The sequence below is a fragment of the Argiope bruennichi genome, chromosome X1, assembly GCF_947563725.1.
Source record: "Argiope bruennichi chromosome X1, qqArgBrue1.1, whole genome shotgun sequence".
In the NCBI taxonomy this organism is placed as follows: Eukaryota; Metazoa; Arthropoda; class Arachnida; order Araneae; family Araneidae; genus Argiope; species Argiope bruennichi.
In genome coordinates, this window is record NC_079162.1 from 110,343,187 (window position 1) to 110,415,275 (window position 72,089).

The following is a 72,089-nucleotide window of genomic DNA, read 5'->3' on the forward strand; positions in this document are numbered from 1 at the left end:
ATAATATGACTTACCAGCTAGAAAAACACTATTAAAAAAACTTATATCCTCCAATACATTAGCAGGAAATTACATTTAAATATATTTATGTAACTGAATATAGCCTTGTATGAATTGTCAGTAGAAAATTGGATTTAAATAGTTCTATGTTTTTAAAAAAATGACTATAAAATACAATTCTTTGCAACTTTAAATCATTAACAGCTGCATCTTATTTTCAAATAACACTAATTAGGCTGATAAATAACTTTATCAAATGGAAACATTTTAAGTATATTTACAATTATGTTATAATTTATAAATGATTAATTTGTCACAAAAAACAGTGCAGCAACAAATTTTTGCAATAACAAAAATTTTATTCAAAAACTTTTGAAATTTATAATATATTATACTATATTGGAATATAGTGAGGTAAATCTCAGTTAAACATTAATTTTGAATTAATTAAAATAATAAATATCAAAATACTTTCAATAAAATCAGAATACATGATCAGAAAACTGATTCTTGAATAATGGCTTGCCTTGCTATACAACAAAAATTACAATACATACTTATTTATTCAACATGCTATGTTTATTATACCACTATGATATGAATGCTATTGCTTAGCTTTTATGTTTTGTGTAGACAGCTTTATTTAAGTTAGATATAAATTGAAAATAAAGAGAGGGGAAGATCTGAATACTTTCCTGGAGTTGTTAATTGTAATATCAAGTTTTTTTTACAGTGAACACTTAAAAAAAATTCTAAATTATTATTTTTCCAAATTTATGTTAATGTTATTTTACTTATTTTTTAAAAATAACAATGACTTTGATCATTAACTTTTAGTTATACGTCTTCCACTCATAAAATGTGTTATTTAATTATGACTGCAGATGTGAATTCCTGTTAGTTTATCACCTTAAATTATTTAGAAGTTACAAGAATTTAACATGCATTTGCTTAACACTACAAAGCACAATATTAATATAACGACCAAATAAAAAAGCAGCATATATGGAAGGGATAATGATTTGTTTTATTTTCATATTAAATACATGGATATAAACAGATCATATAGTGTGATATCAATATCACATTACCTTTTCATTTACAATGTAATTTATACATTTCTAAAAATTTTATTTTTTCCTCCCTTTAGAAATCTTTACTACTCAAGCAGAGTTTTGAAGTGCAGCAGAAAGAGAGGCAATCAAATACCTGTCCAACCTACAACAATTGCAAGATGAAAATCAATTTATTGTGGAAGGAAAAGTCAAGTTGGTGGAAGACCAGTTAAGCGATCATTACCACTTGCCCTAAAAGAACAAGCATATGGAATTTTCTCTGAGTTACCTAAAAAACATCCAAAAACAAATCATAATTTGACACAATTTTTGAAAAGAATGTATCTCTTCCAAGTTAATTTATATTTATTTTATTATTATCATGTTTCAAAAATATGTTTATTAATTGTAATTTTTTTTCTTTTGTACAAAAATGTACTAGATGTACATTTTAAAAATGTACTAGAACATACTAACAGGATTTGTATGGTGTTAAAATAATTGGTATTAATACGGTTTAAAATTTTAATGTTGTCGTAGTATCAAATAGTACTTATTTCATAAAACTGTTATATGTTAAATATTTTTCAATTTATTATATATATATATATATATATTAAAAATTCAAGAAGTTAAAAAAAAGTATTTACAAGTTGCTCTGTTGCGTATTGAAGCATTTTCAGAAAATTAATAAAACATACCTATGAAACCAAAGAGTCCTAAATTTTTTATTGATGTTATATGTATTCACATATATTAACCAAAGTTTTCATATAATGCTTGAGATGTTATTTTATGGGATTTGAAGTTATTCTTTACATGTACATTCTAAAACTGCTTTAAGTCATTCTTTCCCGGCACCTTTTATTTTTTACTTAATGTTTATTATTTTCTGCAACACTCTACAAATTTCTTGAATATATTGTTAGTCTTAAGCAGTGTATAAAAGAAACAAATAAATAAAGATAGACTACTTAATGATTTTTTTTAATCATAAAAAATAGAAGTTAAAAAACTATTTCCTAGGGATGCAGACAGGACATTGGGAAGTACATAGCCTCAAAGGATTTTCATCTTCCTTACCAGCTGAAAATTGAAGCAGTTAGTGACATAAAACATAGTTTGTGCTTATTTAAAATATAAAACGCTAGACATTTATGATTAGACATCTATTTAGTGTAATTGGTGAGAGTTTTTTTTTTAAATTTTTATTCTTTTTTTTACTCTTATAATTAAATTGGCTTGTCAGGCCAAAGGATGAAAGGCGAAGTGAAGAAGGGATTTAACACAGTGCCTCTACTTAAAAATGACAAGGACATTTTATATTAGAATATTGAAAATAATTTTTTAAAATTCAAATATAAGAAAAAAATTTATGAAGTATTTATACCCTTTCTGTCTTTTGTAAACCTAGATTTCTATATCAATTATAAATCTATCAATTAAACAAACAAAGAAAAAAGCATTAAGGAAAATGTATCCCTAATCCACAAATTTTTTCATTCCAAGAATTGTAAAAATAATCAGTGTTATGCTATTACTATGAGGTATTAAAAAGTAAGTCTACCATCAATAATGCATATAAATTATTTTCACTGAGAGATATCAATAAATAAATAAATAATTTTTAAAAATATAAATGGGTACAAGTCTTCAAACTATAATGAATGTTTCGATTTATTTGTAAAAAGAGATCTTGCCCTAATTAAATTTTTCATTTTGAGTATACTCTAATGAAAAATTCATTTCATTTAGAGTATACTCTTTTAAATATACTCTAAAAATATAGTTCACAAAAGAGGTAAAAATAGAATAAGTATTGATAAATAAATAAGATTTGTATTTAAAATCAGTATATATTTTTTTCATTAAAATAATTTATGCGAACAGAATGAACAGTAAAAACTGTGCTAAATGTATTTTGTTTTGATAGTTAGTGTGTACTATTACTCCAACTAAAATATTATATTATATATATTAAAAAATTTCTAATTGAAAAGTGTTTTTAAAATAATTTCTAAAAGAATAAAAATGTTATTGTTCATTTCAAAGTACTTAGCAGTGATTTGATATGTTATATCATTTTTTGTAACTTTATTAAATTATTTTCATTGTTGAAGGGATGAAGACATATTTGCTATAGACAAAATTCAAAATGTATTCACTTGTGGAAATAGAAACAAATTTTTAAATATTGTTAAAACTTAACTAATATATTTAACTCACAAATACTAACGATACATGTTTTTAAAAATTTAATTATTTGAATGTCAGAAGAAATTGTTTTCAAATGGAGTTGGGGATATAGGATTTTAGTTATTGAAAAATAAATATTAAAACAATTCATTTTAAATGTCTTAGTAAAAATTTTGGAATAATTAATAAAAGTTTTGGAAAATATATTAAATTTCTTAATACTATTTATTACTGTAAAAAATATTTTTATATACATAAATTAAATATGTACATTTATCTCCCACTACCCTTTTTTTTTACGGTTTACATGTCATATTAATCTGGGACACATATACAGAAGAAAAGATCAAATCCTGAAAAATGAATTAAAGAAATATAAAAATTGCAATTTATTAGAAATATTTTTGTGTTTCTTCTTAATATTATTTTGATATAACTAAAAAAAGTAGCAACGAAATCACATATTTATACGTTTTGGGGAATTAAGTAATTATCTCCTCCTATATGTAGTGGACTTGAAAATAATAAATGTTCAGCTACAAGTTTCAATGGCTGCATAAATTATCAAATAATGGCACGAAAATCATAGAAGAATAAGAAGTATTTAATTACTCAATCATAAATTTCGCAATTACGTTCATATACTTTTTATACTTCTGTGCGTAAATAATATTAGTTAATTCTATTACTAGTTTCTTAAATCAGAAATAGAAACGTTTTTCATGATTGAAACAGTTTACTAGATCGTATTGAAAAATCACTCGTATATCTTCCATAAAACTAATGAAAACCATAAGGTGTGAGCCAAAAAAAGGGATAATTCACTATTATGAGCGCAAAACATTGTCAAAAAGATGCCAAGGCTTAAACCAATCAGAACACGTAGGTGCCCTTTGCCGTAGATCTGCGAACTAGCAAACGTTCGTACCAGTGAAAAGTAAAGTTTGCGATGGATACGCCGATCCCATAGGGATAGCGATTGAGAAGCTTGTACATTATAGAAGCATCGATTAATATTCCTTATTTAACCCAGCGCCTGTAACCAACCCCTGGGCGTTATAAATTACTATTAATTTTTTTTTAATTCAGGAAATTACCACCTTTGAAGATGTATCGATGAAAACACTCGTCAAGCAAAAAGTATTTTTAATTAATTTCAAGATTCATTCATATCAGGAAATTCAGAACCCTGTAAAACTGTAGGCATATCCTTCAGAAACTAATATCATTCCGCTAACAACAAGCATTGTGATACAACTCATCATTTAAAAGACAATACTTATCCCCGGTGCCATCCTCTGTCAAATGCTCCTACCTGTGAAAAGTACGGTTTGCAAAGGGATTCTTCCATACTATGGAGACATATCGGAATCGATACAACAGCAATAAAAAATAAGACTCTACTAACTTTATGCATGGATTAAGCTTTCTTTTTAATCATTAGCGCGGGCTACCGCACTTTCATGAGATTATGATTACACAATCTAGAATAGTTGTAATCTTGAATGGATGAAGAAAATGATAATAATTTTTTTTAAATAGAAATAGTGGTGTGTTTGTAGTGCTATATTTGTTGGTCCTGTAGTGGTGTTATATTTGTTTGCAAATAGAAGCTATTGATACAATATCTTACTTTACAGAAGAATTTCTAGTTTAAATCTAACGTTTCGGACATTTCCTTCGTTTTATTAACCAAAAGACTGAATACTGTAATTGATTTGTATGGTTATACCAGAAACATTTATTTATTAAAAAAAATGTTACATTTTAAATTGCTTTTATTGTATCTTAAATGATGCTTCAGATTTATTGATCTTAAACTGCGTCTAATACGTAATTGATTTGTATGGTTATACCAGAAACATTTATTTATTTAAAAAAATGTTAAATTTTAAATTGCTTTTATTGTATCTTAAATGATACTTCAGATTTATTGATCTTAAACTGCGTCTAATACGGTTGGAATGCATATGACTCAGTCCATTTTTCTGACCGAATTTAATCAAGAATTCGACATTATGTAAAGTTATTGTGAAGCTTTAGTATTGTTTGTTTATTTGGATAAGATATATTTCCGGAGATAATGCATTAATCGATACATAACTTCAGGAAATTATTTAGAATAAACTTTCTAGAGCAAGAGGCGCTGCAGTGTCTGTCGAAATAGAAGGAAATAATCGGAAACGACGAGAGCGCCTCTAAAACCATTGCTTCATTCTGCATTACCTCTGGTTTTGCAATTATGTGATAAAATATTAACAGACATTCATGTTGGAACTTGAAATTATAGCACTTTGTTATTTTAACATAATTTGAAATTGTAATGGTGGAAATGTTTATAGTAAAATCACTTGGAAGATTTATTATTCTCAAAGACAGATTGAAATTTATGTTTATTAAAATAACGGAAATAATGTTACATACTGTAGCTGGTTGTGTGTATTTAAGCCAAGGAAAGATGCTTTCTTGACTCTTTTCTTATTTATTTTGCACACACACACACATATAACAACACATGGACGATGACTACACATATATAAGGTAACACATAATACTCTATACCGGGTGTCCCATAAATTTGTAAATACTTTAAAAATTCATAAAAAGTGAAGGACTGGGTATATTCGAATGCGGTTTGCGAAACTATTATTCTCATGAAGAGGGATTTTTTTTTTATACAGAAAAAAAAAATGTTTCAAAAATTTGTCAGTAGAGGGCGCCGCACACAAGCAAATCAGTGGAAATATGGAAATTAAAGTCTTATGAAAGGCAGAGTGAGCGATTGACACATCATTTCTAAAGGTTTGCATAAGGTTTGTATTAAGATGTTGACACTGGTGGATAAAGCACTATTGGTAAAGTTGTTTTTTGTCAGCAACGAATCGGCGGCTGAAGCCTTACGAAAGTTTAGGACCCAGAAAAGATTGAAGAAAGGTTCAGGTCCGATCACTCCTGCTGGACTTGTTTCCCTAGTACGCCGTTTTGAAGAAACTGGAAGTTTGTGTCATCGGCCACGCAGTGGTGCACCTCGTTTAACAACAGTCCTTACCCCCGATGTCTCTTCGCAAATGGACACGCTAAGGGAACAGTCTACAAGTGCAGTCAGTAGCGCACGAGAAGTGGCATGAATAACTGGTATACCAAAGACTTCGGTGTACCGTATCCTTCATGGTGTATTGCAATTGTACCCATACAAATTCGCAATCGCTACATCATCTCTTACCAAATGATACAGCTAAGAGATTGGAATTCTCAAATTGGGCTTTGGCGAAAATTGAAGATGATCCGCGATGGCTGCTGAAAATATTGTGGACAGATGAGACTCATTTTGCTTTTCATGGAGCAGTTAATACCCATAATTGTAGAATATGGGCACATGAGAATCCACATGCTTACACTGAGAAGCCCCTGCATTCACCACGGGTTACTTACTGTTTGGTGTGGTTTCACTGCATCCATTATTGTAGACCCTTTTTTCTTTGAAAAGCCCTGTAAAAAAGCAGGATGGAAGACATGTTCAGTTAATGGAACAAGTTACTTGGAAATGTTACAGAAGGAAGTGATACCGTCCTTATTGGAACACGATGTCCTTGACACAGTGACATTCATGCAAGACGGGGCACCTCCTCACATCGACACCGAAGTGAAGGCATTTTTGAAAACTTTTACTGAAGAACGGATAATCAGCCGTCACTTTACACGTGAATGGCCCCCACGCTCATCAGATTTAACACCCCTTGATTTTTGGCTATGGGGTTACCTTAAGTCTCGGGTGTACCGCCATAGGCCAACTTCGTTAGTGCAGCTAAAGGAAGCCATTCGCCACGAAATCTCATGTATTCATCCGGATATGCTGTATGATGCAGTTACCAGTGTTGTCTCCCGCTTCCAAACTGTTATTTGTGGGGATGGCGGACACATAGAACAAGTACTGTAGTACTGGTGTGATACGCATGTAAACAATTGCTTGCATGCAAATAAAAGTATTTTTCCTGTAGAATTGTATGTTTTGCTTGTGTTTAGCGCTCTCTATCGCAAATTTTTTTGAACTATTTTTTTTTTTTTTTGTATGAGAAAAAATCCCCCTTCATGAGAATAACAGTTTCGCAAACCGCATTAAAATATACTCATTCCTTCAATTTTTATGAATTTTTAAAGTATTTACAAATTTATGGGACACCCGGTACATTTAAAGTAGAAAATGCCGCTAACAAAGAGCGAACGAATACTTCTTTTTTGCCGCTAACAAAAGAGCGAGCGGTGCCTGCTTGCACCAGTTTCACACCAACCATCAGGAAGAAGTGTTTACAAAAGCAGCTTAAGTGCGCCTCCCCCACATTCCAAACATACATATGGTTAGCGCATACAGCGCCATCTATGTTCAGTATTAATCTTTACTATATAAATAAATATACAAATAATAAAAAATACAAATAAAATAATTAAATAAAAACAAAATATTATAAGTAATAAAATCACATAAACACATACACTTAACCAATTCTTTAAGCGATCTCTTGTAGAAAAATAGTTTTCCAAAAACATGCTATCTATCACTGCGCAAAAGTAGCTGTAACTAAACAGTATGGAGCCTCGCAACAAACGCTTAGAGAACCTTTAGAACATAAAAATTATGACTAATTATTGAAGTTCTTCATTTTTTAGGCATTTAATTGTCCTTTATAAAAGTGTTTATTATTTTAAAAGATATTATAATGAAGAAGAAATGAAAAAAATAATCAGTATTTAGTATATTTTAGTTGTCATAACTTTAATTTTTATAAATGCTTTTACTAATTTTTCACTCCTGCTTTGCCAATTTGTAACGATGTCTGTGCGTTTATGTAACTGTAAGACCTTGTGTCGCTCCCTACGAATGGATTTAGTCCTTCTATTCTATAATTCTCCACTGCAAACGAATTTTAATTAAATGTCCCTGATCTAAACTAAATGTCTGAATTTCATTAACTGTCTTTAATTAAATATCTGATATTATTTAAATGTCTAATTTTAATTAACTGTCTGAATTTTACTATAAGTAAATAATTATATTTTAAAAAATATTAAAATGTTTTAATTTGCAACGAAAATGAAATAAAACATATTTTAATTTTTAAACTTTTACTGCGTATTTTTTATGTATAAAATGATCTGATCTCTCAGTTCAATCGTGACCCTCGAGAGCACGCACTAACTCTTTTCTTCTGTGAGGCTGAGATAATTCGTTTTGTTACGAGTGAAGAGGTTCTTGTGATCAGCTGTTGCTAAATTTCTTACCACTCGAGAAATGCAATTTTGCGCTTCCGCTTTAGTATAATTTTCCATTTAGTAATATTTTTAAAAAAGAAAGAACATTAATAAAATATTAATATTCTTTGTTGCTATTAATAACAAAAGTTAAATAATATGGAAATCAGGTTGAATGTACTTTGCAGTTTCTGGTATTTAGTAAATTAATTGTTTATATAAGTAAAAATAATGTCAATAAAAAAATTACTCCTATAATAATAACCATTTGTTCAATTATATTGTATTTTTGATAATATCATATATTTCAATTATTTTTTATTATTTTTTAAAGACAATATTTTAAACACTTAGTATTGGTTAGCTTAGACGCATACTATTCTTTAAATTGTATTGAATCATTTTTTCCCGTATAATTTCCGATATTATTTTTTTATTACAAAAAACATTCTTTTTTCCTTTTCAACTCAATTTTCGGTATAAAATTAACGTCAATATTGACAAAAGAAATGAAAGTTTAAAAAACTATTATATGAATAAAATACTGTAACAACAACAACAAAAAATACTTACATTATTCCTGTTCCAATTATACCTGTGCAATTTTAGGCTCCTCTTGTTCATCAAAATGATACTTTTGTGTGTTTCTTTTCGAAAGTTCGGCTGAAATATTCGGATAAATGGGAGACGGCTAAAATTTGCATGGAAGCAGAAGAAAGAATGTTGCATTTTTTCCTTATCTTTTACTATGTATTTTTATGAAAATAGAAAAAGAATCATATATAACATTATTCTAAAAATTATTAATCATTAGCATTAATTTTATTTCTATACATTACTAAAGTTTTCGTATTCATTACAGGAAGTACTGCAAGTGGCCTTTTTACAGTATCGACTACAAATAGCTGATTAATTAAAGCTGGTGATAGAAATTTCATGAGTCCAGAAAATCGCAGTCAGTAACATTCATAATTTTTGTTTCATCAAGATATAAAAGAATTACATTTTCTATTTGAAATTTAGATTTGGAAAACATTGAGAAATTGTTAGTTATGGAATTGTAAACATAACATTCTATTATATATATATATATATATATATATATATATATATATATATATATATATATATATATATATATATATATATATATATATATATATATATATATATATATATATATATTGTGTGTGTGTGTGTGTGTGTGCAGGATCGTAGCAAAGGTTAGAGTTGAGAATTGAAATTTTAATTATTTCATATTTATCCTGATTCATGATATTCTCACTTCATTTGGAATTTGTTGTTAGTAATTTTTTTCAGCATTTCTCTTTTTTATATTTGGCATTCCATTTCTTTCTGTTAATTTGTCATTATTTGTTTTAATCCGATTTTAATTATTAGTTTGAATTTGAGAGTTCGTAAACTTTATGGATAGAGAAGATACCCCTTCCAGGAAATAAAACTTTTAATGCTACTATACATTTACATCTGAAGTGTACTACGAATAAAATATTTTTAAAAGGGATCAATCCTCCAGCCATGTTCATCATATTTTCTGTTACAACTTTCCTTACCTAATCTATGACAGTTGAGGCCGAGATATTATTAACTGGATAACAGCCCGTCTAGACGGGAGCATTTTCTAATATTTAATAATAGTACTGACAGAATTCGAATGCATACGCAAATCATCCTAAATACTTTTTTTAAATAAACATATATAATATTTTAATATAAAAATACTATTATGCCAAACAATAATTTTAAATACATTTACGTTTACACTATCCAAAATCTTTTCATAATATGCATTATTTTTAATTAAAATATTAGTATTATTTACAGCTAGCAACATTTACATTTTGTAGATTTTAAGAAAAATTGCAGTCAGTGCCAACCGATTTTTAAGATCTGCCGAAAACAAACATTTTTTGGAAGTTATTAATATTTTTAAATAATGATGTAGATTTAATTAAGTGCTGCGAGTACAACCTTCAGACAAATGTGCAAAATCATTTAAAATATCTACAATATTTTTATTCAAATGAAATGACAGCACAAATATAAACCACTCTGATGTATGTATGAAATAATCTATGATTAATTAAACTTAACCATTTCATTTTTTGTCACAAAATTTTCACTATTATCTTCCTTATATTCATAGCATTTGTGAATAAAGTTTGAGTAATATCTATTGATTTTCATAGCATTTCCTCTAATTTATATAGTTAGATTTTTAGATCCTATAAAATAACAACAAAAAAAATAAATTATATTAGACATTTTTTTCAACCAATTTATTATTATTATTTTTATCTCAAAGCTTTATGTCTCCTTATAAAGACTAAATTATATTAATACATATGTTACATATGTGAATGAACTCCCATTGTCTCTTGGCGACCAATATTTTCAGATTCCCGTCATGCCTCTGCTCACTGGTGCATATAAGTATATCATTTCACAAGCGACATTTTCTACGTGTGATTAGTTTTTTACAGTACCAATTAGTAATGTAAGTGGAAAATAAACTGGTTTTTGATTCAAAACGCATCAAGAACTATTTTCGAATTAAAATGTGCCAACCCCACTGCATGAACTGTAGCCCTGATTACTGGAAATGATAGAAGTCAAATTATACATACAAATATTATATATATATATACAGGGTGTTGCCGAATTCGACCGACAAACTCAGAGGGGTGATAGTAGGCATCAAGAGGATAAAGAATCACCATACAACATGGGGTCCCAAACGACGTTTAGGGGGTGAAAATCGCAAAAGAATAGGGAGTTGGAGAACTTTTGGAAAATGTTCAATTCATTAAAACACTTTATCTAATATTTGAAAAAATTCTATCTGGCTCACGAAATTTGCTAATTACGTCGCAAGATATATTGAAATCGGTATTTTTAAAAAGGGAGCTATTATTTAAAATTGTGGCTGACTAAAGCATATCTTTTAATTTCAGTTATGTAATTCAAATCATATATATTTTAATCTCGATTTTGGGTTTGTTTTTAATTCCGCCTCCTTCTTCTGCAGAGATTTACTATAAATGAATATTAAATGTATCGCGTTTCAATTTTTCTAATGTAGATAAGAAACTTCAGAGGGTAGGTACCATCAAAAATATCATTCTTGGAAACTGACCTTAGTTTAAAATTACCGAATGAAGGTACAGTAAAGGTAACTAATACTCGGGACACAGCATTGTTTTCTCAATCTTCTTCGATCCTATTTGGCCTTAAAAATACGAAATAAGAGAAGAAAAATTTTGTCTTCCAGATGATCCACAACATTGAGCAACTATGCATTCCTCGTTTAATTTTTGTTATCAAGTAATTGTTAACGTTTTAAGCAAGCTACAAATTCAAACGTAGACGTAACAAAAATTACAGATGCATATCCCCGTTTTGAAACAACAGGAAAATTATTTTCTCGTTGAAATGTACCGATTATCTAAAATAAACATACACATTAAGACGTGGGAACATTTCGCCTGTGAACGGTGCAACATACAACATGTGTTATAGATAGATACGGAATCTTTATCTGACGAGTCATACATTCGCGATAAAAAGCATTTTATTGTATTGAGGACTTCAATGAATGAGCACCAAGAAGAAAAATGAATTTATATATTCCCGCAGTGTTGCTTTTATTCTTCTGTTTCGGGTAAAGTATTATTTGTCACATAATTGATAAAAAAATATGTAATTTTTTAAAAATACGCAATTTGCTATAAGAGGCAAAGCTTTTTATTTTAGCTTATTTAAGCTTCCCTCTGTACTTTCAGATTTTCGTGGGCATTAGTTGAACACTTTTGTTTCCATTACGACTTTTAAATAATTTCTTTCTTTCTTTTTAAAGTATAAAGTTCAATATTATTTGTTGTAGTTTGGCTATATAGCAAGCGTGACCGCTTATTTTCATAAAATTACCTGTTTAAATGATATTGTCATGATGTGTACTATTATTTCATATTACTTCCATGCTACGATTGTAATGAGAAAGGCTTATCTTTGATTAAACCTTTTTAAAATTTATCCTCCAGATGTTTCTTTTCAGACATAAAAGTAGTTAGTACTTTAGTAATTATCATTATCACCAGTAATTATCATTCTAATCTAAACTCTAAAATTTTCAAAAATTTAATTTTCTCACAATTTAACTGGATTAAAAAAGTTTGTAATAACAAAATTTCCTATATTGAAGCATCAAATAATCTCATTAAAAACTTAAGTACTAATGAATTTCCCAGAAACTACTGCAATATTGAAACTTTAATAAAAGAAGGGATGGTTTGCTTCTAACTACAGTAGACTCCCGATTATCCGCAGTGCGGATTATCCACGCCTGCCGCACAAAGGTTTTTTTTTTTTTTTTTTTTTTTTTTTTTCAAAAAGGTGCAGTTTTACAGTTATGCTTCTGTAATTAGATAATACATTACAGTATTAAAACAGTACATATGTATTAATTTTTCTGTGCATCCTTGACGCCTCTCGTAAATACGAAGCACTTTTCTGTTTTCATTAACAAAATGCATTTTAGGTTAGTTTTGAGTGATATACTAAATTATTAAGCGTTAGTGAAACATTTCCTGCTGTTTATTTTACGTTTTGTTGTACATAAAACGATTTTTCAAAGTTGTAATGACTGTTTTCTTTTTTGCTATACCCGTTTTTAGCTTTTTTCGGATTATCCGCGATTTTTGTTATCCGCGGCGGCCGCGCCACCCAATTCCGCGGATAATCGGGAGTGTACTGTATTTGATACAAATAAAAATAGACTTTCCGTTACATATTAACTAACTCTATAGATGGCGCTGAGACCCTCCAATTATTTATGACTTTGAATGATGTGGCATTTCTAAGCAGGAACAGTATTAACCCTTATCGTGGCAAAATTGCTTTTTTGAAGAAAAGCAAAAAAAAAAAAAAAAAAAAGAATATAGGTAGCTTCTTTACGCTATAAAAAACATAAAAAAAAATCGTGTAATAAAAATCGTTTAATAAAACTAAGTTAAAAATTATTTTATAGTGGTAGTATATTTTTATAAAGTTGTATGTATGGTATACTATACAAAATGACATAAGGGTTAAGACGCGGGAAACAGGATGGGATACTTTATTTGGTAGATGTTTTACCTGCTATTGGTATGATCTTTCCTTTTTTGTTTTAATAATTAGTTGTGAGTGTTCTTTTATAGTTTATATTATTTTATTGTAATTGTCGCATAAACTGGTGGTTGCATTTTATGTAATTTTGTTTTATTTTTATAAAAAATGGTGCATCTCTTAGGCCTCAATTTCTGGGGATTTTCGGGTCACGAGGGGTCAATATTGTTGGACAAAAAATCAGACCCCTTACAGAAAAATTTCCTTGTTTTGAATCCCATCTTGAAGGTGACCCTTGAGAAAGTCTTCAGACCGGATTCTTTTTTTACTTTTGGTTCTATTTTTTTACTTTTGATTCTATTTTTATTCCTTTTTATTGGTTATGTTCATTTTTGTTTTAGTAGTAGCAGCATTAGCGCTCTCTATATACAATTGTGCTTTTTTAGTTTGATTCAGAAATAATTTTAGTTTTTTAGATTGTTTCAGAAATAGTTTTTAATTGGAATTTTCATAATGCTTGTATTTTTGTTAATTTCTTATATATATATATATTATATATTTACAATTACATCATTAGTATTCAGAGTTAGTACATTTAACACATTTATTTAAAATACTTTTAATAGTTTTTCTAGCTCTGATAATCATGAACGTTTCTCTAATTAATGACTGCATTATTTGTATTCCAGCATGACAGTTCTCTTTGTATATAGATTTGATTAAAAGTTTTGTAAATTAGCATTTTTCAGGTAACAAAATAAGATACAAAAGAAAACTTTCATCATTACGTTCAGTTATTTTAGATTTTATTCTTAAAATATTATCATTATCAATAAAGGAAACAAACTTTAAAGATTCAATATTAGGTAAATTATATGTCTGAGTTAAGCGAATCAATTGTTCCTCAGAATTTTCAATTTCAGCAACAGAAGGTTTATGTTCCTTGCATTTGTTAAAGTCTTTGCTACGATTATTTACAAATCTTAATACCCACCGAAATACTCTAATCATTTTATCATAGGCAGACACATTACGTATAAGCAGGGGGGAGGGCTGCATCGTTTGCCAGATCAACATTCGCATTTCTAGTTTTCTTTCTCCCTACGTTAGCTTCTCGAGGCTCGCAACTGATTTCACCATCTGGCCAATGTTCCGAATTTTTTTTTCTACCTGGAAAGCCTTTCTCACCATTTAGAATTAAGCATTTGTCGTGGAGAACAACCAGGAGATAGCAAATCCGCGACATTCATGTTTCCTGGGATATACTTCCGTGATTGAATTTGAGTCAGTTGTCTAATTTCCTTTGCCCTATTAGCTACAAAAACTGACCAATTTCCATATTCCTTAATCCACCAAAGTGCTGTAGTGGAATCGGACCAAAGAGTAACTTTCAAGTCCGGTATATTAAGTGCCTTCAAAATAGAATTTACTAGTCGAGCACCTATACAACAAACCATTAGTTCTAAACTCAGTATACTCAAAGGTTTGATTGGAGCGACTCTAAACTTCCCTCTAACGAGAATTATGCTAACTCTAGAATTCTGCTATTGATTGAGCAAAGTCGCATCCCGTATATCACCCCTTCCTTGCATCGACAAATACATGCAATTCAGCTAAAAAAAATCCATTTTCATGCACGTGGCACAGTTAGATCTTTCAAAATTTGAATTTCATTAAACCATTTCAATAATTCATTTGCAACATTTTGAGGCTGTTCCCGATCCCATGCAATTTTCATTTTCCATAGTTCCTATAATAGCAGTTTGGGGAGCAAAGTAGACGGCGCCAATATCCCAATGGGATCAAAACTTTTTGTACTTAGACAAAACTAATCGCTTTGGGATTTTCATTTAACACGTTAATGATTCTAAATTCGTGCAATATTTCAAAACATTATCCAATTCCCAGATGATACCCAAAATAAAAGTATCGCCTGAGTATTTATCAACACTTCTACTAGCTACATTGCTCTCAAAATTACGTACATTAAAACATCTTTCTGACATAATTAATTTAGTCTTCTCAATAAATCTCTCTGTTTCATCAACATTGAAAACACCAGCTACACAATTATCTACGTAAAAAGATTTTATTTTTTGTGCAACTTCCTTAAATTCAGGACTACAGTTTTCCAAAAGATACATTCGATAAGTAAGGGCTGGAAGACACCCCAAACACAACTCGACAATGTCTGTACATTAATTGTTTTTCATCGCATAGGGAGGAAAAAAAAAAAAAAAAAAAAAAAAAAAACTGAGATAATCTCTATCTTTCGGTGCAACAAATAGCATCAAAAAAGTCTTTTAAATATTGGCTACTCTTTCGATTGGATAATTTCTAAAACGACCTAAAATGTCAGGTAGTAATTCAATAAGATTTACGCCTTTACATAAACCTTCGTTCAAAGATGGTCTCCCTTTTTCTCAGGCGGAAGCATCGAATACCGGTCGTATTTTTGTAGTCGAGGCAAATAATGACATTCATTGTTCAATTCTGCTTCCGGCACATGTTCCTGCCTGCAAAAAGTCCATGTCTTAACATTTCTTGATCTACTGGTTCCAATCCTAGTTTATCCACAATATCCTTTTTTAGGAAAGATCTTTGAGCACCGGTATCGAATAATCTTCGGATAATTAAAGATATGTCTTTATTCATAATTTTCACCAATACTGTTAACAATAATGTAAATGAATTCCTTGGTGACAAGTGAATCTTGGCATGTAATTCAGGTGATGGATTCTGTTTTGTTTGATTTATATGATGTTTTTTCTTGCATATAATGCACTTCAAATAGGCCCTGCAAATCTTTTGAATTATGACCTGCTTTCAAACAAATAAAGCACGCACCTTTCTCCTTTAATGTTTCTTTTTTCTCTTCCAGTGACATATCAGGAGCTTTAAAGCATTCTATTGTATTATGAAATGACTTATTACAAAATATGCATTGCTTTTCATTTATTTCAGCTCTTTTCTTTTCACTAGATACAATGCAAGCTGCCGTAGGATCTTTCGGTATAATTCTTTGGAACTCTTGATCCTTCGCAAAACCGGATCGAGCAAGTTGTAATGTCTCATCACTTTCGAATTCCGATCGAAGAAATTCTAACAAATTTCCCAAAATATTCGGCTTAACTTTATTTTCGACTCTGCTGCGTGTTAGTTCCCACTCTTTTATAAGATCTTCTGGAAGAGATGACTCTACTAATGGATACAGCATTGCTTCGTACTTTTCAGATGTCACTCTTAATGTCTCCAATGCTCTTTACTGGGTTTTTAATTTATCATAAAGAGCACGTAAAGTGAAATTTTCTCCATTCTTTGCTTGCATCAAAACAAGATTCAAAAGTTCACGAACATCAATTTGGATAACAACTCATCTTTAGCAAAACGCGATTTCAATTGTTCAATAGCTTTATTATAATTCGTACCCGACGGCGGAAAACTTTCGACTAAATCTCTTGCCGATGACCCAATTTCCGTCGCCTGCAAAAGATAATGAAATTTATCATCCGAATAAATACTATCATCATCGTGATTTTTTTTTTAATTGTCCCCAGAATCCGAGCCAGTTCTTTATATCGCCGTGAAAACGTTTTAATTCCAACTTGGGAAGGCGAAAAGTTCGTTTTGTTTCATTTAATACTCCGGAAGTATCGCTATTTTCTTCTTTCGTAGCCAAAACAAAATCGGCTTTCGTTTTCATAGCAATCCATTGATAGCGATAATTTTCCGCTATGTCAAGGTCATTAGAAAATTCTTCTTCAATATTTTCCATTTTGGTCCTTTTTTACTCTAATTTTTTCATCTACTTCAAATAACCTTTCAGCTTTATCACTTAATATATTAAATACCGGTATCAATTCAATTTTACTTACCGGTTCCGTTTTCACAGCATTTTCAATTTCTTTCAACGATTTGGTAAATAATCGCCTGAGTTGTGTTCTCTCCCGTTTTAGATTATCCATACTCCTGTCACGGACGCCAATTTGTAAAATATCTTCAATAATTACTCTGGATGTGATATGAGAGAACACTTTATTTGCGATTATTTACATAGAAAGTTTCGAAAGCATATTTACATCGAGAAAACGAAATCTGAATTAATTACACTGGAGTGGAGTTGAGTTGCAACTGGTATGACGCTTACACCTTATCCTCAATTTTAGAAATAAATCCACATATTTTCTTTACCGAAAGCACTTCAAAACTACATACATAAAAGCATTTTCAATCACTAACCTCAATAGAAAATACACTGTAATGTTTAAACTTCGTTTCATTCCCCTCCGATCAGGGAATGAATTATAGTTTCCTCTCTCAGCGGAGTGGTCTTCAAAATACTCATAACACTTTCGTTGATATGGCTATTTTCACACGCGGAATCAAGGAGAAATCGAATCCTCTTTTCCCAACCTTTGATCCGTATGAAAACGCAGAAAGTTTGAAAGTTAATACTTTCGTTTCTGTTGCAATTAGATAGAGAATTCTCAGCTTTTATGGAACAATTTAGATCATGATTTTTATCCAATTTCGGGCACATAATTTCAAAATGAAAATAATTACATTTAGAACAATTAATATTATTTTTAACATCACAATTTTTACTTAAATGGCCTGCTTTATTTAAATATATAAAACAAGCACCTTTTCTTAGTAATAAGTGTCGCTTTGCAATTACCGACATTTTTCTAGCAGTATAATATTTTTCACTTGGATGAAATTTATCACAAAAAATATAATTGTTTCTTTTCTTACCAGCAGAATTTTCGGAGCTTACCAGCGCTGATGCTGTCATTAATTCAATAGGTTTAATCCTTTCAGCTGGATGATCTCTCTTTCGAAAATTAATTCCGAAACCGGATTTTGATAGCTAGCTGCACTATTTCGTCCCCTTGGACTTCTAGGCGAAGGAAAGTCATTAAATGTTTTAAAGAACGCGATCCTTTGGCGTCCGTCTCATTACTACGTTCTCTCTCCCAGGCAATCAGGACTTCCTCAGGTAAACAGGATTCCACCAAAGGTATTAAAAAGTCTCCATACTTTTCTTGGGTTCATCCAAGGCTCTCCAATTTACTTTCAAGTTCATCGTACAAGGAGGACAAATCCGTTTTCGTTCTTCCAGAAACAGCATTCTTCATAACTAAACTCAAAAGTTCTCGTACATAAATCTATACAAGCAAGTCTTCATGGCCATACCTCTCCTTTAGTTGTTGAATGGCCTTAGGATAGTTATCCGCCGTTGCAGGAAAACTTATAACTAATCGTTCTGCTTTTGACTTAAGTACGGACTGCAATAAGTATTGCATCTTATCTTCATCCAAAATACTTCTATCATTATGAATGTTCTGGAATTGACTCCAGAAGGCCAAAAAGTCTTTAGCTTCGCCGCTGAATTTCTTCAATTCATTTTTCGGTAGTTTAAAACTTCTTTCAGTTTTGATCGGAATAGCAGCTTCTTGTAATTTCAAATCCACTCGGGAACAAATTTCAATATAACGGGCACGGTAATTTTCTGCTTCTATCATATCATCCAAATACAATCGCTCGGCATCTTTCATTTTCAAGAATTGTTCAGAAACTTGATTCTGACAAGTGTCAAGTCTCTGAAATTTATCCATAATTTGTACTTTCAAAATCGAAAGTAGATTCAAATCCATCTGTTCTTTCATAAGTTCGATTTCAATCTTTTTAATGCTGTCCGACACTGAAAGATTAGTTACAGTTTCATCTGGCGGAAAACACCGGATTTAAAGTTCTTATTTTTAAAACGGTACAATATTCGGTTGAAAATAAATTACAAAATTGTATAGGGTATTCGATTAAGTACGAGTGCAATAATGCTAATGTTAAGCGTCCTTCGGGGGCAATAATGCTAAGATGAAAATGTGTAAAACACGCATTTGTGTGGTCACAATTTCTGAAATTGCAATGTTCTAAAAAAAAAAAAAAACTGCTTATCACATGATATTTTTATTTTAGGAATCCAAACTGCTCTCCATTGTCAGCAACACAGATTTGGACCTTTATTTGAATTTCACCTCGCTCACTTTTTACCATATCGGTTGATGCTCTAGCACAAACAACATCAATATCTTATACTCCGTGGTGTTGCCGGAAATCTACTGTTTGAGTTATTCCCACAGAAAAAGTATATCAGGGCTATTTAGACCTTTTGCTCATGTGTTGTGATGTCACAATTTCGGAAAACACAAATATGCATTTTAAATGTTTTGTTTTTAGTATTAATATGCACAAAGACTTTCTTTGTACTCAGCTGAAAATACTCTATAATTTTGTAATTGACCTTAACTGTACCTTGCACAGTTTTAGAGATATGAACGCTAACTTCGTTGCTTTCCACTAGGTAGCGCTGTAACCGATCTCACTGTGCAGTGCAGAGTCACTATACCATATCTAGACAACAATTTCGTATCAAGAGTTGTCGCCGTTTTCAAGCTAATGTGGGAAAAAGAAAGGCTTTAGTGGACACCCAGTATATGACATTAATTTGAACTGTAATTTAAAATAAAAATTTTCCTTTTCAGAAATCCAGCTGAGGGTCTCCTTTGTGAATGCTTAAGTTATATAATTTCAGAAAATGGGCTTTCGAAAGAAAACAAAATTTCTTCCATAGAGTACGACATTGAAGATTCTGTCTGTGATGGAGATGGAGTAATGAAATGCAAAAACTATTGTAATGACATGGTAAGTACGATTGTAAAAATCAGTAATTGGGACAAATTTATTTTATAGAATAAGATACTGATTATATCAACATCTTTTTAATTTTTTTTTTTTCATAATTTTAGACCACATCTTTTAAGACTACTCTTAGTAATAAGGAATTCATGCATCTTAAATTATATAGTGCTAGGGCAAGTTCACCGAGAGGTTTTTGGTGGGGGAGAGGGATGCCAGTATTTTGCTCCAGAGCCTGACTTATATTTTGGAGGCCCCCATGCTAGCCTTCTTAAAATGTGGTTCTCAATTCTTAGTAAATTTTCGGAAGTTTTCACAGGAATTTCTTCTTTTACGCTTTTTGATATTTGACAAAAATAGTTAATTATCTTGAGTTCAAAGTAATTATCTAAAAAAATGTAATTAAAAAAGCGCTTAAGTATCTTATGCGGAATTAAATTATGCGTAATTAAATTTTATAAGTATCTGCATTCTTAAAATAATAGGAATAAACTATGCGCATTTTAAAATAAAATGTAAAATTAAAAATACGCGTGAATTACCTTAAAAAAATATGCCAAATAATCGGCTTTAATTAAATTTCTATTTAGTTGTCATTAATTAATACTTTCATTTTATTTATATAAAAACTTTGGAATCTCAACAAGATATTTTTTAAAGAAATAGTTTTTTTTTTTTTTTTTTTTTTTTTTTTTTTAAGCTTTTACATTTGAAAAAGGGCCGCAAAGGAAAAAAAAAATCTAAGAAATCCTAATAGAAAAAATATCCGAAAAACCAAGTAAAAAATTAAAAAAACATACTTACAAAACATATTTTAATGATGCCTTTTATTAATTACTATATGATATATCTATCGTCGCTCGGAATATTATTTTCACGTCTTTTAGCAATGAAAATGAATAATAAATCAATTATCATTATTATTTCTTCACTAATATTTAATTTTATTATTAATTTTTCATAAATATTAAATTATGATATCATTATTAATAATAATTTTATGATAAATAATTCATAATTAATTAACTATCACTAAAATTTCTTTAAAACTCTGCAAAATTTCAAGTATTTACAACATACATATTAAAACAAAAGTCAAAGTTATCACATATCATACCAGTTGTTGAAAGTGAAAGCTACGTGATGTTAACATCACATGTAAACGATTAAAAGTATATTAATATAAGCATTCAAGAGAATGTCAACATGTACATAAATAAAGAATATATATATGTATATATACAAAAGTATTAGAATCAAGTTAATAGGAAAAACAAAAATCAAATAAAAATTAAACCAAAAAAATTATTAAAAAAAGAATCCGGCCTGAAGACTTTTTCAAGGGTCACCCTCAGGCAGGGATTCAAATAAAGGGATTTTTTCTGTGAGGACATACAGACATTGTCTAATAATGATTCCTCGTGACCCGAAAATCCCCTGAAATTATGCTCAAGAGATATACCATTTTAACAGAAAGGAAATACAAAATAACAAATTAGAAAAAAATAACCACAACAAAGTAAAAATACAATAACAAAATAACAAAAACAGCATTAAAATTAAAATTAAAATTAAAAACGAAAAGGCCAGAACATACCATCCAACAGTCAAGGAAACTTTAAACAATCGATTGTGATTTCCTGTTTTTAAAAAAGGTATTATTACCTTTAATTAATACCTTTAATAATTAATACCTTTTTAATTAAACAAGGTATGGTTTGGGATTAATCCTTTGGCTTTAATAAAAATAGAACTTTACTTGCATATTGGATCACTCAATAGATGGCGCTGGGTGCCTACCTCTGTTTACATAATTTACCGTTAACTTTTTTAAAAACAGGAAATCACAATCGATTGTTTAAAGTTTCCTTGACTGTTGGATGGTATGTTCTGGCCTTTTCGTTTTTAATTTTAATTTTAATGCTGTTTTTGTTATTTTGTTATTGTATTTTTACTTTGTTGTGGTTATTTTTTTCTAATTTGTTATTTTGTATTTCCTTTCTGTTAAAATGGTATATCTCTTGAGCATAATTTCAGGGGATTTTCGGGTCACGAGGAATCATTATTAGACAATGTCTGTATGTCCTCACAGAAAAAATCCCTTTATTTGAATCCCTGCCTGAGGGTGACCCTTGAAAAAGTCTTAAGGCCGGATTTTTTTAATAATTTTTTTTGGTTTAATTTTTATTTGATTTTTGTTTTTCCTATTAACTTGATTCTAATACTTTTGTATCAATTCATCTGTGTTTTAGAAGTAGCTGCAATTGCGCTCTCTAAATACTATGAAGTTCCTTTTTGGTTTTAGTTTAAATAGGTAATAAATTTTAGTTGCGATTTCGAAACTGTTTTGTTTCGTTTTCATTTTAGTTTCGTTTTCAAACTTTTTCTTACTTTAGATTGGTTATATATATATATATATATATATATATATATATATATATATATATATATATATATATATATATATATATATATATATATATATATATATATATATATATATATATATATATATATATATATAAACATAATTTTTTAGCATAGTTGGGGCTGCAGAGAGAGAAGACACGTTCAAATTTTAAACTTCGCTTTTATTCTTTTATTCCATTCCGGGAGGCATAATTTTTATGTGCAAGAAGAGCGGACAGAACACGTCTGTTCACAGCGCGGCACAAGAGCGTAAAAGAGAGAGAAAATATTTTACCCGACTTATTTATACTATGAGATTTTGATAGAGATTTCATTATACGTATCGGTTTAAGTAAGGGAATTATAGGGATCTTTTTTTAAAAAAATTCGCTTAGGTTAATAATTTTTATCCCTTCACTCGGAGCGTGTGAAAGTGCTATATATATTGTATATAAATCTAAATTGAGCCTTGATTAATTCCCAAAGTTTTATCTTCATTTAGCCCATATTAAATTCATTCTAAAATGTTCTCTTATTTCCTGATCCCATACCACCCTTTTATTTAATTAATATTATATATATATTTAGCAAAGAAACTACTTTTACGTAAGATATTATAAAACACAAAATATTCTTAATATTCTTATCATGTCAGTTTTCTTTTATTAAAATGAATATATTAGTTGTATTAAACATTTTTATCTTGTAACTAGTCGAAAAATTACAAACTGTGCAAAACGGTTTTTAAACCCGACGTACGACCCCCCTCCCATTAGTTATGAATAATTTTCAAAGAATGATACGAAATTTTGCTAAACATTACTAGTGGCAATTTAAACATGTTTTATAACGTGGAACATAAAAACGACCATCAAAAGCAAGTAATTAAGTTTTCGTTGTTTTCTAAAGAACAAGAAATCTCAAAACAATTTTCGTGCTAAGAAGACGGAGGGGTTATCCCTTTCCAATATTAGTAAAGTGGAAGAAATTCTGATTATATTTCTCTCTCCTTATTTTAAAATCATTTTATATATATAAAAAAAATGGGTGCTGTCATGTTATTGGATTGAGCAAAACTGCGCATGCGTAATGGTAATTTATCTTTTAGTCAATAAAAAAAATTGTTTAATTTATTATCATGACACTTTCACTAAAACCTTCCTTAAGCTTAAAAAAAAAAAAAAAAAAAAAAAAAAAAAAAAAAAAAATGCGAGGTAAAATTTTATGAATATCTAATTATTAGTTAAGAGTTTTTAGGAAAGGAACAAAAACAAAAGACTTTTCAGTTTTATTTGCATAGATGTTTCTTAACAGATTTGAATAATGCCATTTTTTCTAGAAATTTGGATAAATGAAAAAATAAATAAATAATGAAATGAACGAAAAAAAATGATTCCTAGCTTGTTTATATCAATATTTTATAATTAAACAAATGCTATATATATATATATATACAGGAGGTCCACTCTAATCATTGTTCAATAATTAATTTCTAACCTGTAAGAGATAGGTATAGGGTTCCAGTTGGTAAATGCTCTTTAAATGGCGGAAATAATTATATTTTATATTGTTTCAGTCAATCAATGAAATGCTTAAAAAATTACAAAATCTAAACTTTTATACTGCCCTCCTGTTCTATTAATTATATTTAGGATTTTTTTTTTTGTTTGTTACACATATTTTAAACAAAAAAAAGTTTCCGCAGAATTCGAAGCCTGATCAGACGACTAGGGAGAATGACACCGGAGCCAATGCCCTACTCTTTAAACTTTTGTGCTACACCATCCTGAGACTTTTAACTGCTTCAAAATTTACGAGACTTACATACACGACAGAATTCTAGTGGAATAGCGAGAAGGAGGGAAGAAGAAAAAAGGATGTTAAATAAAAACTGGAGAAAATGGAAATATTAAATGTTTAATAATGTAGATATTAAAAACAGTGAAGCTTTGACATATCCAGCTGCTAGATAAATACTGTGATCGAAATATTAAATGTTTAATAATGGAGATATTAAAAACGGCGAAACTTTGATACATCGAGAACCTAGTTGAATATTGTAACAATTCAATGTATTTTGAGCTAGGCACATTAAATAGGCCTGGAACAATTGAAGTAAAAATAAAGAATAACGATCTCCTTGTGACTCTGCAGAAAATATCGTTAACTCATTTATGATGTTCCTTGCGGGTTCTTTTAAAATTAAATTCTTTCTTTTAAGAATAATAAACTCTTACAAAATATCTACTCCCCCATAAAAGGAAGTATGCCTGTCATGATTTATAGATACAAAACTGAATACTCAAATTCATTGAAATTACACGAATAGCTATGGGAAGTATCTTTTTCTGTTTGCCATTTTGTTCATTGCATTGCAAGTTTATGGAAGCAAGGAGAATTTTGAAGAAAAAAAGAGCGGACTGGTGTCATTGACAATGCCATAAAGAACATGCCAAAAATCGAGCTCCATCTTGATTTGTTTCATGAAACTATTACAGTGGCGTAGTGCAGGCTAATGGCCCCTGGGTATGATATTATTCTTTCGCTTCATCGTCTTATTTGACATTAAAACGGCGCATAAATACACCAATGTTTTTCCTCCATGTTGCCAGAGGCATCTATACATAGCCCCCCGCCGAGTCATTATATTACTGAACTCATGATGTTTCTGTATACGCTTATTAAAAGAGACAAAGGGAAAAAAAAAATTTCAATGCTTTCTGCTCATTTTCCAATTATTTCCACAGATATATTTATCCATTTGTTTTTATAATATAATCGTGAAATTCATTTGTAGACATCTTGTATATTAATTGTTTTGGCTTATGTTTTTTTTTTCTTTCTTTTTCGAATAGACAGTTTGTTTTATGTTGCAAAAAGAGGGATAGTACCAACAAATTGAGTTTGCATTTTGTAATAAAAGAATATAGGTTGTTGTACAAATGCTGACATAAGAGGTTAGGAAACGAGATACAGAAAAATGGCTTCCAAATAGGCAAAAATAAAATATATTGCTTTAATAGTTTTAAGTAACTCTTTCAACAAATTCATCATTTATGATACAATATTTATTACATATTTTAGACTAATGCCGATCGTTTTTCATTATTTTGATAATTCATATCGTTAATTTAGACTTTTTAAAAGATATTTTTCTATTCCATAATGAGCTTACTCATATATATTAGAATACTTTCAATAATAAAAAGTTTACATTGTGATGCGTTATTCATTTAGACATTCTCATTAGATGCAGATACCACACAAGCTAATTTCGACTATCCAATAAAAAATAAGAGTAATGTGATGAAAAAATAACGACGTTTTTGTACGTAATATATATATATATATATATATATATATATATATATATATATATATATTTTCTGAAGCATCGCAGTTATTAGGCTTACAAGGAAAGAGTACGGGGTTGAAGTCTGAGATCGGGATGAGATTTAGTATAATGATAGTATATATTTAGAATGTTCATTCATGAAAATATTAAAACGTAATGGCCAGTCAATTTCGAGAAAATGGTCCTCAAACTTTTGGTAAAACTTATATACTGATAACTTGACTCCCGTCCTGATGGCATGGTTGTCTAGGTAACCGTCTCATATACGGAAGGTTCGAACCTGGCTAGAAATTTTTTTTCTTTTTTAATAACTTTTATTCAATTCAAAATTTACAAATGCTCTTAATTAATATGTTTTTTAATTTTTTCATCCAAAATAAATATTTATTATCAAAATACATAATAATTAAATTAAAATTTTAACAGAAAAAATTATAAATACAGATGCATTTTTTAAACAAAATAAAATTATTTAAATTTAATTAACTATTTACAGATAGTTTTAATTAACACGCTATTTATTTTTATGCAAGTATAAATGTTTATTATTTTAATAAATTGTAATTTAATATTTAAAAAAATACAAATAAATTTAACATAAATGGTGATAATTATTAATGATAAATACTCGCATCGTAAAAAAAAATTATTCAATATTTCTAAAAAATTATCCTATATACATTTACTTTCGATTATATACAAGAACCAGAATGGTAACTATAGTAAAATCATTGGAAACAAAATATATTTCGACATCTTGCACAACTGATAAATGATGATTGTCGACAATAGCAACGTTTCTTTAAGATATCCATGGGGAAACAACTTCATTTGCATTTAAAAATATCCCTCTTTCATTAAGTTGGGCAGCGTACCATGTATACCTTATCATCTTATTAAAAAATGGTGATGACAATTGATGATGTACAATTGATTGAATTTTTACACTATCTTCGCAACAATTTCTTTCTTGTTCATGTTCGATTAAATAAGAATTTTGTATATGCTTAATACGTTTTAAACCATCTGCCTACGCATTCAATAAATTAACTTCTGCTCTCAACTATTTCTTTGATTATATATTTAACAAATATCAGCTGCTCCCTTCAATTTTTGATATAAATACAGCTTCGTTGAGTTAGAATTGATAATTTATTATTATTAAAATCCAAGAATTTGAAAATTAATTGTTTGAAAATGATGCAAACAAGTTAAATTATCTGTAGCCATTAATGTTACGTTTTTAATTATTTTTCCTTTAAACATTAAATTATAATTTAAGTACTAAAAGAATAAACATTTATCCTTGCATAAAAATAAATAGTAAAACTATCTGTAAATAGTTAATTAAATTTAAATATTTTTTTTAAAATCAATCTGTATTTATAATTTTTTTCTTTTAAAATTTTAATTCTATTATTATGTATTTCGATAATAAATATTTATATTGGATGAAAAAAACTAAAAACATATTAATTAAGATTATTTGTAAATTTTGAATTGAATAAAAGTTATTAAAAAAGAAAAAAATTCCTAGCCCTGACCTTCCGTATACAAGAAGGTTACCTAGACAACCATGCCATAAGGAACTTCGGGACGGGAGTTAAGTTATCAGTATATAAGTTTTACCAAAAGTTTGAGGACCATTTTCTCGAAATTGGCTGGCCATTGCGTTTTAATATTTTCATCAATGAACATTCTAAATGTATACTATCCTTATACTAAATTTCATCCCGATCCCAGATTTCAATCCCGTGAACTCCCCTTGTTAGTAGACTAAGCCACTCTAACATTGCCTATAAATATCAATTCACTAGATCACAAAATATATATTGATTTAATGCACGTCTATAAATAGCAATTCACTAGGTCACAAACTATATATATCTTGATTTAATGCACGCCTATAAATAGCAATTCACTTGGTCACAAAATATATCTTGATTTAATGCACACTCGTTCCAGATAAATGGTAAAAGAGTGCGATTTTTTTAAAAAACAAAAACATAGAGGGTTAAAGCAAAATAACCATTTGCCTCTCTAACACAACAGGGTGTGAAAAAAAAACATAGGTGGTTCATAAATATCTTCATAACCATTTGATAAAAATACATAGCCTTAAAATATCTAAAGTTCAATGAAATCTAGAATAGTCATTGAATAAAGCCGCTTTTTTTTAAAGCATAATTATGTTGTAATCTTTTGGTAATTAAGTTGAATAATCCTTAGTATTTTTAATCATAAATAATATTTTTATGCTAACGAATAATATATATAATATTGCTAGATGCTAACAAAAATGCTTCGTTGTCTTTTATTTCTAGTATCAAGAACTAACAGAAAATGGAAATCTCTGTTCAATTATGCCAGGAGACTCAAAGAAAGTTGGAGACTGGATGTGTGAAGCACTACAACAAAATGTGTGCAATGCAAGGGTTGGGGTTTTCATTCAAAGCTGTGGTAGCGACCTGGTAGATACTGGATTTAGATTTATAGATACTTTATGCTGCAAATCGAAAAAAAGTACAAACTGCAGAGTTGAAAACTGATATTGTTTAGAAATTGATAAATAATATGATGGACATGGAAAAAAAAATAATAAAATGAAGTCATTATGTATTATCTAATATGAATATCATATTTTTGACAAGTTATTGCAGCTCTAATTCTGAACAAACTCGAATATTATGTATTAAAACCTTCTATGAAATGGTAAGTTCATTACATTACACTCCCGAGTATCCGGTTCGCGACTTTCTGGTCTAGTTTTCTTTTATCGTAATTAAATGAAGACAAGGAGTTGCAGAAGCAATCATCTATTAAGGACTTTTTTTCAAAAATTAAAAACAGTAAATTTTGTCTCTTATCTTAGGGTTACCATTTTCATATCTGTGTAATCATTTATTAGTGAAAAATAAAATCAATTTGATTAAATTTTCCTAAGAATTGGGTCCAAGATTTACTTTAACGTTTTGTTTACGTTTCCTGTATTTAAGTGAGATATTACAGAATTTATGTTAAAATGTGAACATTTTATATCACTTTTTCTCTAATAAGTTCTTGAAACGTGCAGTGCAGTATATAAACTACCAGTAAAGAGTCTTCTATTTTAGCTCTACGTTACCGGCAATTGTTTCAGTGATTCGTCGGGCCGCGTTCACATTCTACATGGCTGGAGATAAATGGAGGGCTTAGTACTCAAAAGATTTTAATCCCTTCATTCAGAGTATGACAACTTGAAGATTTCAACAGTTTTACAGCGCTCGTGCAGCATTAATTAAATAAAAGGTGGAATTGAATCAGAAAATAAAAGAAAATTTTAGAATATGGAAATATGGACTAATTTTTAAAAAATAATAGGAAATTAAGGATTTAAAATAGATTAAGAGGTATCATTGCATACATGTTTTCTTTCAGAAGGCCAGCCTTTCAACTTTCGATAGCGCCTTCAGATAGCATTGATTATTAAAATATAAGAACAAAATTGATAGTATTATTAATATCGTTTAAAATTTTCAAACTTAAAAAATAACTTTGATATCGATAAATAATACCGGCAAGTAGGAAATACCTAACAGATAATGTTGAAAAAATCCCAAAAGTAAAAATAATTGGAAGAATGCATTAAAAAAAAAAAAAAATCAGGCTTCATAAAACACACAAGGTATTTTCAATTTATAAAACACAAGGTAGAAGTAAAGGTACAAGATATTTTCACTTCATAAAACGCCAGGTAGAAGTAAAAAACAGTAGAATGCAGTCAACAATTACAGCTAAGATTATAGTTGATTATATGCGTTTTACATCTTCTTGTCCGTCTTTTTCACAAAGAAAAATAGTTTGTTCGATGTTTAAATTACCATTTGCAATCAAATTTAGTCAATTGTTTTTATGTAGTATTGTTTAACAGTACATTGCACAGTAAAGCAAATATATTTTTGCCTTATTACAAATTTTTAAAAAATAAATTGCTTATTACATTTTCGAATTCATGCAAGCAGTTTTTTAATAATGAAATTATAAGTGAACAATAAGTTGTTTAAAATCAGTTCTAATTAAAAATTTCAGTTTCAAAATAATTTTCTATTTTTTGCATTAATTTTTAATAATTTATACAACAGTGATTTAAAAATGATAAAATCGTGCAATAAAGGATTAATGTAAATTATCTCACAGCTTGTAAAAAAATATTCTTCTCCGGACTACTAACGAAAAACAACTTCGAACGTTTTCAGAAATCAGTTTAGAGGTTTTCATTTTTAACTTATGGCATTATTCAACCAATTTTATGTTAGTTTAAATATTAAAATTGCTTACAATAGAAATTTTACAGAATATTATTCCAAGAATTAAAATATATTGGCATTCCGAAAAAACTTAATTAAACTGCATGTAAATCTGCAGCTGTTTTTACACGACAAAGTGACATGCCAAATCTCACTGATAAGATTTTCATTTTAATGAAAGAAGATAAAAGTCTGCGATCATTAATCAACACTTAAATAATGCGCGCAAATTATAACTTTTTTAATAAAGAGGACAATTCCAAATTAGATGAGTCGGAGCACAAATAATTTGTATCGAGCGGAACTCTGTCAAACGTTACCTGCACACTTTAATGTGCCATTGTATGGACTTTTCATTATATTTCGATATAATAAGGTAATCTTTCAATACCTTATGTTTTCGCAGTTACATCGAAAAGAGCGATAGGAAAATAACTATAATTAATTATCTTAGTTGTGTAAAGTCACGGAAAAACTGATTTATGTAAAAGAATTTAAAGTTCATTTTGAGAGAGAGAGGAAAAAAAAAAAAAAAACATGCTTAGAGACAGAATCGTTTTTGACATACTATACATCCGTTATATATGCTTTATTTTATTCCAATCAATTTTTCCTTCAATCTCTCATGAATTCTTTAAGCAATAAAACATAATTCTGTTATTAAAAAATTGAAGAAAAATACTACTGAATAAAATAAGAAAAACAAGTAACAGATAAAATTTTTATTGTTATAATAAATACAATTATAAAATAATCCAGACTTCAACATTAAGTTATAATTTCAATCATTTACAAACACTAACCAGAAGGTACAACAGAATTGTAGTGTTCACCCAAACCGTAAGCATGTCTGTGATAGCTGCATAAAAAAAAAAAAAGTTCTGAATATATTACTTATTGTCTAATACATTTAGCACACATAACATCAATGAATAAGCCTATGCTTATATTATCAATATAAGAGTAGATTTAACCGTATTAATAAATATACGTTTATTCTACGAGTTACGGTCAGAACTGCAATAATTTAAGTAGTGAAAAAGTCGTTTTTTTTTTTTTTAAATTGACTAGTTTGTTTTATTTTTGAAATTAACAATTTAAAACAATTTGGAAGCTCAACAATCTCAATGAAAATGATATCATTGGAATCCCATGTTTTCTGTATTTAGAATAATATACAGCATTAATATGAAGCTGCATCACTTGCAATTGAGATTTACTGAAAAACTATTTTATAGGTGAAAAAATGCTAAAATTTGATTCTTTGTATTTAAGACTCAATGGTTTAATTTTAATGCTGCTCCAACTACTTTAATATTGGGATATTCCTCTTTCAAGCAATACCTTAATTTCTATGTCATAAAAATTGAAAAATTTATCACAGAATAGGTTTGCCAGAATATTTTCATTTTACCTTGAATCAAATTCTATTGTGTAAGGAGAAGCATCTTTTTTTTTTTTAACCCACGAAGAATTTTTAAAAAGAATTCTAAATAACATAACATGGCACACTGATACAATTGTCACTTATAAAATTTAGTATAAGTATATAACATGGGATAACTGCTCATCAGTATTCTAATCTGAGAAAATCAAAATTAATAAAAATCTAATAGTTAATTTTTTTTTTGAAAAATGAGAGATAAAATTTTAAGTTGTATTATTAAACTTCTTTCAAAATCCTCAATTTGAGTCTAAAGCAAAACTATGGAGTTACAATATATCTATTTCGTCTAAAAATTTGTTAGTACTTTCAGTTAACTTCTAAATAATCAACTATTGTTAACAAATAGTAATTTTTGTAATTTAATTATGTATGACATTTCTGAAAAATGAAAGTTTTGAATAATTAGAAGAAAACCAAGTTTTTAATGTATACGAATTAAAAATCTGAAATATTTGATTCATACTTTACCTTATTATTAATTTTGGGCTGCTAGTTTCGTCTCCAGCAATGATACTAGGTCCTTCAGCCTGAATTACTTCGATAGGTTTACCACATATTTTTGATAATGCTTGAATCTAAAATAAAGATTATATTTCTTAGTCAGCAGATTCTTTATATAAAAAGAACGAACTATAGTTACAAATGAATCTAGAATACACCCATGATTCAATGCGAAATATAAGCAGAAAAGAATAGGTAAAAACAATCAACCAAATTGAAAATACTAAAAGATACATTATTTCATAACTAAAGTGTCAACTTGAAATAATTTTTGCGCACTTTAATTCATAAATCATATTATTTGATCAAAAACTCTTTGTTTTGTAATGTATTTTTTACCAAATGTAATTAGATGATATCTTCCGATTTAGAAATTTCTTGTACTAATTCAACTAAGAGTTCATGGAATATTTGAAATGTTTATAGATTCCACATAATTTATGAATTAAAATGACTTTTCTTAGAACGACTTAATTTTAGCTAAGTTAAAAATATACTTATTCGATACACGAATCAAGATTGGGTAACACACTTCAGGAATTAAGAAATTTTGTTAGAATTAAAAATACCATTTTGAAATAGGCCATACAAGTGAAAGATCAAATAAAAATATTTATAACAACATTAATAGAATTATAATTTTATAAGACATAGATATAAAAATAACCTGCATATTACATGGCATAATTTCGGTATTGTAGATCAATATTATAGCAAATTTTTGGAAATAATTTATTCTTTACTTTTATCTTGTAAATAATGCAATTTATTTACTTTAAATATTAAAATAAATGCAATTTCGTTGTTATAATTATTCATTTTAGAATACCAACACTACAGTTTTAGGAAGCCAAAATGTAAATGTTAATTTTATTTAGAAATCCATGTATAAGTAATAAATTTCAAATAAATGAAATCACTTTTACTTAGTATTTGAATTCATTTTCACACATGACTTCTCAACTATAGATATTGTCGATAAGTATGCTTTTAAAAATTATGTTAATCATTTTAGCCCTAATAAGCATATACGTCCCGGAGATTAGCTTTCCTTCTCTATTAGGTCAGTAATTATTGTAGAAAGAAACATTTTTACAGGAGATTTAAAATTTTAATCATGCAAAAATTGGGCTGAAAGAGTTGAACAACGAAACATTATCTTATAATTTATGACTCTTCAGAAGAATGTGAAACTTTAGAAACTAAAACGGGTAAAGCAGATTATCGAAAGAAATAACACACATAAAATGCGCAAGAAGCATGTTTAGCAATATAATTAAATGTTCTGAAAATCACTTATCAGGATTCTAGAGATAATAATAGATAAAAGACATAGATAATTGCAAATGAGTAATAATTAATAAATTTCCAATGGTTGCAACATTGTCTGTGTTATAAGCATATAATTGCTACTTTAAAGATGCATGTTGCTCATTATATTTTAGATGAAGTTTTATACAGTAGGATTTTGATGAGGCAGAACACGATATACTGGGTCATTTTAAAGCGTCACATGTCATAGGTAATGATGTAAATAGAATTATATTGTCTCAACTGCATTTCTTCCACTAGAGGCTGTATCAGGAACCATAAAAGTAGACTGCTACCTATATTTAAAAAATGTAACTCATCTCAATATTATTGTAGTATTAATGAACTTCAGAAATATAAAAATTCGGCAAAAATTAATAATAAAAATATAGAGACATAATAATTTAGTTTTGTGTTTGCACTTTTTACAATGTATGCACATATGAATTTTAATATGTGCCACAATAGATTTCAAAAATGCATTTTTAATGAAAAATTAAATAATTTTTTTATTAGTGTTCATATACACACCACCAGCTAGGGATGACGCATATTTTAAGAGCGGTTATTACGTAACCAATATCAAAAAGTCACAAATACAAGTGATCAATACTTTTCAAAGAGGGGTGTGATTCAAATCCTTGATATGATCTTACTGATGATATTTCGATTACAGGTTTTGGATCACGATAGAAAGTAACAATCGATACGATCTGTCCAATGGAAGCTCTCGAAAGAAATCTGTGATTGGATTGAAAAGTGAACGGGCCGGTTATTGGAATTATCGTATCGTATCATTGAATAGCACATCACTGAAATTAATTGGAACGGTGATTTCACCGGAAAGTGCGAGGCTTCACTGGAAAGTGCAAAGTCACCGCTCCACTTTACGGGAGTGACCGATATTCGTATTTGATGATGCACTATTCCATACAGATCCTTTTTAATTGCTCGCGACATGATTGACTTTGATTACATGTATTCTGTATACTGCTGGCGCCATCTATTGGTAGAATATAGGACTAAAGTAAACATTTTAAAGAAATGACATATTTTTAACTCACCTTTTCCAGAAAATGGTTCACTCTAATAAATAAATTAAATAAATAGTTTTGAGAAAAAAAAAAATTTAAGAAGTAAGCTGAAACAGATAAATTAATTCAATCACACGTTACTTAAATTAGTAAATTAAGTATTAATTACAATTAATAAATTATATATTTAATATTAAGTAATAATTTTTAATTAATAATATGATTGAAATAACAGATATTTGGAACGCATATTTAAAAATAACAATAGCAATATTATTTGTTATTCAAAAAATCGTGAATTATGCATCTCTATCACCAGCATTCATATCGTCAATCAATACAGCAATTAATTCAATACAATGATTTAAAAAACAAGCAGTTTAGATTATATAGATAATTTCAATTATTTTAAAGAAATTGTTAATTTGAATTCTATTTCTTAAGTCTTATTGAAATTATATATATATATATGCATGATACCTTTTCATCCTTACTAAATAAAAAATAATAAAACTAGAACTAATTATGTTTAAATAAATCTTTACTAACTTCAATTTGTCCTCCCCAAGCTGTTGTATTTCGTATATCTTCACAGTATTTTACATATTGTTCTGTAAAAGATTAAGAAGTGAAACTTTATACTCAATGTAACTTATGTTGAGTTAATATCAACAGAATGAGCTTTCCTCTAGAAAGTTTAGCATTAAAAATTCTAATAAACTCAGTTTAAATTTCGTATGTAAAATTAACTTTAATTAGGTTTAAACTTTTAAAAGACATTAATTTTTTCAGGAGAACTAAAATAAGAAATAATAATCACAATATAGTGTAAGATCTACAAGACTTTTTAAACGCTATAAAAAGCGAAAGAGATGAATAAATATTAAGAATAAACACATCGTCTTTGTAGGACCGAAATAGATGATTATTTTGAAAAAAATTAAACACATTAAATTAAAATTCTAGAAATTTTTGCAAATGGAAATTCACTAAAATGCTAGATTAGTTCTACTAAATAAATAGTTTATGGACCTGAAGTAAAAATGAACAAATGTAATTTAAACAACCAAATTCAAGTTTGAATCACCTAATTCAAAAGAGTAGTGTGCACAGTTTGAGAAGGTGGGGGGAACCCTACAGAATAAACTATGATCTTCACTAAAACGCACTGTCCACAGAAATATAAAAGCTTTACTTATTTTTTAAAAAGTAGATATATAAAACAATGCGAATAAAAGGAACTACAGTCTTCAAACAAAAATGCAAGAGCATTAATTGTAATTTAAAGATCTCCTTTATACATTTTATATCTCCTTTAAAACACACTTTCGGATGAAAATGAAAGTTACAGTATTAAAAAAATTTAAACTAATGTATTCTTATTTCAGTATACACATTTCCAGACAGCATTTTCAGCTCATAACTTGGTTACCACATAATGTGAAAAAATTTTGTGGCTCAGATAAATTTAAAGAAACAAATTTCTGAAAAGGAAACATCGATTTAAAAAAATATTTTATAATTAAATATTTCATAAATGCATACACAAAAAGAAATTATAAACTTTCATTTTAACTGAAATAGTATTATTACCATCAGATAGAATATCTCCAGTATCAGGATCTGTTAGAAAAGGAAGGTACTCTTCTTTATGAGAAAGTAAATATTTTGATGTCAGTTCCCGCAAAGATTCGACAGTCAGTTTCTGTTCAGCAAAAAGTCAAAAATTAATAACATGCATGATTGTTTGGTCATATATGGTAAACCATATGAAATCATAATATCAATTCAGCAAATAGTACACAAATAAAGAGCAATGCATAATCTAGAACAAAATACTTTCATCTAATTGTAAATCTACCATATCTGGTAAACACTTAAAATGACAATTATATAATTTTCGCTTCAATTTTTATCCAAAACATTTTAAATTAATACAGAAATTGACAAGAGTTGTTAGTACATGCCAGATATAGATCATAAACCAATAAACCACACCTACAGTGCATATTCCCACATGACATCAAAAATCACTCATTTTTAAATGTTCCTTGCTTTTTACAGAAAATGTCCAAGATCAAGAAATCGGCATACCAGAATGGTATTTTATTTAACCATTAATTTAAACAAAGAACATTAATACACTACAAGAAATTTTAAACATCCTTGTGATAAAAATATTTCATTAAATAAGCAGTGTTTATTATTAGACACAAGTTAACAATCTAAGTATTAAAAAATTCGATGTATCTCTATCTTAGAAATTTTTAAAATGCTGTGAGGAGAAAAAAAATACCACTTATACATTAAATGATTTCCATTATTTAACTAGAAAAAGTAGCAATGTGCATATAAATAAAAGCAACAACTAAAAGTTCTTCAAAGATTTTTCCTGGCTGCAAATGATAAAGTATTGAAAATTAAAAGGAAATAATCAAAAAATATACATACTTCCTTGTTTGTGAATATTGTGCGAGTACAAAATATATTTTTTAAACGTGCAATTTTTCTCTGCAACAGATAATATAGCGAGAAAAAAATACAATAAACATTTTGGAAAAATATTTATTCCTATTGAGGGATTCTGTTCAAAAATAAACACAGGTTTAAACAGGATCCAATGTTAAATTTCTAATTGTATTTGCAAATTGCCAGATCCATTTTCAAATCAATATGCCTATTTACACAAGGACAGACAGATAAGACAATCTACCCACAGATGGAATTAATTCAAAATTTAAAACAAATTTACATTTTTTTTTTTTATTAAGATCACTGGTCGAATTACATTTATATAACTCATTACGTTTTCGCATAACTGTCTATTTGTGAGATTGTGAAAATAATCTTTTTATAAGAATTTGATCCAAAATTTAATACTGATCCACAATTTTTGTGTAGACCAAACACAAAATTTTTGCAATCCAATTTATTCTCTTCTCCTGTTATCATTTGAATATGCACAGATGCAATTTCAGAATGAGCTGGATTAATTTTTTGGTGGTTATAATGCTTCCTTTTCGTGTACAAGAAAGTAAAATTTATGACTTTAGTAATTGATCTACATACTGTTTTACACTTTTAGAACAAGATAAGAATAATTCTGATCTACTTTAATTAATTCCTATAAAATTGTTTATCAAAGTAAAGTCATACAAAAAACAAACATTTAAGGAATCTTGTGAATTTCCCTTTTCATTCTTATCAAAACTGTCAAAGATTCAGAAATAAATTCCTCTAGATAAATTCACAATCATTAACAAAACAAATTATCAATGTAAATATTATTTAAAAAAAGTCATAATCTCTACCTCCAGATTTAGAGCAGACAACTGATGTTCAATAGCAGCATATAAGCTGAAAAAATAAAAAGCAAATCCTTGTTCAACCACAAAATTTTACAAAGAAACAACAAGAAAGATATAAAAAGTGATATTAAATGATATTTTAAAATCCACTCACCAGTTACCATCGGATGGAACCTAACAATACAAAAATTGAACAGCAATAAGTTTGTGTACAATAACTTTTCAAAAATAACAGCAAAAATATCAATATAAAAATGTTGACACATTCCAATTAATACGCCAAATTAATTTACAAGGACTGATTATACAAATTAACTTAAAATAATTGTACATACCTCATGAATAATAAGCTGCCTTTCAGACAGCTTCTTTGCTATTTCTTTTGATTCAATAAAACGATTTCCAGTTAAATTTTCCAACTCTTGTTCAGCAATAGCCTTTTCTCTTTCTTTTTCTTTTAGGCTTTTTTTATTCTAAAATGAAAATGACATGTTAAGCAAACACAGAAATGTAAAATAGAGAATTTTCCTACACATAGAAAATAAAACAAATAGCAAGCATATCATTTACATGTATTCAGGAAAATTTTATTTTGTTTAGTTTCATCATAATTAACGATGAGACTTATTATCGAATACAAAATAATTATAAGTAGTCATGTCAGTTTCTAAATACAATATAGTATACACAATAATGACTATCAGGAGTTGCAATGAAGGAAGTCCCGAATTATGTTCGATACTAAATAACACGTGTTTTTCGATGCAATTTAATTGCTGGACAGCTGATAAAGGAAGGGTCAAATTGCAATGTAGCATAATGGTAAACTGAGGTAGTAGGATAAAAGTAGGATCAGGTAGTAGCCCAGGAGGAAAAAATATTTTTATCATACTGTTTGGACATTAAAATAGAAATGATTTATTTTCTGGAAAATACAGAAGGTTATGAAACACTGAAAAGAAAAAAAGTGCTCATTTAATGCTAAGCATGAAGAAACAGAAAAATTCATTTGGATGACAGCAAATACCTTAGAGAAAGATGTCAATACAGGATATGTTCACTGTAGAGTGTAATGCTACGTTCCACATATCATACCATGCTTTACAAAATATTATCCAGCAACTTTTGAGGAAATTTATCCCACTCCTCTGACACTTAGAAATGAATATTCTTGTTTGTTGGAGAATATTTTCGACCAGCAAATTGCATTTTGAAATCATCCCAAACATTTTCAATGAGGTTTATATCAGAAAAATCTGCTGGACATATGAAGTATTAAATATCCCTGTTGTTTCGGCAACCGAAGCAATAAGTTCCACTGCAATGGCACATTGTCGTCCGTGAAAATAAAATTATTATTGACAGCACCATGGAAAAGGCAGAAAAGAGGCAAGAAAATTTCATCAATGGCCGATCACAGCTTCAGTTGCAATCACATGTACTGATTGCAAATATAATCATGAAGTCAGACCATACCAAAGTACCTGCATATCGGATATCAATTTCTTTTCAAGATATTTTCGGGATAATACGTTGCCATATTCACGCCAAATCGACAATCGGCGACACTCGGGCACATGAGCAGCATGGTGCATTCTGGGCATTAGGATACACACAACAGATAGCAGAGCATACAATTCTTCAAATGTCTGGCTTTACTTTTTGTGGAGATCCACTGTTCTATGGCAGGTAGAAATTCATTTCTCACCTGTTGAATTGTGGTGCGAAAGTTCCTGTTTGCTCATAGGCACGTACACCCACTCAACCGATAAGGAACCTCCAAGGTTCCACGTTCGGGGATGTACTGTGGTGTTAATGTTTGCTCATAGGACAATGTACTCATCTCCTGCAGGCCTCGAATAGCTAATGCACTCTCCTCTGTGATATTTATTATATATTCCGGTTATTTTAAATGCTTTTCTCAGGGTGCGTTTCGAGAAACTGCTTCAAAAATTAAGTACTTTTAAGCAACTTAGCCGGAAAAAAAAAGCACCTTTGTATATCTACACATATGTAAACGTACGTATTTTCTAAACATATGATATTTTCTATTTTATAATAATGCATAGTTATTGAAATTTTTTTTTTAAATTAATTTTAAATGTGTATGCTTTAAATTTTAATATTTATTTCCGTATTTGCACAGCATCTTCTATTGTAAAATAGATTATGCCTTTTATATTTTTGACAAAGATTATAAAACTGAAAAATTATCAATACTAAAAAATTCAGTCAACTTTTATAAGTTTAACAATAAAAATCTGAGATTTTTTTCAATTTTTCTTAAAATTAAACAAGCTACCAGTTGGATGCATCATTTCTGAAAATATCAACATTAATGTAGAAGCATTGCATGATCAAACAATTAGTATAAAATAATAAATAAGGTTCGACATAACTGGGTTGGGAAGTGTAAATTTCCTCCTGCACTAGCTTGCTATATTTAGAAATTTTAGTTGCAGTCATATAAAGCTAAGAATGAAGCATTCCGGAATTCATCATAAGACTGGCAAAACTGCCATGAAATTGACGATAGTACAATACCATGGTCTAAATGCATTTCTTAAATCATTTTTTAATAGAAAAGAATAAGAGCATTCAGAAATGGTCCGAATTCTGAAAAAACGTAAAAAATGTGAAAGTCTTTGAAGAACCATATTTTTATACAAATATGATTGAATCAGAAAGTAATGACAATAACAAATGTGATCAAGTACATATAGGTGATTCAGATTTATGACCAAGCATTATGAATGATAAGTTTAAAATGTTTTATGTTAAAAACAAATCTGTTAACACAAAGGAGTTCTTGCCAAAAATGCTGAAGGTAGATCATTTTCCACTTACTACTTTTTTTTTTTTTTTTTTTAAGTGCCAAATGGTGAAATGCAGTTTTGCAGCTGGCTGATTTATTCAAAAGCGTTAAAACTCGGTATTTTATTTTTTCTGTGCATTATTTTCCAAAGGAAATGAAAAAAATCTACACGATTTATGGGTGTCATAAATAACAGAAGAAAATTATCAACTGTAATTCAAGATTATGAGCCTTCTATTTGTTCATTTCATTTATTGCTTGGAAAAAATTACTAAAACGACTAAATTTATGTTCGACTATTGATAAAACAAATCAAGTTAATATAAATAAGGAAACGGAACGACTGAAATTACTATTTCAAAGATTGTAGAGGTAATTCTATTTTTAGCATGTAATAATCTTCCTCTTCGAAGAAATGTGGAATAATAAGAACGTCTAATAACGAATTTTTTTTTAAGATTATCGAATTATTAAGTAAAAACGACTCTGTTCTTATGGATCATATAAATAGAATAAAAAATTCCAAGAATAGGATTGTATATGATTTAGAACATACTCCACAAGCACAAATTATTCCTGCGTTAGGAAATGAAGTTCTTAACAAAATTAAAGATGATACAAAAGTAGTCACGTATTACAATATCCAAATGGATTCTACTTCTGACATTTCTCATAAAACAAATTTCAGTCTTTATTAGGCATGTAAATTTTGAAGAGAAATGATTAAGCTTAGAGGAGCCATTTATAGGGTTTATTGATGTGACTGGAGAAGGATTAGCAAAAGCTCTATTGGAAATATTAAGTGAGCTGGATTTAGATATTATGGATTATAGTGGACAGACATACAACAACGATAGCAACATGAAAGGGAAATATAAAGGAGTGTAATCTACAATTACTCCAAATCCTCAAGGAATTTATGTGAATAATCTATGACATTCATTTAAGTAAATTTATAATGCCACTTCCAGCAGTATGTTTTTTTTTTTTTTTTTTGATATTCTAACGTTTATATTTCTTATTTTCTGTATATACAGTTCGAAGAAACTTGTAATGCGTTAAAAGAATTTATTAATGCAAATAATAACAGAGCGGTATTCGAAGCTAAAAGTCTATTGGATTCAATACAAGAAATGACATTTATTTAATAGTATAGTTTACAATATTGTCCAAATTTAGCCCTATCAATAAACTATTTTAAGTAAAAACCATTGTTCTCGACTGCGCTTTTAATTTAGTCAATAAAATTACAACTAAAATCCAAAATTTAACTCATTTTTAGACGAAGCAAAGGCGATTGCACCTAATTTGAATCTTTCAGAACATTTTCCTGAAAAACGAATTCGAAAAAAAGAAAATTATATTTCTAAACAGCGGAAGATGAAATTATAAAAACGTTGGTTGAGGAATTTAGATGTTATTTCTTAACTCTGTAGCTGATACTGTTATTGTACATATAAAAGACAAATTTAAAAGTATTTCAAATTAGCCACTGATATAAAAACTTTAGGAAGACATGAACTTGAAAAATGTTCCCAAAACTTTGTAACGTTTTATAATAACGATGTAGATGAAAATCTAATCAAATAATTGCTTTGCTACGAGATTTGAATTTGAATGAAAGGGATGTAAATAAAGCTCTACGCATATTGCAATATATATTAATAATTATGATGATTTATTTCTAAATGTATTAAAGCTTTTCTTTACATTGCCAATTACTAGAATAAATGCTGAGAACTCTTTCAGCAAATTAAAATTAATAAAGAATTGTCTTCGGTCAAGCAAGTGTGCATAACGCTTAAATACACTTGCATCGAAAAAGAAATTGCAAAAAATTGTAATTTTGCTGAAGTAATTAATAGTATCACGCATTAAATAAACATGCAGTAATAATTTGTGTTCATACTTGTATATTTTTGGACTTTGCAAAAAAATATAGGGCCCCAATTGGTATCTTGCACCCGGGCGCCTTCATAGAGAAGGCCGGCTCTGATCGAATGTGTAACAAATTAAAGAGGCTTCACTCTTTAAGAAGAGTGTATTGCCCCTTCAGGATAACTATTTTAGTATTTTAATAAATGGCAATGCATAGTGTTGAAGAAGAGGGAGCAGAAAATAAATAAATCTTATGAGCGTTATTGTAATATCTGTTGACACCCTTGGATCTATTTCACTCTGGATTCCTTATTCGACTTCTCTTTTCTTGGTTTTCTTTTTTTAATACATCCAATAAACAAGCCTTTACGACTATGCTTTCGAATTATCGTATTCAATATGTGGAAAAACAAAACGAATGAAATGCTGCCTTCGCTCTACTCGAGAAAATTAAGCACTTTTAAGATGCTTAAAAATGGTTTTCAAATTTAAGCACTTTTCATGACGCTATGCAAACTGTTTTTATAGCAGTGAAACAACACTGTGGACGATGTTAAACTTCCTCGCAACAATTCTTATTTTTCACCTTTCTTTGGTATTTCCAAGGAAACGGCCTCATGTAAAATCATCAAATGTTATCAGAAAGAAATAGCAAAAATTATATATTTGCCGATTAAAACTTTCCCATAAAATTTTCACTTGGAACAACAGTTAACCTTTAAACCTGTTATCAGTGCTTGCAAATAACAAGAATGTTGTAATTCTGGTTTAACCAGAATATGATGTAACTCTTTAGCGCACGCGTGCTGGTGGAGACGGAAAAAAAAACTCCCATGCTCCCACGGTAACAGATGTAAATTTGAGGTTTCGAAAGTTTGTAAGAACGGAACGAAAGATGGTTGTATGCTATATAAAGATTCCGTGCACGTAAAATGAAATATGTAAATATTTGTAAATAATTATCTGTGCTTTGTCCTCATCCAGCAAAAAAAAAAAAAAAAAAAAAAAAAAAGATGATAAAAATGGAAATGCTCGGATTAATGATTCCGTTGTTTATGTGAACTAATTCATGTTGGATTACCTCGATTCTTTCGATTTAGAAGTTCCCGGAAAGACAGGCAAGAGTGAATTTTCTATTACATTTCGATATTTTGAATTTGGGGTCTAGAAATCCCAAAATCTGGCATCCCTGGAGGGATTTACGCATATAGAATTAACGTAAATAGATCTAGAATTGGTGGTATTTAGAATTAGAGTTTAGGAATGATTAGAAATGGATGTCGAAAGCAGAACACGTTGAAAAGGTCGATTTTCGCAAAAAGTGACATTTAAAAAAATTCTTTTATTTTATAGATCAGTCATCCAAAACAGGTTTACTTTTATATCTACGTTATTAGAGTCACGATATTAATATTTTCGTGATGATCGGTAAACCGGAAGTGGACATTTAAAAACCTGAAGTACCGATTTAAAGGGCCAAAAAACATGTTAAAAATTTATATAAACAGTAATTTAGTTTTAAATACGGAACATTTTTTGCACTGCCAAATGAAAAATGCGAACGAGAGTTTTAATGGTGTTTTGTGGAAATTTGTACCTAAAGATGTCTTTGTTGGCAGATTAGGGACATTTATGTCTGTAATACATTTTAACGAATGTTTTATAGGATTACTGAATGTTCTTAAGGTTATTGGAGTGTATAATAGTGCAAATGCAGTTAGAGCATTTGCTGAGCTCGACAAAAATAGAATATACGAATCTAGGCGGCATTCACTGCCAAACACAAAAATTGCTAGAAAAAAAATGATTAAAAAAGGGAAATTATTAAATGTTGAGGAGGAAGAAGGTATAACCTATGAATGTGGTGAATTTTAAGTATGTAAACACATAATTTATTATTTAAGCATTTTTCTCAAAACTAATTTTTTCTTATTTTTTGTTCACTTCAAATTATAATTATATTACTATGAAATTTGGTGGGCTTTGTCTTTATACTATTTTCTAGGGAATGAACAAAGAGAATTCAGATTGAGGGAATATTTTTTTTTTAATTTACAGCCTACTGTTTGAACAATAACGTCATAAATTTACTAAACATTTCATGATAAATTCTTCAACTGGTTTGAAAATTTTTATTTATTATGATAACCATACGATTGTAGTTCATTCCCTAGAGAAAACTATGTAATTTGTTTTGGTATATGTTTTGTTTAGATGAGAGTAATAGTTTTTGGTGTAGCCAATTTGAAGTTTTTGAAGAATTTGCTATTAAATGCCAATTTTCAAAAAAATTTTGTTTATTTCAACTACTGACATCCTATTATAATTTTGAATAATCTTAAACCCAGAAATATCGTTAAAGTATGTCTACACCATGTTTTTCTAAAAAAGTGCTCCGAACGTGTTCGGTTACATTAAAGAGTTACGAACTCCTACGAGGAGTAATTTTACGAAATCATTAAATAAAGCTTGTGAAATTTCGGAAAAGAAAGTAGAGGACACATATCTTGGTGGCACAGATAGTTCTTTTAGAACAAAATATGAAGAATTAAACCATTCAGATGCAAGGATTTTAGCTATTTTGTAAAGTGATGCAACGTGCACGCAAGAATATTTTAATCTGGAATATGAAGCAACTACTACTTTGAAGATAGGTTTTTAGAAACAAATACGAAACTACTGAGATTAAACGCTTTAGAAAAACCTAAACAAAATGTTACAGGAATGTAAAAAGCTGTCGATAATATTAATCGTAAATTTAGACTTCCAGAGCTGGAATTAAATGGCTCCAATGGTGGGGGCATTTTAAAAAGATTCATGAAGATGAAGATATTGTAGAAGATGACAAATTTGAGCCTATGCTGCAATCAACACTAACGTGTTCGCCAGCAAGGCAATCAATAGTATCTTTCCCGCCACATTAGACAGCTTGTTTCGGTTGTCATAAATAATGCGAATCCTCAAGGTCAAAAGTATTCTTTAGTTGAACTACGATACTTTAGAAGGGCAGCTCAGAGCCTTAAAATCATTAGAAGTTTCAGAAGATAACTTTTCAACTATATTCAGCTATATCTTCTTAGACTTGTTTACCGAGCGATTTATTGAGAGTTTACGAACGCAATCAAAGTGAATTAATTACAGCACAAAGTTCAGGGAGTGATCGGCTGACTCATCTCTTAAACCATCTTAAAAAGAAAACCGAAACTTAACAAAAATTGATTATTGTGCGATTTTCTTTCGATTATAATAAAAAAACGCTAAATCATCATGTTCGTGAAAAAGAAAATAGGTCATCTGGTTTTAATTTATTTAATAATTCGAGAAGAAATTCGTATCCGGTTGATTAAAAAAAAATAAGGAATGCGCATTTTGCAATAAATCGCATATGATTCAAAATTGTAGGTTGGCGAAGGGTTTAACATACGAAAAAAAGGATATTCTTTTAAACCGCGGAATTTGTTTTCGATGCTTAAATTCTAATTCCAGACATATTGCTCGCTTCTGTAAGCAAAAAAATAAATTGTTCTAAACGCAATGGAAAACATTTATCTATCTGTTAATGTGAATAATGAATGTGCAAGTAATAAAAATAATGAAAAAAATTCGGAAGAAAAAATTGGTACACACAGCTCTTTAACTAATAAAACATCCATTCAAGTTTATTTACAAACATTAGTAGTTTAAATTCGTAGGAACGATGAAACTAAATTAATTCGTTGTCTCTACAATACAGGGTCTCAAAGATCTTGCGTATCAAAGGAGCATTTTTTTTTCGAACTTTAATCAGAAATGAAGGGAGGTATCAAGTACGAATTCCTTGGGTGGAAATTGCAAAGATATTTCTTAAAGACTTGTAAATTCCGTCAAATCTCTGAAGAAATTAGGAAAAACAGAAGAGTACGAAAATATTTTTAAGGACTGGTTGGATCAGGATATTATTCAGGAGGTAGATACTTCAGAACCTGAGCACTACTTACCTTATCGACCTGTTTTTAAAGAAAACTCTAAAACGAAGATCAGGCCCGTCTTCGATGGATCCGCTCGAGACAAAAATTCACCATCAATAAATGATTGCTTAGAAAAAGGGACCTAATTTGGTCGAACTTATTACTTATCTCTGTTTTAAATAAGTTCAGAATAGGAAAATATGGACTTAATGCCTATATCGAAAAGGCATTTTTAATGATAGAACTCCATGAAAATAAGCCTTATTTGAAGTTTTTGTGGTGACAGGGTCGGCAGAAAGAAAACTTAAAAATTTTCCAGCATTGAAGGGTAGCTTTTTGGAATAACCTCTAGCCTTTTCTTACTGGAAGCAACTCGAATCATTTGAATAATGTTCCCCCTGATTACAATGAAACGGCTCAAAACATTTCAAAGGCTTTTTATGTGGACAACTGCGTCCATAATGTTGAAAATGAAAAGGAATTAATGATATTTATTCATGATTCACAAGAAATTCTTATTCCTGCAAAGCTCAACTTATGAGGATGGGAGCATACCCACTTTGAAGAAAATGAATCTGACCTAACAAAAACAAAACATGCCTCTGTTTTAGGCTTAAAATGGGAAATTAACACTGATTCTTTGTCTGTTGATTTGAGACATTTACAAGGGGAGGGCAAGAGGTTCCACAAACAGTTTTAATATGTTTTTCATTTTTTTAAAGCAAAAAGGAATATTTATTCTCCTAATTCTTGAATTATAATTTATATTTTAGAAGAAAAGTGATATTAAATATGAATGCATTTTTTTTAAATATTCAGAATTGCTTAAATTAAATTAAAAATTTAAAGATGGTTTCAATTAATGTGATGCTCGGTTTTGTAAGGAAAAAATAAATGCATTTTCTTTTTATACATAAGTTATAACTTATTTTTAAAAGAAAAAATAATTATGTTCATTTTATATTATTTTTGAATTATAATTTAATTTTAAGTGTTAAAATAATTATAAATGTAATTTTAAGTATCAAAATATTTCAAAATAACCATTTTTTTTAATCTTAAAATCCTTAAAAGTTACTTGAAATCATTTAAGTTACTTTAGCTGTAATTCATAATTTAAATTCGTTTCTCTAAAACTAACAATTTAGGAACATTTTGCAAAAACGACGCTCTCTACATGGATCGCAACTCTAAGGTTGAAAACTTGGATTTTAAAATATAGCCCAACACACAAGCACCCCCTCCCCTTTTTTTTTTTCTTTTTTTTTTTTAATAAAAAGCCTATTACTTTTAAAAGTTTGCTCTAAAATTAGGCTTTTATAATTTTCAGGTTCCTATGCTTTTGTTTTCAAAGATAAAAATCAAAAGGGCACAGTTACAAGATTTCCTAAATTGTAATATAAAGTACAAATATCTCTTAGACTAATAAATTGCTGTATTGAATGATGAATATAAAAATAGCTATTTATTCAACATTAATACCCTAAGTAATTTTTTTTTTTTGGGGGGGGGGGGGTAAATGCATTTTATTTGATACAATGAAACTTTAAGTTCTTTCTGTATTAATCATGCAAATATTTATGTACACAGATTTTAAGCAGATTTAAAATTAATGAATTCATATAATTAACAGATTGATTAAATCAATTATAAATACAATAATGCTGTTATAAATTGCAACTGTCATTATTAATGAAATATAATTACTAAAATTAAAAGCACATGGAATTATGTTATTTTAAAACATGCTTAAATGTACAAATACATACATGTAGATTTCAGAGAGCTCCCAACATTTTCTCTTAGTAAGTTTAATTCATCTCAGATTTCCCAATAATTTAAATTCCAGTTGTGTTAAATATTGCAATTTGATAATTCCTTAACAATTCAACTTGTATTATAATTTTTCAGTCACAAAAATCCCAAGTGTAATCTTTGAAAGAAATTGTGCCTTCAGCTAAGCAAAGCATTGGCAATTTGTAGTTTTTTTTTTTTTTAATGCATTACTGTGGTTTTTTAAAGTTTTACTAAATTAAAAACATATGCATTGGGACTTTTGGCAATATTAAACTCAACATATTTTTAGGAATAGGCATTTCTTAAAAATGTAAATGAACTATATATTATATTATATATATATATATATATATATATATATATATATATATATATATATATATAGAGAGAGAGAGAGAGAGAGAGAGAGAGAGAGAGAGAGAATAAACATTACAAATCTGCCATCTAATTTGAAAATGAATGCAGCATCAAAGTCTTTAACAAGCTCTTTTGAGAAATCCAGCACAAGAATTTCATTAGAAATTTATATTCCTATATTTCATGAAGTAGATATTGCCATTTTATTATTTTGAATGGATTAAAAATATTTTTACATATATCTGATGGAAGAAAATCTAAAATCCCTTACTTTTATTTTAATAACCATAAAATACAATCATGACTATTATAGCATTAAGAATAAATAACAAAGAATTTCAGAGTAATTTATGACAGTATCTTTAATTAAAGTAAAAATAAATGTAATTTAACAAACAATGATATTTTGGGTTTAGGTCTCAAAAAGGTATATATTATAATCAAGTTGCTGAATTGTAGTTTTATAAGTGATATTTTGGTAATATAATTCTAAAAATGCAGACCCCTGATTTAAGCAAACTAAGCTGCACTCTTTTCCAAAATATTAAATAATTTAGAAATTAAAAAAATATCAATATGCCAATATTATGAGAAAAATTTCTTGATAAAATATCTTTTTATTTCATTCACAAAATATATCTTTTTTTGGTAAAATAAACAAATTATAATTACTCTTCGTTTCTGTGCTTTGCTCAACTTCTGTGAAGCACCTAAAAATCTTGAGTCTTCAAAACTATTATCACAAAGGTTCTCCGAATTTTCTTCATGTTGTACTGATGCACGATTCAGATTCTCACAAACATCATGCAATTCCGGCAGGTTTCCTGAAGCAGTTTTTGCCTAAACAGAGTAAATGATTTATTTAAAATAAATTAATAATATGCTAGAAAAATGCCTATTGATGAAAAAATTCATTTTTAAATAAATTTTACTTTTTATAATTCAGCACAATACATGAATGAAGAACTCATTGCATAAATTATCATGGTTTCTAAAAATATTATGTGTAAATAAGAAAAAATATGTCAATGAAACTTTTCTGCCATAAAATAAAAAAATTTTGTTAAAACAGCAAATTCCACTTGGAAAGACATAAATCCAAGTTAGCATAATTTTTGCACAGTGAATATTCTTTAGTGTGAAAATGAAAATTAGCATTATAAAAATTTAAATGACCAATAGAAGATTCTCTAATAGATTTTAAGTAAATATTTATCTTTTGGCTTCTAAATTGAAAGAAAACCTTTATTTTAAAAAAGATGAGAATAGTTCCAAGTGTTTAGCAATACTGAAAGAATAATAGATGATATACAAGTTTAAATTTATATAAACATTTGTCCAATACCAATTTCCCAGAATTTTATTTTTATTTTGTGAACATAAAAAGCTATGGTGTCCTTAAACATGTTAATATATGAAATGTAGAAATATTAAAATTTTAATACAGCAATTTAAAGCAGATTATAATATCCTTATATTATAATCTGAATATGCACTTGAAAATAAGATCCTAAATATTTACACACTTTTTCATTATAAAAGAATGAAAAATACTATTTTAAAAAGCATAAAAACAAAAGAATGCACTTGAAAATAAGAAAAGGAAGATACTGAATTATAAATAAATGGTTGAAAATTTAGGAATTTCATATTCAGCCAAAACATGCTTTTCATTTCTATGGAATAGTTCCATCCCATTTTCAATAACATATGCCACAACTTAAAAGATAAAAATTGATATGATAATAATATAAGATAATATTAAAACTGATAAAAAATATAGCAATTTTATTTGACTATATTTTGATTAAATCCTTTAAAAAAAGGTATGACCATTCTATTTTACGGTTTCTACATCAATATAATAATTATGGCACAAGAAAAATTTGTGATATAACTGTTCTGAATTAGGTTTTTCTAGAACAAACTCTCATTCTCTAAAGGACAAATACACTCTTATAAAATTATTTAATCTATTGTAACAAAAAGGAGACAAAACAAAGTCTAAAATATTAACCAAAAATGCAGCCATTAAGACATTTCAATATATGATAAATTATGCAGGTAGTTGTAGCTAGCAATTCCATAAGATGTAACCCTTATCGTGGCAAGATTGCTTTTTTAAAGAAAAGCAAAGCAAAAAAAAAAAAAAAATGTATATAGGTAGCTTCTTTATGTTATAAAAAATAAATAAATAATCATGTAATAAAACTAAGTTAAAAATTATTTTATAGTGGTAGTATATTTTTATAAAGTTTTATGTATGGTATACTATACAAAATGAACATAAGGGTTAAAGCAGAGTTTTCCTATCCCAAATCCCCTTTTGATTCTCAAAATGTAATGAATAACGAAATAATTATGCAAACATTATAATTTCATACTTTAATATGTGTAAAATAAGTTTCAATCTTGACTATTTATATATATAAAAAAAGGAAATGTATCAAATAGGGAAAAACATTTACTATTCAATCATTATTTGACAATAAAATTGAAACATTTTGATGCCAGATTACTTTTTAATGTACACCATACTTTAGGAAAAAATCACAAATAATAAATTATAAATATTAAAAAAATGTCATCTTATCTAACCTGAAATTCTTTAAGTTCTTCATCATGTCTAATGTCTAGATCCGAAATCAACTGTGCTATTTCTGCAGTTACTTCTTTTTTCTTTTTCTTATCCCCTTTAGGAATACCATGTTTCATTTTCTGTGTTTTAGCTGTCAAAAATGAGAAAATTATGAATTTCTGATAATTCAGCTTTCAATAATGAAATGAACATTGTAATTAAAACACGTGGGGAAAACCAAAAATAAAGTACTATAAAATAAAAATTTTTAATAACTGAATGCTTTACAAAACAATTTGTAAATAGATCTAAAAATAACATCTTATGCAATCCTGATTAAGTATTTTAGTATTAGATGTTTTTTTCTTAAATAAGGAAAAAATATAAAAGATTTCTTTTGTATCTTCTACCACAAAATTTTGCAATTATATACACTTAAAATATTCTTACACTAACTAACTGCTCTCTCAGCTTTATGTAAAGACACAGGAAGAAAAAAAGGAGGCACCCAGATTTATTCTGCAATCAATCATCCTATGTGAAAATGAAAAATATCATTTTAAAGGAAGTAATGAATACTAAAAGACGTTGAGTCTAAAATTTTCATAGGAGTCTACATATTTAAAATTGTGCAAACTTTGAAATTTTCTAAGGTAACACCCCTTTTTTGATGACATAAATGGATTTCTAATGGAAAAAATTACAGGGATTACAATTTTTTGTTTAATACACCATGATTATATTGCAAGATACGACATTTTCTATTAAACGATTATTTCAATATTTAGATATTCTCTGGATGTCAGTAATGGTATCACCCCCCCCCCCCCCCCCCGCTCATACTTTAAAAGCATCTTTAAAGCTTCAATCTGTATGCTAAAATTGCTTGCTATTTCATTCATAACAAAAATTTTAGGAGAATCTTGATTTTTTTCAGGAAAGAAATACTCAAGAACATTGAAAGTTTTGCTGTATGAGTAAAAGATAAAATTAATATTTTACTGACTTAGAGAAAAAAAAAATTAACTGATTTTTATTCCTGCATTTCTTTATCAATATCTACTACTATTACTGCTTATACTCATAAATATATACAAAATGATACATTGCTTTATTTTCTAAACATACAAAAAAGTAGTACAATTCATTTATTGATAAATGTACATCAGTTTTCTTCCAAGCTTTAAAGGCAACTTAGTGTTCTATGGGAAAAGCTGCTAGTTTGTCAAAGATTTCAATGCATGAAGTCATGCAAATGGGATATGTGTGTGTCTGTGTTGCAGACGTGAAAAGCAAATTGCAGAACAAGACTCTAAATTTTCATTCTTATCATTAATTTTCATTATAGTAGCATTTCTTAAAGCTATAATTCATCACATATTTTGCCGCTTCTTATATAAATAGAAATTTGAAAGAAGGCATAGTTATAAGAATTATTATATATAATTATAAGAACAATTATATAATGCTTTAGTAATGATTATTATATACAGATAATTTATAAGAATAACTATTCTTTTGAATGTCTTTAAAAAGTAAAAAGCTTAATAATCAAAAACTTGTATTAGAACATATTTACTTAAAAAGAAAAAATTAAACTAAGATTGAAAAATGTAGTATTTATTAATCAACTATATTAAATATATTAAGAAAATCAATAAAAAGAATTACAAATTGTAATAATATATTATTACAAAATATCAGTATTTAATGTTTAATAAATAATATTTTGATGCCTGGATTTTTTTTCTATTCCATTTGTGATTATATACAATAATTATAATTATGGCAAAATAATCATAGGAAATTTGAGATGTGCAAGAAGTATTTGGTATTTAAACAAACATCAATAAATTTAAAGAAACAAATAGATCTTTCCTTGTTAGAAAATATGGAGTTTGTTATCCATTGATTTCATTTTTTTTTTTTTTTTACCTCCGATGGATTTTTTTAAACATATTTTTATATTATAACAATGCAGAAAATATTTGTTTTAAGGAATGCATAATCAGCAGCATTTCAATGCTGAATAAAAAGCTGTCAATATTTTGAAATTTGTGGATGTGCCTCTAAATGCATCATTTTAGGATCAATACAGAGAATTTAATGTATCAAGGAAAGATACCTATAGGAATTATGCATGTCCCCACCCACATAAAATGATCTTAAACTTTGACTTAGGCCACAATTTAAGAATGTAGCAATTTTAAAATTCTTATTTTGTAATTTTTTTCACTTATGAAAAATTACGTTTTCATGTTGAATATATATGTAAAATGTGCAGAATACCCTATAATTTCATAACAAAACAAACTTAGGTCAATAACTTTATATGTTTTTAAGATATGAATAAAAGTTCAAAATTTAATTTTAACATTAGGAATTCAAAATTTTGTTACCTCATAATTTCGAAATGAATTGGACTAAACTAATGAAAATTGGTTTCTGATAATAACTTTTGATGCAGTTTTAAAATTTGATGAGAAAAATAGTTGTTGCCATAAGAAAATTTTGAAATTTGCTCTTCTTTCAATATATTGGCGACCCCTTACAAAACTTAAATTTAAAAATTCTTTAAGAGTATGTTAAGCCCTTTTAAATGACACCTTTTTTAAGATTGTATGATGAACAATGCCAGAATAAAGCTAGATGGCTCCTTTTTTTCCTCCCTACAACTGCACATCCTTATAAAATTGAATTTTAGCTAGAAGACAAAGATTATAAAAAACTCATACCTCACCAAGATTAGGGTTGCAATGAAAAAGAGAATGAGCAATTTTGAGCTCAGTGATTTAAAAATGTTTATGTTTCAACAAAGTAGGAAAGAGCTCATGTTCCAAAGGTGTTTCAATATAAAATGGCAAGTTATAGCCTTAATGAAGAATTAACATAATAACCAATAATAAATTAAAATGTCTTCTGGTTATTTTAAATCGACTAGTACATAAACAATATTAGTAGTAGCTAGCAGACATGGAATTGAATGATAAAATATTATATAATTTTGTGTTTTATAAAAAATTTATCACATGCACATAAGTAAAGTAAGCAATAAACATTAAGATCCCAAAACATTTTTTTTATATAGTAATGAAATATTTAAAAACAGGGAGATTACATAGAAAATTTAACAGAAGTACATAATTTCCAACACTTATAAAATTTTCTGAAATATAATCTAGGGTTGGAGTCAAATTAAATACTTTTGCTCTAAAGAAATTAGCTTTATTGATCTAAACACAGGGAAAATTAATAACAAAATAAAAAATAATTTTAAAAAACTGGATGAAGCAATTACGAAAATTAAATAAGGGAAGGTAAATATAATTTTTGGAAAGTAATGACTAAAGTTCATGATAAGCTACTATTTGTACTGTCTTATAAAACTAAATTAAGCCAAATTTTATAATAATAAAAAGTTTTATGATCTCAGCATTCAAAACTTACATTTTTTAAATATTCAGTATCTAAAGAAGCACTTTGAATGCATTAATTACAGTCAAAACTAATAAATAACAGTTTGAAAAACAATCTAATAGCCCCAAATAAGTGAAAAAAAAATGAAATCTTTTCAAACCAGTGAGAAAATAAACAAATGATTATTTCCAAACAAATCAAAACAGTATCAGTATAAATTCCACAAATTCTGTTTTAGGTTTAAAGGTACAAGAGAAGAAAATATATCATGTTAATTAATAAGGAGAATCTAATAAATAATGGGTAAATGACAGAGTGGTAAAGTATCAGTATAGCTCAAAATTTTTTATTAATATTGTTTTAGAAATTTTAACAGGATACATAATAGCTCATAGCATGCTCATAAAAAAGCTGAATTTTTCTTAGAACAATGTCCCAATTGTCTTAATTATAATGCCCAATTATGATTATAATCCTTTAGACATTTTTCCCCTTTCAGAGAAAATGCCAAAATCAAAAGATTGATATTAGGGAGGTGATTGAGGACATCCTACTTCAATTGATGGAATATAGTTGAGTACAACAGGGTGAAAATTTTTATGATTCTTTAGATTAGATTGTCTATTGGAATATGGCAAACACTTTCTTTTAAAGTTTGTCTTTTATAGCTTTTATTCTCTAAAATCACACGAATTAATATTCACATTAATAGGAGCATAAAAATCAATTTGTTCAGTATTCTGCTTTTTATATCAGTATTAGAGCATCCGATGTTCTTTTCCTACATAAGTGTTTCTCAGACAGTTTTTATCATTTCCTTCTAAAATGAGCTAATATTACCCAATATACCAGAATGTCAATAGATACTGAGCAATCTTAATAAATAAGAGAAAATTTCAACAAACAGAAGATTATTTAATTGATATCAATTTTATTAGAATGCTCTGATAAATCAAGCCCAGAAGAATTAATTCTTACAGAAAATTAAAATAATTTAAAATCTTCTTGCCATATATGCTCACTAACCTGACAATCAGTATTTGAATAAAACAATCCAATTATACTTGCCTTTTTTATATTAATCAATGAAGTTGCAATTGAACATGTTAGCTAATATTTGCCCCCCCCCTAAAAAACCCCCAGTATTACCAAATATATCAAAATCTTAATAAATAATACAAAATATCAACATACAGAAGAGGGATTTAATTGATTTTGATTTTATTAAAATGCAATGATCAATGAAGCCCAAAAATTTATGAATCGGACCATAAGTAATTCTTAGCTATATATGCTCACCAAATCCAGAGTCAGCATTTCAATAAAACAAATTATACATGTCTTTTCATATTATTCAATAAATATTTCAAAATGAATAAATTTTACGAATCACAAAACGAATACTGTACAGAATTATTTTTTATATATATCAAAAAATGAAATTCAGTTAAGAGGGTAAGATATTGGCAAAGTTACAAGCACTATTTGTGGCATTGAAAATTGAATATTAAAAGAAAAAGAATGTTAATATATATATCATTTACTTTTTAATAATTTTATGAAGAATATTAATAAGAAATGTATTAAATAGAAATTTTCACATAATTTGTTTTTTCAAACAAAGCTTGTATATTAAGAAATATGAATGTGAATATTAGTTGACCATAATAAGACCATGAATAAATAAAACTTGTTAAATTCTGAATGATTCCTGAAGTTTGACAAATGAACATATAAAATCCTTTTCCTTTACAAGAAAACTGAAAATTAATTTAGGGTCTTTATGTTATTGAATTTGATTCCGCCCTACAAACCTCACCAGAATATGAATATTAGTCTACTTTCTCACATAAAATTACTATCCGATGATTAGCTCCAGTTAAAATTGTACAAATTATAATGATGTATGAGACTTTCAATTAAAACATTGAAAAATATTTCTTGCCCAAGTATTATACTCTGAAAACTTCTGTAAGTTAAAAAACTTTCTGAATGCCTAATTGCTTATTTTATATTCAGTACATATTTGCTGAATATAAAATAAGCAATATTTTTATCTGTGATGAGTAGAAGTATAATGATTCTATAACTGATTCACAAAATTAAAATTAGATGCAACCATTATTAAAAAACGAGATTAAGAAATCTTCGGAAATGCATATTGTAATAGTTTTATTTTTTTTTTAATTAACAGTACAGAGCATAAATTATTTTATCACAAGGTATTTGATACGAAATGTTTTTGAAAACAAGAGCAAAATCGCTCCCTTTATAAAAAATAATAACATAATAGTAATATATAAGTTCAAAATATATTACCTAATAATTCTTTCTTTTCCTTTTTTTGTTGCGTGAGGATATCCTCAAGAGTTAAACATTCCGCCATTTCGTTTCAAAGATTAAAAATAAATTCTAAGAATTATTTGATCTAACATGATAACAAATTTCCGGAAATACTCCGTTTCATTCCTACACCTTCGATAAAAATATCAGGAATTCAAAAATCCATTCAAAATAATTGCATCAAAAAAGGAGAAAGTTGTAGTTACAGTTTAGTATTTCTAGCCGGATGGAGAAAAAGAAAACAAGTTTGAACGTCAAACTCCTAAGATTATTGCTGGTACAACTACCATCATGCTACTGTGCAGGTTTTCGATTTCAGGGAAAGTTAAACGTGGCACCATCTTTAGTTGAGTAAGAGAAGCTAGGGCATTGAAATGATAGGAAAAAACGACCATATTTTTTCCTATTAAGGAGCGACGAAATTAAAAACCGCGTAATTTTCGTATCTGAAAATATTAAATTATGCAATTTCATAACTTTCTATTTACTTTTAAAAGGAAAAGAAATCTGAAAATTTTATGGCAAGGGAGAAACCTTTAAATAAAAAAGACCACATGTCATTTTCGATTTTATCATTTTCTATTTTATAAACTAAATGTGAAAAATAAGTAATTTCTTTTCTCTATAAATTTACCATGTTTTGCATTGAGATAATTAATGTAAACATCTCGCATCTATTAAAATAACTATTTTTTTTTTCAAATTTCATAATAGATCATGCATTTTCAGAAGAAATACAGGATATTATTCATAATCATGAATGATTTCCCTTATCTGGTTACAGGCAATATGAGAGAGTCTGCACAACACCGTTTTGTAACTATAACCGTAGCATAAATAACTCTTTTTACGCAGTTCCTCATTCAGTCCGCTACCGGCATTGAAAAGCGCCCTTTATAAGTTGGCTACCCTACTTACAGGAAAACTTTGCACTTTACACTGAACCACTGATTTCCCATCCGCATCTAATCGCGGCCCTGGAATCCGGAAGCCGTGCGTCTACCACGGAGCCACCGCTATGACTTTGTGCCAGCAGCGAATGTTTTTTTCTGTGATTTTTGTGGCTTTCCTTTATCAGCTAATCTTATAATTAAATTACTTAAAGGCACAAATTACCAGTTTGCAAGTGATGCTTCTATAATGCAGTATCTCTTTAAGGAAAATTAAAGAAATAAAAAAAAAAGTTTCCTCTCCTGCAACTTATGTCTTTCCTTCAAATATTTTACACTATTCATTTCACTTTTCATGAAGTGATTGAACGCTCTCTCGCGGTCTTTTGATCGTCATTTTTCGCCATTAAACCACGAACACTTTTTAAATTTCTTTAAAGACTGTCAACAATTTAAGAAAACGAGACTTGTATTAAAAGAATATTAGGTTTCCCAAAAACGAGAAAGCATTGGTTTTCATTATATTATCACTCCGCAAATACAATAAAAAGCTGTGAACTTTAAAAAAACCCAGCATTTATATAAGAATCTATATTGTTTTATTGGCGAATATTTTAACTGTGTTTTCTTCCTTTTCTCCTACGCCTTATTCTGATTTTAAGTGTAAAAGAATATTAAATTGGGGGAAAAGGGGGGGTGCTATTTGGAAAAGTTCCGTTGTAAGCATCCTAAATAAAAGAATAAATAAAGATTTTTCCTTCAGAAGAGACATTTATTTCTTAATTTGAAACTGATACGATAAGTATTGTTTTATATTAAATGGATGCATATTAAGCGTTTTGGGGGCCCATCTAAAAGCATCACACATATAAAATTTGACTTGTCAGCTATGAAGTTTTAAACACAGATAATTCCGCATACATTATTAATCATTTCCTTTTGTAATTGTTTTATTGTTTGATTTTAATTATCTAGTTAATTAAACTCTCCATTATTTTTTAAGTCAAATCAAATCACTGACTGTAACTGTGGTTGATTCCTAAGGGCCATCACCGACCACGGTACAATCCTTCTCTAAGAAAGTATGTCCCGTCGTCGATGGGAGGAGCCAGACCCCCACCTTTTCAGGTACCCTCTAGGGTGGCGGATATCAACCACCATGCGGGAAGCTTCTCATCCTCATTTTGAGGTGCTCCCCAGGGTGGACCATTATTTGTTAATACGACTTTCTTGCTGTATGAAAATTAATGATGTCGATGGGTTTGTATCAACGGCCAAAAACTTAAGGGAAGCATCTATTGATTGTCACTGATTCCCGAGTTAGATTTAATTAATTTATTTTTGATCCTGATTTTCATTTTTTTAGATACAACTAAAAACAAAGCATGGAGAATAATCCTTTGTAAACCAATATTAATTATTATATTTTACAATTTAAGCAACTTCAAATGAAAGAAAAAAAATAAGCAGAGGAGTCCAACATTCACAAATATTACTTTATAAACTTGAGTAATTTCTTTAAAAATTTAATAATGCATTCATAATATAAATTCACCCTCACAGAGTAAATGAATTATTTTAAAGAAAAGTTAAAAAACAAATACTTATATCTTCTTAATTTATAGTAATTGTATGTTACAAAACATGCCATTAATTACGTTCATGTTTTAATTTTTAAAAAAATTATAATTCAGGCATTAAGAGAAAATACATTTATTTTTCTAGATAAAGATTAGTATCATATTATTTGAAACCATCTTTAAAATGTTAATTTAATTTAAGAAACTCTGAATATTTACAAAAAATCACATTCATATTTATAATTATTTTTCTTCTAAAAATAAAATCATAATCCACGAATTAGGAAAATAAATATTTAATTTTGCGTAAAAAAAAATCAAAAACAGTTTGTAAATTGTTAAATTAATTTGAAATAATTTAGAAAGGAAAAAAAAAAAGTAAATTAAGAAAAAAGCAAAAACTACCATCCCAGAATCGAACTCGGGTCTCCAGAATACTACGCCAGCGCCTTACCCACTATACCAAGGGTGGCATGCCTCTTTGGATCAACTGCCATTTTTTCTAAAGAAATGTTTAATGAGATTTAGACGTGCCATCAAATAATTTTGACTTGTGATTATTGCTATAATAATAAAAATAAATAATAACTCAAAACTCTTTATTTACTACGAAAAAATACATTTTGCACTGTATAGAAGTAAATAGGAATCTATATGGACTAGAAATCAATCAGTTGCATTTCAAATTCTTTAATATCCATCTAATAGAATTGGGACTAATTCAATTTATCAAATGAAGTCGCATCAGGGTTCTTGATAAACTTGAGCGTTTCCGATAATTCTTTGAACTGAGAAAATCTCGCTGAAAATTCCTTGATTGAAGAATCTATTACCTGCAGGTTCGAAGCAGTGAAGAGACTTTGTAGTTTTAATTTCGTTTTATTCTCTCTCGAGAGGCAAACATGATTATTTACAAGAAAGCGCAATGCGGCACAAAAGCAGAAGGCAAAAAGGCAAAAAAGGGACGAAACAGATGATCACTAGTCTTATATAACATAGGATTCTGGCCACGTGCCGATGGAATGACCTTTGATAAGGGCAACGTATCAAATGAAGTATCACTTTCATTTGATACGTAGTACTGATGGCGCATTAATTTTACAGAGGAATTAATTAAACCGAAAGTGGAATTGGATCACGGAATAAGAGAATATTTTAGAATGAAGTTACTATGGGCTAAATTAAGATAAAGTTTTGGAAATTAATTTGGATCCAATTAAGAGTTTAAAAAAAATATATATATATCGATGTGGTAAATTAACTTCACGAGAGGGCGCTCTGCGTTCTTCCGGTGATAGCCAGCAGTCGGAGGGCAGAGTTCAGAGTTCACTAGACGAGGGGAGAGAACGGACGTCCGCCGAGAAGGGTGCGACCGGAAACCGAGAAGCCGTGATACTCTGAGAAAGGGCCGAAACTGGAATTCTTGCGTTGAAGGATTCCTCTGCAAATGCCAGTGCACCACGCGTAGGTGGGAAAGATCCTTTGAACGACATCAACTGTCCATCTTCATGTAATATAAATTCCTTCATCATTGAATTCTCATTTGTAAAGCTCATCAGAATCATCAATTGTTAATCAAGAATAAAAAGATTAAGCTAATCCAAGTGGACTGATGCATTAAAACCCATCACACCCACATATTATATATATATATATATATATATATATATATATATATATATATATATATATATATATATATATATATATATATATACATACAGTACTGTGCAAATTAATTGGGACAAACGGATTTTTTAAGAAAATTGTTCCTTTCTCGGGAATTTTCTGCCTCAAACCGTTTTGAATTGTATTTTCTTAGAACGCACGACTGCTCTTGACTAGTCTAAACTGGTTTGACCACGTGATCATGACATGTCGAAAATTTCCCCTTTCATTTGCTGTAAGAAGTAGTCGCTTATGTGAATTATCCCCTTCTGACGTGTATTAAAAAAATTTATATCACTCCCAGGAAATGGACTAGAATTGTTACCCTTAGTCAGCATACTTCTATGACTGTAAGGGATATTGCTGCAGCAGTTGGAGTTGGAAAATCCAGTGTTTCTAGGATTATTAATCCGCAAAAAAAAAAAAAAAAAAAAAAAAAAAAATGTTGGGACTGTGTCTCCAAAACGAAAGAGTAAATGTGGACGCAAACGCAAGACCAAAACTTGAAAAGACAAATTTCTTGTGCGAAATAGTATAATGCATCCTTAGAAAACAAGTATAAACCTTCAGAGAGAATTATTAGCTACTTCAGTGAGCGTGGATTTATCGACAGTTCGATGAAGTCTTATTGAAGCTGAGGGATTTGCAAGAAAACCAATCAAAAACAGTTATTAACACTTACAATGAAGAAAAAACATGTGGATTGTGCAAGGAAATACCAATCCTGAACTGCACAAGATTGGAAGAAGGTTGCATTCAGCGACGAAACGCATTTTCTTGTGCAAAGGTTTCAACCAAGATTTGTCAGGCGAAATGGTGGAGAACCCATCAAGGAACAACCTCTTATTCAAACAGTTAAGCACGCTCAGAAACAGATGTTTTGGGGTTGTTTTACTTCTTGAGGACCTGGCAGATTAGTACCAATTGAAGGGATTATGAACTCTAAAGGATACATTTATATAATAGAAAGTAAAATTGTGCCCATGATGCAAACGTTCGCTGGTGGTGTTGGTATCTTTCGAAAAGATCTTGCTCCATGCCATACTATTAAGCTAACAAAGATTTTTTTTCAAAAACAGAAAATAATGGTTTTGGATTGGCCTGGTAATTCTCCTGATGTTAATTCCATCGAAAATTTGTGCAACATTGTAAAGAGACGTGTAAGTAAAAGGGAATTCTCAACAAAGAAAACAATGATTGAGAATGCTATAAAACTTTGGTTTCGTGATGACGAGATCAAAAATTTATATTCTAATTTAGTGAATCCATGCCAAACCGTGTACAGGATCTCATTCAAGCTAGAGGAGGACATATTTTGTATTAGTTTGCTATACCGTGCATGTAAGTTAACCTATACTAATTAAACACCATTTGTGAAAATTTTTGTGTTTGTCTTAATTAATTCGCACAGAACTATATTATATATATGTATTATTCAAATTTAGGAAGTACGCGTAGTTTCTTGTAATAATATCGTACCTCCCCTTTGGCATGTATCTATAAAAACATGAATTTTGAGAGCCACATACAACTGTGAGTATTGTTCAATTTCCCCCTCATTTTGCAGAAACAGTCTGATTTCTTCCAAGCAGTCAACAAATCTTTGAAGTACGTTCCCGTGGCTCAACCAGCTAACATTATTATACATTAGTAAGCCATTATACACCGAGTTGACTTCATCCACAAAGCAGAGGTGGCGGTAGAGATTTGCCGACGGGGGAGGGGCAAGGCAAATGCGACAGGAGGGTAAGCACAATATCTCTAATTTGGCTTCAAAATAACTCATAGTAATTAATTTTACATTTAATGAAAGAAAAACAAGTATTATTTAATTCTTTTTTATTCAATTGCTGATCCTTTTTTTCCTTGTTAAAACTTTATAAAAGTATTTGTAAAAAAACAGGTTCTCAGTTTCTTCTCAGACTCTTGAGATTTAATTTCTCAGCGATCTAATTTTAGAAAAAATATAGTCATATTCCATTCTAGATTGTAGTATATAGATAGAAACACAGATTGTACCAGAATGACGTGTCATGCTAAATGGACAAATGCATACTCTTACTATTTTATATCAGAAGCTATATAAAATGAATGTTGAAACAAAAAGTTTTATAAAAGTAACTGTTTTAGAAATCCAGAATAATAAATAAAAAATATTCTCCAAAACCGATTTTTCTGCTTAGTCCCCTAACTAAAATATTTGTGAAGTGAGGATTGCAACAACCAGCTAGAATTAAGATGTGTTTCGAATCCGAGGAAAATAAGTTCGCGTACTTAACAAAAATTTACTGTAGTTCGGACACGAACAATATCGAATGCAAAAAAGATACAATATGTTGTTTTTTAAGAAGGCCGGAGAAAATATTTTGTAAATATATATACAAACTTACTATTTTATGTAAGATATGAAAAATATTCTTATGAATAATTGACTGCTTAAACGTTAGATCCCCCTTGTATTTATTTTTCTATATATATTTAAATTAAAAAAAAACCAATACATTTTATTTGAAAAAAAAAATTAGATCTTGAACATGAATTCACCTATCTTCATTTTTATTTATGTACTTTCTGACTATTCTATGTACTATTGAGTACTTTCTTAATTCGAAGTTATTACAAGCTAATATTCCTACCAAAAGGTGAGTTTTATCTCCTCAGTTGCATGCATAGGCTTTTTTAACCCCTTCATATACAATGGCGAGTCTAATTCGCGTATGGAATTATCTAATTTTAAATTTTAAATCTGCAATTAAGTGAAAGTATTAAGTAATTTAAAACACTAAAATCACTTAAAAATGAATCATTACCTCAAACGCCCTTATATTTTTCTGGGGATTAAGATAACGATAATTGTCCCAAATAAGATCTGCCATCTAATTAGGAAATTAAGTAAATTCGTATATCAAGGGGTTAATGTGTTATTTATGAATATTCTAAGAATAACTATTTTAACCATCTTTTTATCAAGACATCTTTATTCAAAGTCTATTAAAAATTTAGGAGCATCTGAAATTATATACTTTTTGCCGATAATAATAATTGAAAGAAAAGTATATATAAATGATACGTTCTCCGATTACCTAGTCATAATATTGAATGCAGTCTTAAGCTTTTAAGTTCTTAGTAATTTATTAAAAAAATTAGTGCATACTTGGATACTTTTTTAGTGTAACTCAAAAGCTACCATACCAAAAATAATTTTTTTGTCGGCAACTGCAGTCGGTAATATTTCTTTAGTGAAATAATTGTAGCATGATAAATTAGATTGCAAAAAAAACAAACAAAAAAAAACAGATATTTTATTATTAAATGGATTTAATTTACAGTTATACAATTTACTTACTTCGGTGATTTATAATGAATTCACATAATTTGGTTACAGCAAAATAACTCGTCTTAGCATGCATACTCACAACAGTGTCAAAAGAAAACAGTGTTTTTTAAAAATTTAGTTAAACCATCAACTAGATTTTAGTCAGGAAATTCTCATAGTGAAATGAATAAAATAAATTTATCAATTCGTTACCGAGGAAGTTACAATTATATGAATCAGATGATGATTAATTTTAGAACTGTAAATTGAATTATGTTAAAACTGAAACTGTTAGAATTGAATTATGAATTATGGAAAAGAACTTTATCGTCCTATTCATGAATAATATAAAAGCTTCAATTTCTCTAATAATTCCACTGGCAGGTAATCGAAGTGCCCGATGAAAACAATTTTTTTTTCGTAATCTATGATAAAATCTTAGCCGAAGGATAAAGATTAGGTAGAAAAAATGTGACGTCGTACTCATTTGCCAGATTATTGACTATTCAGCTAAACACAGTATAAACTATATGTTGAATAAACATTATGACATTTAAATAAAATGACTGAGAATTTGGACTCGTCGACATCCCTTCGCATTGAATTTTTAGTCAACCGATCAAAATTTTTTGACAAAATGCGACATGTCTTATGTTTTATGCACATGTCATCTTGTCGGTTATATTGCCAAAAGTAATGCAAATTAAAAGCTTGATGAACGACATTTGAATCAAATGTCTGAAAATCTGTGGATATATTCTTCGACATTCATCATATTTAGTTCAAAGTGGGTTACCCAAAAGTTATCGGCAGAATGCGGTATCTTATTCACTTGTCGGATATATTGCCAAATCTAATGCAAATTATAAGCTAAATTTCAATCAAATGTCTGAAAATCTGTAGATTTAACATCTTTGGCACTCACCGCATTGAGTTTAGTCGACCGACCAAAAATTGATAGCAAAATGAGAATATGACTTCGTCAATATCTTATTCACTTGTTACCTTGTCGGTTATATTGCCAAAAGTATTACAAATTATAAGCTTAATGAAAGACATTTGAATCAGATGTCTGAAAATCTGCGAACTTAACGTCTTCGACATCCATTGCATTCAGTTCTTAGTTTGGTCTATCAAAAATTGTCCGCAAAATACGGCATATTATTGACCTACCGCCCTATCGATTATCGACCTACCGCCCTATAGCCAAAACACTTTAACCATTACTTGGATATTTCAATTCTTTACAATATATTAACTTTATGGTGGATTTTAAATAATCATATTCGATAATGCTTAACTCTCTACAAACATTATGAAATGGGGAACACTTTTGCCTACGAAACTCTGAATTTTTAGCCTACGGGGGGGGGGGCAAGAGGCTGCCTACAGGGGGGCAATTGCCCCTTTGCCCCCCCCCCCCCTGCTACCACCACCTCTGCCACTAAGCCTCAATTAAAGTCTTTTCGCTTACTTCAAGCCTATTCCATTATTATTGCTTTTGCTTATTTAAAGCCTACGACGATATGAGGTTGACTATTTTTGTGACTAACGCCTTTATATTATCAAGAAATGTTAAACCACTCTTAGAACACAAGGCTTGGTGAATAATGCAGTGGAATTCAAGAATCGAATGTCCTACGTCTGTTTGAAATAAACTAATGACCCCCCCCCATATTTGAAGCACCATCAGTTACTGAAACAATTCTCTTCAAATCAATTTCTTTCTCAGCAAGCGAATTTTTAACAGCCGTACAAATATATGTGTTTTTTTTAAAAAAATGGAATGGGGACACTCGCGTTTGTCCGTAATACTTTATAGTGAACTTTGTTATTCTGAACTAAAATACAAACCGTTTTGATCGGCGGCGGGCCCAAAATAATGTGTCGCGTGCCACTGGTTCGCCATCCCTGCACTATACTATTCACGGTTCAGCAGCGACGACACATTATTAGTATATAAGCTATGGCAAAAGTTTGAGGGCCATTTTCTCGAAATCGACTCGCTATTGCGCTTTTTCGTGAATGATCATTCTAAATGTATACTATTATTACACTAAATCGCATCCCGAACTGAATTTTCAAACTCGTGCCCTCCCCTTGTCAGTCAACAACGTCAGTTATCAAAACATATGTTTATACCGTTCTGTTTTGCAATTTGCCACGTTTTTTTTTTTTTTTTTTTTTTAATGATTCACGGTAAGTGATACAAAACTAAATTATCAAACAATAGCTTCATACTTGATTTATAAATCAAAAATCAAAGATTCATTCTTAAATAGTATTCAAATATCATAATACATTTTATGGGAATATTTTAAATATAATTTTTTTTTATTTAATGCCATGAATTGAAGCTAAAATAAAGAAATATTTATTACAAATTCTCTTTTTTCTTAAAAATTTAGATAACTTTATTACATAAATGAAAGAGTAACTCTTTGATTTTAAGAACTTATGAAATTGAAAAATACATAAATCCTATTTAAATCTATACTTTCAAAATTATAAATGTTTGAAAAATATTTTTATTCAAATTATATCCATTATATGTATTGAAAAATTTGAAATAATTTCACTGATTTTTTAAAAATGATTTTGATTTTTTTACTTAAAAATATGCTGAATGTTTTAATTGGGGTTTGTTAAATTATTTGCATTAAATCTGTGGAAATAATTCAGTAATCTGAAATCAAAATTATTAACAAGATGAAAAAGGAAAAATTAATATTAATAAAGCTTTTACTCTTTGTCCTAAACAATAAAATTTGTTTTTTAAACTGAATATTTTACTTAAATTTAAATAAAAACATTAAATTATTATGCTGCAATTTATCTAATAAAGTAATGAATATGAGGCTAAATTTGCATATATTTTTAGAGAAATTTGTTCAGTTTCATTTCTTTTCTGGAGCTCAACGAACTTAGGTGATTGTAGTAAGTTAAATTAAGTTAAATTATATTAACGTCCCGTTTTAAAGCAATACTTTTACTTGGGTTGTTTTGGGACGGACCTCGTAATTTTGTACCGTGGTCAGATGAAGAGAACGACAACTGAGCTGCCCCCTCTCTTCAAACATTCACACCACACCAATGGGTGGACATTAGATGATTGTAGAGAAGCAATTCTAGGAAATATTTATGACCAAATGTTATTCGAAGCTATTCTTTATTAAATACAATTATCTCATTGGCTCTAATTTTAATAGGATTATTTGTTTTTAATTGATTATTTGCAATGAAACACACTGTTTCTTTTGAAATCAGTGCAAAACTTCTTCAAGACATATTTCTTCATATTCTAGTGGTACACTTGTGCTATGCTACTCGTAATCAGAAAATTTGTTCATGTTAATTTGGTTCAGAAGCATTAGGATATCTCAAACATTAATGAAATTAATATTGTTCAGATCTCAGATTGTGGAAATAAAACTATCGTTTACAAATATTGTGACCAGTGACAGCTTTTGACAATATGAAGCCACAGGCGTTGAAATATTTTGAGGTCCCTCCTAGAAAAACTAAATTGATGACAAGAAAGTAACGTGAACTAAACTTATTTGAACTTTTGACTGTATCTTCATGCTTGCTTTCTAATATCGTTTGGAGAGGAAGAGCCAGCCCAGGTGTCATTCTTGTCATCTGACAGCGATTCAAAATTAAGAAATCCATCTTAAAATAACCCTAATGTTGCTTTAAAACGGGACGTAAATATAACTAAACTAAACTTCAAATATCGCTTTATAATTTGAAAACAATTCCTGTATGTTATTTAACGCATCTACAGCTTTTATTTCTACTCATTTATGCAGAGAATATACTTTTTATCGACGCAATATATATATATATATATATATATATATGTAAAACGGGATTTTATGAACAACATTTGGTTTGAATCAAGAGTCGTGGAGTTCCTTAGCGATTTTATTCTTTATAATGTCATAGAAATAATCAAATTTTTATATATTATAAAGGTCTTTTGTGCAAACTCTGGTGAGTACGCTATAGGGTAAGAATAAAAGAGAGAAAAGAAAGTCTTAATAAATATTTTGAACTTATACAGTTTTTGAGAATCAAAGCAATTTTCGTGATTAAAATACGATCCCGCGGAACTCAGAAGATAAAGATACAGGAAATATTTTTTAGAGAAAATATTAATTACAAATTGACACACACACACACACACACACACACACACACACACACACACGCGCGCGCGCGCGCGCTGTGGGTTGATCGGGATTCTTTATTTTGCATATATATGTATATGATTAAATAGGTAAAAAAAAAGATTCTTAACTGTCCTTCATGCTTATTTTTTACTCTAAACACTTTTATTGAATAATGTAAAAGAACAACGAAGTGACAATGATTTCTTTTGTTCTTTTAATTCGGATGGGCACAACAGTGTTCAAACATACGAATTTTATATTAAAAGGAACAAAATTAAAAACAAGTGCTACATAAACATATAATTTTTAATAAAAAAAAAAGAAGCTTATTCAATTTAACCAGCAGGAATTTTCTCCCCAAAACTTTCCAGTATATTCTCTGATAAAGGCATCAACTCCCACCTCTATAAAATCATGGACGTTGGGAAATACTGTCAACGCCGCAAGTATTCAGATTTTTATTTTCAGGCACTCACATATGAGTTTTGTGCTTCATAGCACGGTGAAGAAAACCAAATATGTACTGTGAAAGCGATTTTTTCCAATTGACTGAAATCAAAATTTAACATAGAATGTAAATTTAATATCACGATCACATATCACATTTCGTTGATCTACGTCGTTGTGTTTTTAAATTATCACGTTTATTTGTATGCAAGAATACAGATCAACAAACGGTACACTCTGACGGATTTAATTCAAAATTCATTAAGCATCTAACTTTAGATGCTAAATTTGTATACCGATGTTATTCGTATAGCTGTTTACTGTCTATAGTGCTCACTTATACTCGAACAGCCAGCCAACTCTGACGGATTTAATTCAGAATTCATTAAGTATCTAACTTTACATGCTAAATTTGTATACCGATTTTATTCGTATAGCTATTTACTGTCTATAATGCTCACTTGAACAGCCAGATAGAGAGACTTCATTTCAATGGATTTTATTTAAAATTTAATAGAAATCTGCAAATCTATTGTAAAGACCACGCAACCTAATTTCCATTTGTATTGCTCAAGATGTTTTTGAGCTATTGTGTTCGCAAGCTTATTGGCAGACTTAATTCCCAAACTGTGCTTTATGGATTCAGGAAGTCTGTTCAGATTTGTCAAAATCTCGAGTTGAATTTTTTGATGATAACAGTACTTCTCTTTGTATATTCGGTGTATTAAAATGGGCTTGAGTTCATTAATCACATTTTTTTATGAATTATAATGAATTATATTATAAACATAGGATTATTATTGGAAAATTTTAAATTCTTTCTGAACATCGAACTGAAATAAACATTGTCAGTTTCTATAATCCGAATGGCATATTCTAGAATCTTGCCTGTTTTCTGATAAAGAATATTAATTCCAAATAACAAACAAAATTAAATTAAAATTTAGAGGGAGCTACAATAGGACATATAGAGTAGAATTAAATTTATACGTTTGATATGGTAATAAATGAAAAAAAAAACTGAAAGTAAAATGATACAAATATAGAAACAGATACTAAAAGGCCTAAAAATATCGCTTTTCCTGCTTTTAATTGGAAAATCTTGTCTATAATTCTTTAACCATATCATATTCAATAAATAAGCTAGAACAATTAACTCATACTATTCCCCAAATAGTTCTTGACTGTTTTGGAAAAAATAAATAAAAAATAGAATATTTTTTTTTCAACTTGCATTACAGATTCCCTCCTTTAGATTTCAATGAGGTGAAAACTAAACAAAAAGCAATCAAAGAATTTTTACTGAAATATTTAATCACCATTTATATACGTTCTGAATTTAGAATATTTCCAATAATTTAGAAAAAAAATGCAGTAATATTATTCTCATTAATTTAAGTGATATGACATTATTGAAAATGGAAGTATTCGCCTTGAGCGACGACGACACTTTTGAGGGAAGAAAAAATCAAATCCCCTCATTACTGGCAGTTCTGATTCAAGTAAAAAAGAAAAATGCACTATAGCATCAGAATTCGACGCTTGATGACGACATAATATTAGTTTCGAGCTTGAAAACGATTTCTTCGTTGAGATTACAACTCTCTTAAGTTGTCGCAGTTTGAGTTCTTAAAACAAGAATCGTTTGAATGCTGTACAGTATTTGTCATTCAGTAATAGTGTACAGTATTTATCTCAGTAGTAGTGTACAGTATTTGTCATTCAGTAATAGTGTACAGTATTTGTCTCAGTAGTAGTGTACAGTATTTGTCATTCAGTAATAGTGTACAGTATTTGTCTCAGTAGTAGTGTACAGTATTTGTCTCAGTAGTAGTGTACAGTATTTGTCATTCAGTAATAGCGTACAGTATTTGTCATTCAGTAATTGTCGATAACTTCACTACAGTTATATAATCTGGTTAAACTCCACGACGAATATATATTTCATAAAAATTTGAAATATTTCCATGTACTGAAATTTAACACTGAATTATTTATTTATTTTTTTTTTTTTTAAATTCAGAATTTTAATCCTGTAGTCCTCATTTAATTTCAAAATAATATTTTTGAATTAAAAAAATAATTTAAGATATTTTTTATTACTCAGTATAAAAAGTCAATATTTTAATCAGTTTATACTGATATTTTTTATATTTTCAATGATTTCAGCATTGGCTGCTGAATTATTTCTATAAATTCAACTCGATGAAACAAAAGTTACTGAATTCTTGAAATATATTTTCTTTAATAAAAAGCGTCGCAATGATTATTATGAAAACTTATCCTAGTTGAATTTTCAACCTCGATTTTCGTATTGAATTCTGTATTAAAATAAAAAGAATAGCTGCAGAATAATCATTAAATATGAATGAGTTCCTTCTTTTCTATGACGTATCATAATGATACATTAATAATTTTAAAAATTTTAAATCATTTCGAAAGATTTTAATGAAATTTTTCTAACTTGTTGAGGTATATCTTATTTGCTTGCTTGATATATCTTATAACTTTAAACGAGCAATTCTGGTATGTATAAAAAATTATTTCTTGTATCTCGGAAATGACAATAACGATTTGGATCAAATTTTATATTTAGAAAATTTTTGCTTTTTTTAAGTTCATCTATATAGGTGTTTTTCCTAAAAAAATGTCTTATACATTATATACATTTATATTATACATTTCTTATACATTTTTTTTAATAACTGTTAAAATAAGCATATTCAGTTTCGTCGGTGAACTATGGGCAGTGCATTATAGTGGTCAGAGTAACATAAATGAAGTAGTTGTTGCGGATCTTCGGTTCGAGTCGCGCTTTTTGCTTTATTTTTTTACTTATACATATATATTCATATTTTTGCTTTTTAAATTTATTTATGTAGCTGTCTTTCCTGGAAAAACGCTATTTT

General features: G+C 28.8%; 2 protein-coding genes across 2 annotated transcripts; one reads left to right on the forward strand and one right to left on the reverse strand.

Moving 5' to 3' along the window:
• Positions 1-12,051: 12,051 nt before the first annotated feature.
• On the forward strand, positions 12,052-28,712 carry LOC129959522 (uncharacterized). The gene is made up of 3 exons (XM_056072391.1): positions 12,052-12,180; positions 20,168-20,327; positions 28,410-28,712. Exons 1-3 carry the CDS (start codon positions 12,134-12,136, stop codon positions 28,632-28,634), a joined length of 432 nt encoding a protein of 143 aa, XP_055928366.1. The 5' UTR covers positions 12,052-12,133; the 3' UTR covers positions 28,635-28,712.
• A 2,372-nt stretch (positions 28,713-31,084) lies between these two features.
• LOC129959100 (deubiquitinase OTUD6B-like) lies at positions 31,085-57,489 on the reverse strand. The gene is made up of 10 exons (XM_056071910.1): positions 57,081-57,489; positions 51,365-51,495; positions 49,439-49,606; positions 38,308-38,445; positions 38,127-38,146; positions 37,976-38,021; positions 36,258-36,369; positions 35,214-35,275; positions 32,287-32,393; positions 31,085-31,230 (listed from the first exon to the last, which is right to left on the reverse strand). Exons 1-10 carry the CDS (start codon positions 57,145-57,147, stop codon positions 31,170-31,172), a joined length of 912 nt encoding a protein of 303 aa, XP_055927885.1. The 5' UTR covers positions 57,148-57,489; the 3' UTR covers positions 31,085-31,169.
• Positions 57,490-72,089: the final 14,600 nt, after the last annotated feature.

Bases quoted from the DNA above. Each gene is read 5' to 3' on its own strand.
- LOC129959522 (XM_056072391.1), top strand. From the start codon at position 12,134: ATGAATTTATATATTCCCGCAGTGTTGCTTTTATTCTTCTGTTTCGG. The intron at 12,181-20,167 runs GTAAAGTATTAT...TTTCCTTTTCAG, and splicing joins CTTTTATTCTTCTGTTTCGG to AAATCCAGCTGAGGGTCTCC. The intron at 20,328-28,409 runs GTAAGTACGATT...TTTTATTTCTAG, and splicing joins AAAACTATTGTAATGACATG to TATCAAGAACTAACAGAAAA.
- LOC129959100 (XM_056071910.1), bottom strand. From the start codon at position 57,147: ATGGCGGAATGTTTAACTCTTGAGGATATCCTCACGCAACAAAAAAAG. The intron at 35,276-36,257 runs GTAATAATACTA...AATCTTTTACAG, and splicing joins TGGAGATATTCTATCTGATG to AACAATATGTAAAATACTGT. The intron at 31,231-32,286 runs GTAAAGTATGAA...TTTTTTATGCAG, and splicing joins AGCCCAAAATTAATAATAAG to CTATCACAGACATGCTTACG.